The sequence below is a fragment of the Rissa tridactyla genome, chromosome 8 (genome assembly GCF_028500815.1).
Source record: "Rissa tridactyla isolate bRisTri1 chromosome 8, bRisTri1.patW.cur.20221130, whole genome shotgun sequence".
Taxonomy (NCBI): domain Eukaryota; kingdom Metazoa; phylum Chordata; class Aves; order Charadriiformes; family Laridae; genus Rissa; species Rissa tridactyla.
Genome location: NC_071473.1, coordinates 45,816,024 through 45,876,971, shown reverse-complemented (window position 1 = coordinate 45,876,971; position 60,948 = coordinate 45,816,024). Strand labels below are relative to the sequence as shown.

General features: G+C 47.6%; 4 protein-coding genes across 7 annotated transcripts in view; 3 read left to right on the top strand and 1 right to left on the bottom strand.

Annotated features, from left to right (window-relative positions):
* Nucleotides 1-1,179: 1,179 nt before the first annotated feature.
* LOC128914237 (cytochrome P450 4B1-like) lies at nucleotides 1,180-14,208 on the bottom strand. The gene is made up of 12 exons (XM_054212988.1): nucleotides 13,669-14,208; nucleotides 9,455-9,599; nucleotides 8,766-8,810; nucleotides 7,955-8,082; nucleotides 6,276-6,400; nucleotides 6,007-6,158; nucleotides 5,331-5,437; nucleotides 4,661-4,851; nucleotides 4,007-4,140; nucleotides 3,296-3,360; nucleotides 2,672-2,754; nucleotides 1,180-1,937 (listed from the first exon to the last, which is right to left on the bottom strand). Exons 1-12 carry the CDS (start codon nucleotides 13,846-13,848, stop codon nucleotides 1,769-1,771), a joined length of 1,524 nt encoding a protein of 507 aa, XP_054068963.1. The 5' UTR covers nucleotides 13,849-14,208; the 3' UTR covers nucleotides 1,180-1,768.
* A 496-nt stretch (nucleotides 14,209-14,704) lies between these two features.
* On the top strand, nucleotides 14,705-34,615 carry EFCAB14 (EF-hand calcium binding domain 14). Its single transcript, XM_054211393.1, has 11 exons — nucleotides 14,705-15,007; nucleotides 15,852-16,000; nucleotides 19,316-19,461; nucleotides 21,382-21,480; nucleotides 25,849-25,959; nucleotides 26,711-26,791; nucleotides 27,649-27,840; nucleotides 28,525-28,605; nucleotides 29,807-29,918; nucleotides 30,773-30,904; nucleotides 31,735-34,615. The coding sequence occupies exons 1-11, from the start codon at nucleotides 14,826-14,828 to the stop codon at nucleotides 31,908-31,910; spliced, it is 1,461 nt and encodes a 486-aa protein (XP_054067368.1). The 5' UTR covers nucleotides 14,705-14,825; the 3' UTR covers nucleotides 31,911-34,615.
* A 53-nt stretch (nucleotides 34,616-34,668) lies between these two features.
* On the top strand, nucleotides 34,669-45,422 carry ATPAF1 (ATP synthase mitochondrial F1 complex assembly factor 1). 2 transcript variants are annotated; one of them, XM_054211394.1, is made up of 9 exons: nucleotides 34,669-34,896; nucleotides 35,985-36,093; nucleotides 36,658-36,708; nucleotides 37,418-37,480; nucleotides 38,949-38,999; nucleotides 40,795-40,842; nucleotides 42,924-43,019; nucleotides 43,585-43,692; nucleotides 44,647-45,422. In XM_054211394.1, exons 1-9 carry the CDS (start codon nucleotides 34,712-34,714, stop codon nucleotides 44,839-44,841), a joined length of 906 nt encoding a protein of 301 aa, XP_054067369.1. In that variant the 5' UTR covers nucleotides 34,669-34,711; the 3' UTR covers nucleotides 44,842-45,422. The 2 variants fall into 2 exon arrangements, with proteins under 2 accessions (XP_054067369.1, XP_054067370.1); XM_054211395.1 differs by lacking the exon at nucleotides 37,418-37,480.
* A 6,406-nt stretch (nucleotides 45,423-51,828) lies between these two features.
* MOB3C (MOB kinase activator 3C) overlaps nucleotides 51,829-60,948 on the top strand; it is a 25,388-nt gene continuing 16,268 nt past the window's right edge. Inside the window, exons 1-5 of one of the 3 annotated variants that reach the window (XM_054212639.1) lie at nucleotides 51,829-52,164; nucleotides 52,413-52,492; nucleotides 52,812-52,872; nucleotides 53,378-53,525; nucleotides 60,800-60,948. The exon at nucleotides 60,800-60,948 is cut by the window's right edge and continues 352 nt beyond it. In XM_054212639.1, the coding sequence (XP_054068614.1) occupies nucleotides 60,880-60,948 (69 nt within the window). In that variant the 5' untranslated portion in view covers nucleotides 51,829-52,164; nucleotides 52,413-52,492; nucleotides 52,812-52,872; nucleotides 53,378-53,525; nucleotides 60,800-60,879. Of the gene's footprint in view, nucleotides 52,165-52,412; nucleotides 52,493-52,622; nucleotides 52,873-53,377; nucleotides 53,526-60,799 lie in introns of those variants that run through there. The other 2 variants (XM_054212641.1, XM_054212642.1) reach the window with 2 other exon arrangements.

Genomic DNA, 60,948 nt, shown 5'->3' with positions numbered 1-60,948 from the left:
GGGCAACATGGAGGTTTTGCTCACAGGAGATGCTAATTTGTGGCTAGGGTGCCTGGAGCACCATGAGGTATGGAGGTAGGAGGTGATGCTGGCTGATGGATGTATCTTCTCGAGGCTGTTTGGCTAAGTGAGCATCCCACAGCAGGCAGGATTTATGGATGGCGGCTGGATGTGCTGGCATGGAGGTAAGTGACGAGGACACGGGAGGGTTTTGTGGGGGGCTTGGTGGTAGCCGTGCATACAGCTGTCATTAGAGGAGGTGTGGGAGATGGGGCAGAGGAGGTCCACGGGCAACCCTATTTGCACAATATACTGGCCTGGTTTTTGTGGCTTCTCAGTTACAGCTGTTCTGAGGACACCTTTGGTGTGACATTTGCAGTGGATTGGCAATGTGCTCAGAGTGAGAGATGACAGAGGTTATTTGTGTTATCTCCATTACTCATTGTGGGCACCCTTTATGTATTTAAAATTAAAATGGGACAGAACTTCGTGTTTGATACAACCTTCTGTTTATGGGGCTCACCAGTGATTTGGCTTGTAGTGTTGATAATGTAGCACAGCGTACTCCACAAAAAGGCCCTCCTATTTCCCCCGCTGCTTTCTATCTGCCTTATCTCTGCAGATGAGAGCTGTATGACACGACACCAGAACCGCAATCAATGTCACCACGACGCTAATTGCAACAGCAGCACTTGGGATTTCCCAGTTTGACACTTTCTACCCCAATAATGATTCCTGCAGAGGCAGAGGACATCTCGCTAGTGTCCTCCAGTGTCCCTCAAGCATACAACTCTCATAACTTTATCAGCTTAGGAAAACAATAATAATAATAATAATAATAATAATAATAATAATAATAATAATAATAAGAAGAAGAAGAAGAAGAAGAAGAAGAAGAAGAAGAAGAGATTAAAACCCCCCTTTTTAACTATCAGAACTCCTCGCTTGCAGCTTTAAATGAAGATTGCACACTGGACCCCTGTGAAGGGGTTGCCCATGGAAGGAGTTGCTGTGTTGGCTCTGGCTGGAGACCTGTGGGCAGGGGCCCAGCCAGACACCCCCAGGGCTGTCTCTTGCTGCTCATGGATTTCCTCTCCATCTCCCATTTCTAAAGGGGTTTTACACAGTATTTGTGACAAAGCAGGCAACCATCAGCAATAAAAACTGATGCAGCTGCTGTTACAGGAATAATTATTGTTTTATTAACACGAAAATTACAGAATATTTTGCAGTTTAGGCAGAATGTCAGAGCCCAAACTAGAATCAGTGCTTTCAATGAAACAGAGACACATTGAGTGCGAGAAGAGAGAGAAAGGTCTGCCATGGGCTGTCCCTGCTGCAGGAGGGGAGGGCTGACCTCTAGGCACTGAGGAAGGTGCTGCTGATGGAGCAGGGCTGGGAACGGTCATGGATTTGGCCAGGACATGAGTGTGAAAGGCAGGATTTGGTAAGGAGGAGGCTGGTGGGACCTACAGATGTTCCCAGGCCAGGCCAGCCCTTACGGCAGGGCAAGGGGACAGCCAGTGAAGAGGCATGGCTATGCCCAGCTGCTCCGAGATGGGCACTCGTGGAGCAGATGGCAATGGGTCTGTGCAATGCCATCCAGCCTACCTGGGCCCAGGACGAAAAGGGCTTTCAGCTGGTGAAGGAAGCACAGAAATCAGGAATCCTCATCCCCAAATCCTGCCCTGCACCTTTTTCCCCAGAGAAACATTGCCCCATCATCTGCTTGGTCCCTCCCTCCGGCAAAGGCAGGAGTTTTTGAGCATCAGCGGATTTTCTTTAGATACAGGTGAATCCCGTTCTTGGAGCGGAGGATGATCTGAGGTATTTTGCAGGGCGGCTGGGCAGGGTCAGGCGAGAGCTCGAAGCGCAGCAGGGTCAGGGCCAGCGCCACCTTCATCTCATTCATGGCGAACTGCTGCCCGATGCAGTTCCTGGGGTAAAACAGAGCAGCTCAGCCACCCCATCTCCGTGCTGGGCACAGCAAAACCCCATGGCTGGGTCCCAGTCCCCTCACACCAGCCCACAACCCTTCCCCTCTGCAGCTCTGGGGATCTCAGGCGGTGTTTTGTGTGGCAAAAGCAGGGGAACGGGCTGAGCAGTGGAGCATCAGGAGCTCCTGGATGTGTGTTCAATGAGCGCAGAGAGGGGGGGAGGTGGGGAAGACAACAGAGAGGCCATCAGAGGCGAGGTGGCAGGTCTCCAAGCAGGAGGTGTTTGCCTTGTCAAGGTGAGCGCAGGGCGTAGGGAAGGACTGGGAGCAGGGGAGAACAGGGAATCAAAGGACGGGGAGGTGGGATGGGGTCTCTGTATCAAGGAGAGGAGGAGAGCAGGGGAGGCCAGGATGCTGCAGGCTTCGCGCATGATGCCAGCAGGATTCTCAGCAGTTTTAGGACCCCATTCCCTATCCCCAAGAGGGGCCTGGCGATGTTTCCTTCCCGTTTTGCCTGCTGGTACCAGAACCCCTCTGCGGCACAAACGCTTCTTATGCGCTCCTGAGCTATTTAAAGCTGCAGGGCCAGGACTTCTGGCGGCGGTCTCTGCAAGCACTCTGTGAGTGCCTCCCTGGTAGCAATTATAGCAGCAGCACACGCTTCTCCGGCTGAGCAGTTTCCAGGGATGCATATTTTCTCTCCCTGCTACTCCTTCAGCGTTCAAGACACTTTACCTCATTCCAGCAGAAAAAGGCAGAAAGGCGTGAGAGTGCCTGCCAGAGATGTTCTCCGGGGAAAACCGCAAAGGGTCAAACACCTGGAAATGAAGAGTTCACAGCAAGAAAAAGCGATTATTTAAAGAACACAGTACTGACTGGTACCTTCGGAAATGTGACACCCCATAATTTCTGAATAACCCCATTGGAGAGAGAATTCATTTTGAGATGGACAGAAACTCATACACCAGACTCCCTTGCTGTGCCCTGAGCCTGGCAATGGTGTTGCCAAGATAAACCAGACAGAGATACGATGAAAACCAAGGAGCCGGGATTCAATCCTCCACCTGTAGCCTGAGCAAAAAAAAAATCACCTTTTCGCCTGCTAATACAACAAGCTCTTCGGAGCACTTTGTCTTACTGTTTTGGGCAGCACCCAGCCCTAACGCTGCTGTCTGACCGCGCTGTGCCACGGCTGGCCAAGAATAACGCAAGATGGTCACCTCTCAGCGTGATTCCCATGGCCAAAGATGCTCAGCAGCAAGGAGGGGGCTCTGCTCCCCCGCTAACAGGTGAAGAGGGCATTTGAAGAGGCACATAAAGGGGAAAAATGATTAGAAAGAAAGGCAAATGGAAACTTACCGAAGGGTCTTTCCATACCGCGGGGTTTCTGTGAATGAGATAAATGCTTATCGCAGCGATGCTGCCTGTAAAACAATGGAGAAGGAGAAAAGGGCTCAGTGACAAAGAAACTAAAGGGGAGGCTGCAGCCTGCTCACACAAAGGTCTGTCTAAATCATCATGGTCTCATCTGTCAACTGGAAACCTATGAGGGTTTTGTCATTGGCTTCAGAGAAAACTAAACATTTTCCATTTGTTTAGTTGTAAGCAGACAAAAGGTGAACAGAGGAAGGCACCGGCACCATAGGCATGTCGTCCCCACCCTGACACTGCCCGCTTGTGTGCCAAATCAGAGAAAGAATGGAGCAGCACAGGGCAATTCCCAAACCACAGGTTGGGATGGGACCAGTCCCCGTCCCCTTGCTCCTGCAGTTCGCCAAAATGAGTCAACCACAAGCTTGTGCTTGGCCAGGAAGAGAAGGGGCTTTTGGCACAGGCATGGCTGCCCTATAGCGATGGTGGCAGGAAGGATGTCATGGGGATGCCACCGTACAGCCCAGACCTCAGTCTATCAACGGAATGCCGATATCTGCACAGGTCTATCTGAACATCTGTGTCAGTGAGGAGCAGGTCACAGAGGCAGGGCTGTCGCCTTTGCTCTGTGGCAGGCAGCAAGGATAGGACTGACGTCCGAGAGCATGATTTTGTGAAGTGGGAATAGGATTTACAGACCTTCTGGCAAGGTGCGTCCATCGGGGAAGGTGATGGGTTTGCTGAGCTGTCGGGACACACCAGGCACTGGTGGGTAAAGGCGAAGGCTCTCCCTGATGCACATGGTGCTGTAAGTCATCTTGCCCAGGTCCTCCCTGCCGGGACAGAGACAGAGGCAGGCTGAGCCCCAGAAGGGCCCTTGCCCCATGGCCATCAGCCCCTGGGCAGACCCCCTTGCAACAGACAGGGCATACGGAGGGACCCACAATGTCCAACCACGGGCTGCTGCAAGCTGGGGACCCCAAGACACCTCTGAACAAGCTCAAGTGCAAAGTGACAGCAAAAGGTGAAAAGCCATGACTACAACGTCCTGTGGTGAGAAAACAGGAGAGAGCAAAGGGCAATGTTGGTGGCATCCAGCATGTTCTCCTGGTCTGGGATGGTTTTTTCTCGTGTCTCCCCTGGCAATAGGAGCCCTGAAGCCCTGAAGGGCAGGGAGGCAGATTTAGGTGAAGGATGCAGTATCTGTTCCATCCTGTGACATCCCTGTGCACGCAGCAATGTTACAAATCAGTCCTTTAGCATCCTAGCTTTCAGGTCTTGAAGATGTTGTACACTTAGAAACACCAGACATGGGAAAAAAAAGATACCAGCTGAGAAAATGTGCAACCTTACCACTGAAGCGTCTCCCGGTCCCCCAGGATCCCTTGTATCTCCTCCCGGCACCGTGCCTGGTGCTCGGGGTGTGACGCCAGGCAGTACAAGAGCCAGGAGATCCCGCTGGCCGTCGTATCATGGCCCTCAAACATGAACGTGTCCACCTCGGCACGCAGGTCCTCATCGGACAGTCCAGCTCCATTCTCATCCTAACAACCCAGAGACACTTTCAATGGCCCATATATATACACATATAAATATATATATCTTATAGTGGCACAGATCTACATATATAAAACATAATACCCCAGAAGGCGACATTTTATTCTTTCAGCTGTTGCAAAGGGGGTGGTGGTGCTGCTGGGATACGTATAAACAAGATCAATCTCTGTTTAGACTGAATTCAGGGCCCTTTTTCCTTCACTTATAAATCCCTTTATCCCCCTGATATTAAACCACCAGGACTATGAAATCCCTCTGCGTGTTGTATTCCCCAACAGACGCTACTAACGTTTCAGTGACAGAAAACTGGATCACCTTGGCCCCTCCTCAACTGGGCAGGACTGGGCTAATTTATTTTAGTGGCTTGTGCAGTGCTGAGGGTCTCTGGTGGTTTGTGGCACCCCTGCAAAGACTGATGGCTTTTGGATCCTGCTGCCCCGCCGCACACCCACTCCTCACCACTCACTTTGGCACACAGCAGAATGTCCAAGAAGTCCAAATGTCTCTTCTTTTGGATCTTTTCAAACTCCCGTTCATCTTTAAGGGACTCCTTGCGCTCGTGGATCACCTTGTCTGGGGAAGAAGGAGTTACAGGTTCAGCAGGGGCAGGAAAGGTCAAGCTGCAAAATCAGCCTGCCAATGCAAAGCTCACTCAAGGGGGTGACCACCGCTCAGTCCACGATTCATCTGACAGGGGTGCTTCTGCACCCCAGGCAGTTTGGCTTTTTCAGCAGCACGGCAACAAATCTCAGGCAAGTTGGCATTCTTTTCTGCAAACTTCTTTGTCCACCACAGACTCCTCGGCCTATTTTACCCACCCCTCCTGCATTAAAATCACGCCTGGCCTGGAAAGTAAATCATTCCTTGCACTGGTGTTGCCTGCAGCACCCATCCCGTGTCTCATCAGTCTCTGGTCATTTACCAGGAGCGTTGCCAGAGGGGAATTCCTGCGTTAGTCCAGTTTAATAACCCACACCCCCTTGCTTCATGCCTTCATCAGACCACTGCTGCAAGATGATGCTTTACTTGGATTCCAGCTCCAAGCCTTTGGGCAGGATCACAGGCAAGGAGGTAACTCAACTGCTTCTGGTCAGCCATCATCACCCACCCTGCTCGAAAGCTTTGGGAGAGGCAGGGAATACCTGTGTGGTCATGAGCGAGCTGGCAGACCTTCCTGAACTGATACCCGTGGGGGCTGAGCCAGTAAATGATGTCGTTGTGGTAGGGGAAGATGCGGAGGCGCTGGTGCACCATGTGGCATAGGTCATAGACAGCCTGGATATAGGTGTTTTTCCTGGGGAGAGGGGAATGGTGGAAGTTTGTAAATCTGGGAGCATCATGGCAAGTGATTTGCTCATTTCCCTTCTAAGCTGCAAACTTTCTGCCGGGGTTTGGGGCAGCCAGCACTGACCTGTTGGTCTGGCAGTTGCTGTGACAACTGAAGGCACATTTCATGATGCTATCGAGCGTCATCAAGCTGACGTGCTCAAAGAGCTCCACCGGTTTCCCATCAGTGATCAGCTGTTCCCATTTATCCTAGGGCACGAAGGAGACAGATAGAAATGAGAAGGCAAGGGACAGTTCTTCACGATCTGCATGCACCTTCTAGTGCTCAGCTAGGGATACATCCCAGAGAAACTGAAAAAAGAAGAGAATCTCTTAGTTACCGTCAAAATCCTGGAGAACGGAAGCCAAGAGAGATGCTTAATACAAAATTTGTTTGCTACTCTCGAATCCTGGCAGCCGTGAGCCCTGGTACACCCTACCCTGGGGCAAAGGCACCCTGGAGAACCCCGGGATGGCACACCACTGGGTAATGGGGCATGTTACCAAAGTCTTTCTTGGGTACAGTGTGTTTGCTGCACAAAACACTCATATGTCGGCATTGGGCTTTACTGAGGTTGTGGTTTTTGTCTTTCTCTCACAAGCACGTATGACTTTGGTGCCTTTGGTGTCTAAGATGCAAGCTTCCCTCTCACGATCTCTCACCCACTGTGTTATTCCAGCATATAATATAGGAGCCCTTGCTCGACTCTTCCCATAGCAGATCCCTAGAGACAGTATAAATAGTGTCTCTCTTGCCTGGCAGACATGAAATGATGTTGAATCCTTGGTCCCTTCATGGCTGTAAGGATCCAGTGGACTCAAAGGCTGAGAAATGGAGGAGATGGAGGAGCACAGTCACATCTGAGCTCCCACAGCATGAAACCAGGCTGGGGAACAGGGCTTCTATGGACAGACTTATGTCCTTAGCACATACAATGATTGCCACCTGGTGGCATGGCCTCCCACAATAGGCACTTTGCATTGTTAGCAAGGAATTATAAACTGACAGGCACTTGAAGGCATTGCAAAAGCTCTCCTGGCTCTCCAACCCCCAGCTCCTGGTTGCTGCCTGGGCCAGCGGGAGGGAGAACAGCCAGAATCCATGCGGAACTGCTGGGGAGGTTGGATGGAGGGAGCCAAAGGAGAAGGAATAGATCTGGCACCCAGACTCCTGCTGGTCTACCTGCACAAAGCCTGGTGCCCCTCACTTGCAATTCCCACTGGTTTCCATCGTGCCCAGCACCGATGGATGGAAGAGTGGAGTTTCACTGTGTATTAGGCAAGGCAGGGATTGCAATCCAGTCATGGGTATGTTGACAGCAAATGATACCCTTTAACCTTAGGTCACAGTTCTCAGCTCTGCTCCAGCCTTTATATTTTCGGGATTTATTATGAAACTTTATTTACTTCAATTCTTCATTTACAAAAAAGAACCTCATAAGAAGTAGCAGCTGGGACTGAGACTACGCACAGTTTGAGGATGGCAGTAACGTTAATCCTCAAATCTTGGCCAAAGCGCCCAACACAGTACCAGAGACATAGTCCTTGCGGGAAGGCTCAACCTGCTCATTCCTTACAACTCACGGGCAGGGATTTGTGGTGACTCAGAAAGCTCGACCACCAGGACACAGCCTGTCCTTACGACTACCAGGTTGTAAGCAAGGACACTGCAAGGAAACCCTGCTCCAGCATTTACCTACTAACCAGCCAGGATCAGGGAAACGGAAACAGGGCAGAGAGAAAAGCATCACATCTGAGTCCTACCAGCATCACGTTAGTAGACTCTGCCATCAGGGCCACGTATGGTTTCAAGACGTCGTAATGAAACCCCGGAGTCAGGAGTTTTCGATGTTGGTGCCATTTTGGCCCATGTAAGATCAGCAACCCTTTCCCTGGGGAAACACAGGCAAGGTATGTTTTGCTGGGCACAAGTAGCACGATTAAATCTGCTGTCTGAGCTGCTGTGAGAGAGTGTTTCCAAATGTTGCCGTCAGCTCCAGGGTTCCCCGGGCTGAGCAGAGCCCTGCTCACCGAAACCACCCAGCACTGCCTCCGAAAAGAAACACCATCACTGCTGGAGCTGAGAATTTCAGATCAACAGGTGCAGGTTGCCCAGAGAAGTTGTGGATACTCCATCCCTGGAAGGGTTCAAGCCCAGGCTGGACGGGGCTTTGAGCAACCTGGTCTAGTAGGTGGTGTGTGGGTGGTGTCCCTGCCCATGGCAGGGGGCTTGGAATTGAATGATCTTTAAGCTCCCTTCCAACCTAAACCATTCTATGATACTATGATGATTTTTCACCAGTCCTCTACTGAATCTGAGCTTCTCCCATCACCGCCCTTCACTAACTACGGACATGTAAGTGGTTCTCATTTGTATGTATGACTATGTCTGAACTTTCCTTCCTCGAATCACAACAAATAGCATTTTCTAGAACCTTTTTCAATAAACATAATAATTTCAGGAAACTTTCAGCTACAATTGCACCAAGGAACGAATATAACGATGCTTATTTATAGCATGTTCTTGACTAGCTTCAGAATCATTCCTGGTAGGCAAAGCCCTGGGAATACATACCGATCCATGGCACAAGGTGTTTATAGCTGACGTTATCCTTGGGATCTGTAAAAAAATCATCAAGAAAGAGAAAATAAAATGGTGTTTCAGTAGCATCAACCCACTGGTTTGCACCTGAAAGCTCCCTCTGGGTTCTCACTTTTGGTTGGGTATGAAGCAGAATCGGTGGCATCCCTGCAGAATTCAACGGTATTTCACAACAAAACAACACTATTTGGCCCAGCTACAAGAAATACATATAAAAGCAGATGCCCACACTGGCATAAACAAGAATATTGGCAGTCCAAAGTCTGTGCTGTGTGATAAATGATTAATGCTCCCGCACAGCACTGTTTAGCACCTTTCTCTCTGGATGCACTGAAGACATGGCACCACAGCAGGAGCCAGGGGTATGGGCCGAGAAAAAAAGCTTCCAGCTTTCTTCTCCTTGCTGGGGTCAGGCACCGAGAAGATAGCTTTTCAAGGAACACTTGAGGAATTTTGATTTGCCAGATTTGGAGTGTCCCCGGTCACCCCCGCAGCCCTGTGCCTGAAGCACTGAGGGCATGGCACGAAGGTCCATGCCTTTAGGTCATTTCTGCAAGGAAAGCTCTCCATGAAACCCTGCCTTGCTGCAAATTTTCAGGCTGGCACGGGAAATCTGCAGGCTGTGGTTGTTGCTCCACAGCTGGAGGGCATCATCTCCTCACCTCCTCTGGCCAACAGAACCTTGGCATAGTCGGGATCGGTGACAACCAGGAATGCCGAGAAACTCCCAAACCAGATAGGGTGAGCGTATAGGTACTTCTGTGCCCAGATCTCCTCCTTGTCCAGCGCCTCTTCCATCTTGAGAAACTGTAGTTGTGGGGAAGTAAAAAGAGAAAGAATACTTAGATACAGAGAAAAAAAAAATAATCTCCCAAGCCACTTTCTTAAAAAGCTCAAGATCTTTCTGTATCGCAAAACCAGGTGATCGCAAATACGATTTTGTCCCTCTGGGTTTGCAGAGCATGGGAAGTAGAGATGCTTGTTACTTTTAAACCTCATATAAAATAATTCTTCCTTATCAATTGATCCTAACCATGGAGAACACCCTTAGGGACAGTGGTGGTGACTATCAGTCCATGTATGTTATCTGCTCTTTTTTCCATGGCCACCCCAAAGAAGACTCAGGTTTGCCCCAGACAGCATCTGCGTTTTGTGGCGGGCAAATATGTTCTCACTTGCACATGGCTGAGCAATTAGCACCCTTGTGGTCATGAGAAAATACAGCAGCACTTTGACAGCAGCTAACGGCATCGCTGCTATATCTGCCCCAGCGCAACAATGCCTCCCGTCCGGGAAACCTGGGCCACAGCTTCATCCAGCCATTTAGGTGGAGAAGGCCAGTGTCCAGGTAAAAATCAACAGGATGAGACCACAGTCACCGATGGAGTGTACAGAGAAGTGGGCACTGGCTAATAATGTCAGATAAAGACTTCATTGATTTCCAGGAATTTAATTTAATAGGCAATGAAGAGTTGGTGCTCCCAGAAACGTTCATCTCTGGTCCTTGGAAGCTGCACACTGAGGAGTAATGTGAGCACCAGCATTCGTATCAGTGACACTGGTGGGTTTGTTCTTCGAAAGTGATTGTTTTATTGCTTTTATAGCTAGTGCTGTTGTATATTAAACAGGCAATAGCCAAAGAACTAGTGGAAAGATTGGTGGAAAGATACAAAGTCACAGGCAGAGAAAAAAAGATCACAGAGACAAAACCGTGTAAGAGTTCTCTTTTCTTTGAACAGAAACTACTATGCCACAATATGCAGGGGGAAGGATTTTGGTGAGCTAGGGCTGACATAGCTGCTGCTGCTTTGACCTGAAGCTTGAAGTTTAATTACATCTGCATACTGGTGCAGAAATCAGCCACAAAGCCACCCTGTCAACTGAATCAAGTGAATACTTGCTCAGTCGCTTTGGTGCTGAATTAGCTCAGCTCAGCTTTTAGTTTGGTTAGTTTTTCTCAACCCAGGAGATGGCTTGGACTCAAATAATCACCCACATCAGGCCTGTCCTGGAGAGGATGCTCAGGAGCCACGGGGCATCTGCCAGGCTGCGTGGGGACACGGCCAGGCTACATGCATCAAGGCCGAGTCGGCTTCCTTGTGAGCCAGGGAGGTCCCTGCAGCACATCCCGTGTGTGTCTCTCACATTCAGTAGAACCAGATTATGCACTTCATCCAGTTGTCATTTACGGTAGAAAGCTACCGTTCAACTGCTCTTGCTCCAGTTCAAGATTTTGGACTTATGAAAGAGAACCATCAATTTCTCTGGTTGCAGGGATCACATTTTGGGGTAAAAGGAGGCAGCCCTACCCAGCACCCACCCCTTCTGCAATGCCAGCAAAGGCAAGGCTTGGCACAGTGCCTTTAGCTGAGCGACACTTGAACACGTGAAAGTCCCTTTGATACGCCTGCTTGAGCTTCCTCCCGTCATGAAATCACAGAACGCGCAAATGGCAGTAATTGGGAGATGCTGAATAAGCCTCGCTGGCAGGAGTCCTAATGCTAGAAGCCTTTGCATCCAACCTTGGTTTCGGAGCGCCGGCCTTGGTTTGTGCTATCTGCCCTGCGCTGGCAGAGGTTTGGGAGGGATCTGTCTGAGCGGAGAAGTTACCCCCACGGTGAATAACCTCTGCCTGCTGTCCTGAGCACTCCCCGGTGTAAAGTCCTGTGGGCTGCGGAGGAACAGGAATGGAAAGCTCCTGCTTCTTAACCAGGGCTGTAGCTACCAGGCTCTGCATGAAAGACCATCGCTTGTCCTTCTTCCTCCCTTGGGGGCTTGAAAAGAAAAGTATAACCCCCGCTCCAGTCTAAGGAAGAAAGGTAATAGCCTGACCTCACGCTGAAATGCAAGTTTTGAAATGGATCCAACACTGAAAGCATCTGGGAAGAGGCGCTTAAAGGCGCTTTTAATGAGTATGCACCAAAACCAAATGAAACAGGAAACACAGGAGCTGAAATCTGAGCACGAAGCGGCATTGTGCTCACTCAGAACCAGGCTGGTTCCCCTCCACCAGCCGCCCGCACGGGGCGGATGTGGGCAATGGGCTACCGAGGGACCGACAGCCCCCTGTGCCCGTGGGGCAGCTCCCTGCTCTCCTCAGCTTCCCACCGACCCTGACCTTGGGAAGTCGGTTTGGCCAGCTCGGGGCTGGCACTCCGGGCTTTAACGAAGTCGTGCTGCTGCAGCGAGACTGACCAGCTCTGCACAATCTCTCCTGATATTTTAATGTCACTTCTACCAAGTGATTTGCATAAGCAGAGACTAACACCTAAGAAGGCTTTAAAACCCAGGAGACCCACCCAAGGCATGGCAAATATATTTGAGATACTAAATTGACCTGAAACAAAACTAGCAGTTAATCACTTTAAATCAACAGAAGAGGAAGCGTCAGTGCTCTCCCTGAATGCAGGTCTCAGGTCCTCCTCCGAGGTGCCCGTAAACTTTGTATTCAGCATGTGCTCAGGGCACTGCCAGTTTCCTCCCTGGCACAGTGAACTGTCGGGTTCTGGGGAATTCAGCAGCATTTAATCAGCAAATTTGCAAAACAGGAATTCTTTAAAAAATACTGTCCAAGGCAAAAGTCAAGCTGTGAACAACCTAGCCATGATGGGAGCGCGTTATCAGCACAGTTAAAAACCCATTCCAGGATAAATAAATACCGATAAACAGGCTAACATACTTTATTTAATTGCAGTTTTAAAGTCTAACTGGCAGTGTAACAAATCCCTAAACTGGCCCATCTTCATGCTTTCGTTGCCAAAAGACTGATTGTCCCATCCAGCACAGGAAAACTGGGGCTGCCATGGCACAGAGACGGGCCCTAGGAGATCCACTCCAGATTTCCCAGCTACTTTTCAGGGTGCCAGTTATTCAATGTGACAGTTTTGGCCAGGGCAGGGCACCAGCAGAGGCCAGGAGAAATCAAGGTGATTTTAAGCAGCCTTTAGCTTGTATGGAAAAGCCTTTCACATCGAGCAGCTGTTACTCCTCGCAAAGCTGACGATGAGTTGTGGAAATCTGTTTGCCAAGGCAGCCACGTTGATTTGTGCGGGCAAGGACACACCTCGGGGAACAGTCATCCACGCCACGAGCGCCCAGAGCAAGTCTTGCTTATACATGTGGGCTCGGTTAGTCATGGCTTTAATGCAACCTTAAAAAGATACGTGGCCCCTGTGCCGGGTGCTATACCTGGGCTGTGTTTTGTGGCTGCAACGTGGCTCAAAATCATCAATGCCCTGTCTGGCTCACCGGGCCGTGAAGCCGGTGCAAGCTGGCAAGGGAGAGAAGGCGCCTCCGGACATTGGGATCAGCGTGCATCTCCTCAGGGACAGCCGCGGCGGCCGTGCCCTGGCTTTCACAGGAGCAGAGAGGTGACAGCGGAGCCTGCCCTGGGACAGAGCAGGGTGGCTCTGCTGCCTCCAGCACCGATGCCGGGTTACGACCCGGAACGACCTTGCCCACGCCACATTATATTATCGCTTTCTTTACTCGTGAGTCACCTGCCACCTTTTTCCACCGAGCATTTTGCAGCAGCCAGCGTGTGCCGTTCTATGGGCGTCGCAAACAGAGAAAGCGGTTCGGATGGCCGGGAAAAAGGATGCCCACCTTTCCCTTTCACCCCGGGGGATTACGAGAAGCAATTCTCCCGGACTGCGAGGACAGGTCCTACCAGTATCATTCCCTCCCCCCCGAGACCCACCAGCATCGTTCCCTGCCGGGTCCCACCAGCATCATTCCCTGCCGGGTCCCACCAGCATCGTTCCCTGCCGGGTCCCACTGCATCATCCCCCGCCGCTGCTCAGGGAAACCGCTCCCGGGGCTCCCTCCGTCCCCCCCCCCCCCACCCCCGGCAGAGCATCCCCGTGTCTCGCCCTACCTCATGGACGTGGCCGAAGAGCCAGTGTGTCGGGTGGCCGGGAAATTCGGCCAGCGCCCTCAGCAGCTCCCGCCGCCGGTGGTACAGCTGGATGGCCTTCAGCAGCACGCAGGTCAGGCAGAAGACGGCGACCAAGTGCAGCACCCGGGAGACATCCACCCCCAGCCAGGAGAGCTTCATCCCCCCCCCCCGCCCCGGCGACGGCGGACACTGGCCGCCGGGCTCAGGCGAAGGCCGGTGTCACCGCCCGGCACCGGTCGCCCTCAGCCAATGCAGGGCGGAGAGGCAGGTTCAGAGTCCGATCGGCTGCCAAATCACGACAGGGTTTGTTGGGGAGGGAGAGCATCCCGCGGGGGCTGGGGGAAGGCACCGCTCGCCGGCGGAAAAGGGATGAGAGCTGCTGCCGGCTCCGCACCTCGCCGGAGCCCGCCGGGATGCGGGCTGGGGATGAAGGAAAAGAGCTGCCGGCCCGGCGGAGGGAGGGCGAGGTGCCGAGCATCGCCTGGTCCCTGCCCGCCCCGCCGTTCCCTTGCCTGTGCCCACCCCGAGCTGCCCCGGCACGACTCGGGGGGCGTTCACATCCCTCCCTCCCAGCCCCGCCTGCTGGCCTGGGCGCTGCCACGGGGGGGGAAAACCGGGAAAATCGGGAAAACTGGGAGCGAGGACCCCTCCCGAGCCCGATGGGCGCAGGGACGGGGGCGGGGTGTAACCGCGGAGGGAGGCACCGGCCGGGTTGTGCCCCCTCCTCTCGGCCGCTTCCCCACCCCTCCCACCGGCCGGGAGCGGGACTCGAACCCGCGTTTCCTTCTCGCGTTTCCCAGCTTCCGCGGAGGACGCGCCTGGGCCTTTAAGCCCGGAGAGGGGTGGTCCAGAGCCGTCCAATGGGAGCGCGGCTTGCTGGCAGGTGGAGGGGGCGGGCGGCGGCGGGGCCGGCAGCAGCCATGGCGCGGGCGGGGCGGGCGGCCGCGGCTGTGGGGCCGGACGCGCCGCCGCGGGGCCGGCGGGGGAGCAGCGGCCGCGGCCCCGCGGAACGCCTGTAGCCGCGGCCGGGCCGCAGGCTGGCGAGCCGGGACGCGCTGGAGGCGGCGGCGGCGGCAGCGGAGGAGGGAGGCGGGAGCCAGCCGCCGGCCGCGCCGCCGCCGACCCCCCACAAGAAGATGAAGAAGCGGAAGGAGCTGAATGCCCTCATCGGCCTGGCCGCCGACGGCCGCAGGAAGAAGCCCGCCAAGAAGGGCTCGGGCCACCGGTTGCTGCGCACCGAGCCGCCCGCCTCCGACTCCGAGTCTAGCTCCGAGGAGGACGAGTTCTCGGCGGCCGGGGCGCGGGGCCGCTGCGGCAAGTGAGTCCCCGGGGCCGCCGGGCTGCGGGGCCTCCAGCGGGTCAGCTTTGGGGCCAGTGAGGATGCCAGGAAGGAGCTGGAGCTGTGCTGAGTGTGTCTGGCCCAACAGGTCGCCTGGCTGGGGGTAGAAGTAGATCCGAACCATCGTTAGGCTTTTTTCTTCTTGTTGATTTTTTTTTTTTATTGTTGTTATTGTTTGCTTGGGGATTTTTACTCTATTTTACGCTCACAGCAGCTCAAGGCCATAGGGCAGCTGGGGGTCAGTTGCTTGAAATGTCGGGCGCTGTTGTCCCCGTCTGCTCGGTGTGGCATAGTCCTGTACCCGCGAGTTGACGCGGTGCTGGTTTTGTCATGGACATGACATGCTTTTTGCCAGTAGGTAAACTTTTCAGTTAAGTAACAGTGTTATTAATAGGCCTCTAAGAATAACTTAAAAAAGGCATGTCGCAGAGAAACTTAGGCTTTTGCAGTTTAGGATAATCTAGGAATACTTGTCGTAACATTATGACAGTACGCTTCCGTGAAGCTGGCTTTCCAAGCTATCAAGCAGATGTTCCTAACATAAGTTTATGTGAGCAGAGCAGGAAATTTTAGTAAGAGAAACCTGACAGCTGCTCTTAAATGTGCCAGATGTGCCTCCTGAGGATGAACTGAACAGGGAGTAATAGCCCTGATCTCACTGTATAGCCTTATTTATTCTTGGAAAAGCTCTTCCTTGGTTCTTGTCAGCCAAAACGTGTGTGCTTTTCCAGTACTGTCCCTTACTTCGATAGATCAGCATTTACAATAAAACTTTTCTAGGTACTGTTGAATATTTGCAATCTTTTATTTTTGTTTTACCCAGGGGAGACTATCTACGATGCTGCAAATTCTGTTACCCGTTATGTGCGTTTGTCATTCTTGCCGCTTGTGTGGTAGCGTGTGTTGGCTTGGTCTGGATGCAGGTGGCTCTCAAGGAGGATCTCGATGCAATAAAGGAGAAGTTTCGAACTAGTAAGTACAAATGTTAACTATGTATTTCACATTTGTGTGTAGTATGAAGAGCTTTAGTTGCTTACCTGCTTATTCAAAGTTTTAAAGTACTGAGTAGAAAAACTGCCCTTGAATTGAGGAGTCCCGTGAGCCAAAAACACTCGGAGGCTGGGCGAATCTAAGGCAAATGTTAAATATTCTTGCCTGCTCTGTATCTCCTGAGGAGCAGGGACGCTGGACTAGGTGGGCCTGTAGTTGCTTGTGCATACATTTTTAAAATTCCTCACTTTGGTCTTTAGAGCGCTGTCTTGCGAAGGAAGCCCCAGTTTAAAAAGAAAAAGTTCCTATCAGCCCTGTAAAAGCAGCGTAGGGGATTTTGATGCATCTCTTCAAAATTAAAAAAAGAAAAAAAAAAAAGGAAAACAGTGTTCTTGTCTTAAGCTCTTTTAAAAACCTCTAATACTTGCTGTGGTGTTCCTGCAATTTGAATGTTGCTTTGGTACTATGTTTTTGATTCATATCCTCTGACTGTTTATCTTGCTTGCGCTGCCCTGTTCCTGTTCAGCTTTCATGTTGTGTTGCATGTGGCGTGGAGTTACATCATCTTTAATACTCTGAAGTATGGAGTTAGTGTGAAGCATTTTGCTTGTAGGTGTCAGGTTTTCCCTGTCCACATAAGAGTTCAATATTACAGCTTCTGTAGTGTAACAAGTGGTGAGATGTGCATGTAACGTGCTCTCGGTTCTTCTGCACCTCTGGGTGCACAAGATATGTTTTGGTGCCTTATTTTAGTAGTGTTTAAAATTCTATATATCGAAAAAGCCAAGGATAAGCTGAGGAGCTGTGTGAACGGAGCAGAAGAGAGTGAAGCTTGAGCATTCAGGTAGTCTCCAGCTGTTTCAGGAAAGCTGAGTAGTTAATGTTTTGCTTGAGCAGCACTGTTGTTGACTGTGGGTTTTGTCCCGTAACTCTGATCTTCATGTTAGAATCTTTGTGCCCGGGACATGGAGGTGGCCTTAAAAATAAGGCTGGTGAAATCAATTCAAAAATTAGGGGGCTGCTGGGGCTGGAGGTAAGCAGAGGGCTTGATTTGCTTATGGTAAAAAAGGTATTGAGGAAATGTGTGTAGAAATTCTTTGCTGTTGGTGTTTAGGACTTCCTGTTCGTGTGTGTAACTGCTGTGAGATAGGGAGTTGTCTGTCAAGGTGGAACCGGCTGGCTGGCTGGGAGTGAGAGAAAACGTTGCTGTTAGATGTGCTTTTATATTAACTGGTACTGAACTCTGGAAGTTAGCCATAACTGGTGTCCATAACCAGTTACAGAGGATACCTTCAGTTACAGGCGCTGCTCTGTGGCTGTGAGGGTACCCGACAGCTCTGCAGTAGCTGTTTCTGTGTTCTGGGTAAGCTGACTGCCGCTCTTCATGGGCTGGTTTGCTTTAAGTACGTGCTGGCAGTCAAAGTTTTGCACGATGACAACATTTGTTGGCTTTGATGTAGTTAAGTTTCGTCGTTCCTGTTCGACATAGACCTCTTTGTTAACGGGTTGTTCTCTCTGAGCTTACTGTCTGGCAGTTACAGATGTGCTTGTTTTCTCTTTAATAGCTCTGATGGAAAAGCTGTGTGTTTAATAGTTGGTCTAGTGATAAAATACTCTGGGATTTCCTTGCCACTGTAATAACATGCCTAAAAGCTGGATGGGAGTCTTATAGTGAGGCACAGCATTAAAAACAACAACAAAAAAACCAGGAAGAACAACCTAGTTCCGAAAGGTAACATTGTGCTTTGGTGATGTGGATGGAGAAACAATGGCATGGCATCCATCTGTCCTACAGCAGATTTGGAAAAAGAGTCGTCCCCCTCTGAATCTTCATCCAGAGCAGATTCCCGTGGTGGTATTTGTTAGTGTTCTGCCATCCTTTGAACAAACTGGGTATGATATGAGTGCCATTTTAAAAATAAGACATCTTTGCATCTAGTATGTTTGGGGGAGGGGAAAGTTATTGTAGTGTTTCCCTTCGGTTGCTAGTAATGATGGTAAGAATGCTTATGGCACTTAACTTTCCTAGACCTGCAAAAAACTCTTAGGTGGGGCCTCACTGTACACAGTGAGAGCGGCAAAACAGAACATACTTTGTCTACAGGAGCCTCTGAAACATCAGATTCAGGGTGAACTGCTTGTGTCAAACACACAGTTAGCTCTCCGTCTGTTTTGACTGAAATACGCCTTTCAAGGTCTTACTTAACTGAAAGTGTTATTTGGATCTTGAGTGATCAATGCAGATTACTCTGTACCTAGAAATGGCTTTTAGGACTTGCCTCAAGAAAAGTGAAGTAGGTTTTTGAAGATGCACGGCTTTCCAGTTGTGTGTATTCGGGCATCCACTCTACGGGCATGAAGCACTCCCGAAGGCTTCCCCTTCTAAGTGGATGGGTCACGCAAGGAAATCTGTTCTGGGAGCCGTCAGCTATGTACCGCGTAGGTCCCACTGCTCTGGGTGGTCTGTGGTGTGAACGGTGGCGGTTTGTTGTGGAGCATTCCGGTGATGCCTTACAGGGTGGAGGTGCAGGTTTTGGTGAATGCTGTCATCTCCGTCTCAAAACCTTTGCTTATTTGTTTTCCAAACCTAGGGATTTCGGATTGCCTAACAGCGCTTGCAGCTAAACAGCTTAGTCACTGCAGACCTGGAAGAGCTGCATTTCTGAGGCTCGCTTGAATGGGTCTGAGCTGCAAGTTTCCCTATTCCTGAAGTATTAATTGCAGTAATAACTGACTTTATTTCCAAGGACCTTGTTTACTGAGTTGTTTACCAACAGATGCTACTGTGTGAGCTTATACATTTTTTCCAGTTGTCTTTCTGTCACGTGGAACAGCTGTAATCATGTTAATCTCTTTGGAATTCACTTCATCGTCAGCAGACCCTTTGCAGGCTTGAAAAGGGCACTGAGGTTCATTTCACGTGCCTGCTTTGCCCTCGTACTGTTGGCAGTTCTTATTTACAGTCCCGTTACCATTTCATGTCCCTCTGTGAAAGTAATGTAAAATAATTGCGCTAAATAAAGACCTGCTGAGGCTTGTCAGAATGACAGTACTATTGCAATATGGTCTCTCTGGGTTCTCTCTGCAGACATTAGTACTCTTAAAACAAAAAAGAGCTGTCATTCTGAACAAACACCGAATTCTGAATTGGCAATAAACCCATATGTAGAAACTGTTATTGCCTTCTTTCACTGCTGTAGACGTTGCTGCTTGTAATTTGTTTTTTTCGTCTTTCAACATTGTTTACCTGGATTTTTGTTTTGTTTTTTTTTTAAAAGCAAATTATTTTTTTTTCAGTGGAATCTAATCAAAAGACATCATTCCAAGAAATTCCTAAACTGAATGAAGATTTGGTGCAGAAGCAAAAGCAACTAGAACAAATTGAGACTGGAGAACTGGGGCTAAGTAAAATTTGGATAAATATCACAGAGATCAATAAACAGGTGAGAGGGATCAGCGCTTGGTTTTGAAAAATAATAAAATATTAAATTCAAATTTATTTTTACAGAAATTAATTTTAAGTCAGTGCTGAGCTTTTATCTGAGGACTTCTGTGCCCATATGCTAAACTTTTATTTTAAAGTTAAAATGGAGTACAAGACTCATTATTAAACAAGCAAAAAAAGTTTGAGCATCCAGATGGACTGGAGGCTGATCACAAAGAGAAGAAATTTCTCAACTGGTGGAAAGACTTCAGGCAGAACTTAAAAGAACCTGAGAACTGTGCAGTTCTTAATTTTCCTGACAAATAGTCGTGATGTTTATGATGAGAGGTTTGAAGTTTCAAATTTCTGAGAGTGTCTGCAAACTTTTTGTAAGCGTGGAAAAGAGCCAGCTGAATCAGTGCAAGTTCACGTTGCTACAAATGAAGTACTGGTGTCTCGTGAATATAAAATCTGTTAATACACACTTGGAATCTGAGCGGGTGTAAATCTTACCTCTGTTTACACGGCTAGAACTAATCCACTTAACAGAAAGCTGCTTCCTCAGCTACTGTATTAACTCATGCTTCAAGCAAAGCATCCAGCAAGGCTCTCATGGAAATTCTTGCCTCAGAGGGTAAAAGTTCAGAGCTGCCCACAGTTCGTGGTATCTGGAGGTGGGTGTGAGGAACCCTCCCTGATGCTAGTGCTTTGGGTTTGACTTTTAAGAGTACTGAGGTGCCTGCTCAGATTGTTTTTTCTTCAGTCCCATGCAGTGGTTAAGCGCTTAATGGGGCACATAAATATATTTGAAAATTTGCCTTGCTTTCTTTGGCATCTGACAGTATGCATTATCCACAGATATTTAGGTGCTTCATTGGACTTTCAAAATACTATCTTCTGCACCTGGACATGAAAGATACTTGCACATGGTTCTTGCCGGCCCTCAAGTTACTTCAGGGTCTGTTTACAGTCTGAGCCAGCTCTTCTGGGGATCAAAATTTAGTTACTGTTTTTTTTCCATGAATTGTTGGGATGTGCTGCTGGGAATTATTTCAGCCAGTATTCACAGCTGTGGAACCAGAGTCTCTGCAAGCTGATCAGCGTTGGCCTAATGTAAAATTAGGATCTTGCCCATTTCCTTAGATTGTGAAACAACTTTTTTTTTTTTTTATAAATCCAGAGGAAAGTGGGTTTTATCTGCTCTACTTTTGTGTTGTCAAATGTGAGAAGAAATTTTTTTATCTTCATTCTGATTACTGCTAGCTACAAATTGATCTTAAAGTGACAGTGTTAGCAATTAATGATTAGCATGTAGCTGTTTTTAATTTATTTTACAACCTCTCAGCTGGAATGAACAAGTAATCTTGAAGGCCCACTGAATAACTTGCTGTCTGGGTCAAACAGTTGTCAGAAATTGAGCCAACCCGCTGTACCTAGATCATCAGTGTTACGCTTCTGTAGCAGAAGGTCTGAGTAGTAAGTGTAACTTCTTTGCCTCTCACTCAGCTAGAGAAGTTGCGCGGCTTTGCCGGGTTTTGCCAGGCAGGTTTGATTACTAAATAGAGAAGGGATGACTCTTCTCCGTGTAAGGGCTTCTTGCACAATTTCTTAAATTTTTCTTGGGTAACAGCCCCTCTCTAAGGGGCTGAATGTAAAATGGGCAGAGGGTACCTCATTGAAAAGAAGGGGGTTCTATGGCTTTTATTCAGTTTAAAAAAAAAAAAAAAATTAAAAATCTTGCTTCTGTTGCAAGAGGCAGAGTATTTTTAATGTAGCCAGGCATTCTAACCTAGAGTCAGGGGTGTTTTGTGTGTGTAAACATGTATAATTTTGTCTTGCTTTATGTTTTAATGTTACAAATTATGTCATTAGTATTGGGAAATGTCAGAATCAGGATTATGTTGACTAAACATTCTTTTTTTTTTTTTAATTTATTTAGATATCACTATTGACCTCAACAGTAAATCATCTCAAAAACAACATAAAGTCTGCTTCTGATCTGATTTCTCTTCCTGTCACAGTAGAGAAACTAGAGAAGGCAAGTACTGTAAATGTGGCTATTGCTAAACGCGGTCTGTGCTGCTAAGCTGCAGCTGGGCTCCTGGGGACAGCGGTGACAACAGGAGTTACCTGAATTGCATGTGAAGAATATTTGCTTCTCTTGTTTTTCAATTGGACTTCATATACTTGATATTGTATGGTCCTACGATAATGTGTGGCAGGTAAAAAAAAAAAAAAATTGAAGGGCTTTGTTTGTCCCTTTCTGGAGATGCATTTGTTCGTATTATGTCACTTCTTTACCTCAGAGCTGATCTTTCTAGTTGCTTTCCTTCAGGTTGCTAATCTTAATTTCATTTAAGACGCTTGCAAAAAGTCTGCAGTTTTACAGGTCTGCTTGCAAATAGGTGGTTTGTTTAGCTTTTTTAATTGGAAAAGAAAATGGGTTGCTTTCTGGAAAACACCCTTATCTTGAGCAGTATAGAGTTCTACATCTGACTCTGCATTTAGCATCTTGAAGCAGGCAGGGGTCTCACCTGGAAGCCGTGGGCCTGGAACGTTAGCGTGGCAGCTTTCTTGGTGTTCAGTATGTGCACAGCAAAACATGAATTGTACTGGGATGGTTTTCTGACAGTCCCTTGAAAGATGGGCCCTACTGGGTGACACAAACTTTCTTCTAAAGTGTTAAAGTTCTTCTGAAGTTCTTCTAAAGCTAATACAGTGTCTTACCATGTGCCTTAGCTGAGCATTCTTTACCAAAGAACTGTCCTGTTTATTCTGTTAAAAAGAATGGCGTGTTGAAACTTCCACGGCTCTTCCATGGCAGTTCTGTTTATTTAGCAATAAACATTTATATTGCGCTAACACCTAATGTCAGTCCAGTCCTTGTGGCTTTTATGGGTTTCCACTTCTAATTTCCTACGCCTTCAAAATTACTGTATAATCAATGAGCTAGCCATATGCAAAGCAATTAGTGTGGTTTTGCTGATCAGGCTGCTAGGATTTCTTTTGGGAGGAGTACAAAACTATTTCCTAAGCTTCTAATTTGCTGTTAGGAGCATGTTGGATTTTCACTGTGTCATATCAGAAGTAAGTTTTAAGGCAATACGTAGTCTGGAACCTGCACCTACTTTATTTTTTTATATATATACATAAATAAAAATATAGAAAACCCTTGTTGTTGTCTTGGTGCCTTCAGTACTGTCAGGGCAAAGCGTTAGGGCTGACAGGTTTGAACTTGCAGTGATGTGCTGAACAGCAAGGATTTTTCGTGTTGAAATAAGTCCATCCTTGGTCACACTTCATGAAAATCAAAGATCTTGGGAACTTTACTGTTCTTTCCAGTCTCTGCTGTTGAGTCTCAGTAGGGTGGTAGATGTGGCATCTGTTTCCACTGCTCTCTTTTTGCAAGCAGTGCAAATGCTGCCATCTTGCTTGCATTTATGTTTTGGGAGGTTGATTTAATAAAAACAGAGCTGGAATCCTTCCAGGAGGTATATTGTGAGGTGTTGAGTGTAGAAAAAACTATTCTGAGGTTTAAATACAATAGTTTTAATGGTTTGTAAGTGTCACGTTAATGAGAAGTGATAGTTTTCAAGACTTGGACTTCTTTTTGACCTCTGTGTGTGTGCTGCACTACCTCCTGTCGCATAGGAGAGCTTCAGTGGGTGTAGGTGGGTGGCCTGGCTTTTGATAGCTCTGGTGAAAAATCTCCTGCTCAATGGTCCATTGCAGCCAGCAGTCTTTGGAATTACCTGCCTTTCTTGGAAGAAATCATTTATCAGCAGTCTTGGCTAGCTGGGGAAGTCCCAGTTGTCTGGAGGTTAGCAAATGTGATGCCTATCTACAAGAAGGGCCAGAAGGAGGATCCGGGAAGCTACAGGCCTGTCAGTCTGACCTTGGTGCTGGGGAAGGTTATGGAGCAGATCATCTTGAGTGCCATCACGTGGCGCGTACAGGACAACCAGGTGATCAGGCCCAGTCAGCATGGGTTCATGAAAGGCGGGTCCTGCTTGACGAACCTGATCTTCTATGACAAGGTGACCCACTTGGTGGATGAGGGAAATTGGAGAGGGACGAGTGGATGTTGTCTACCTAGGCTTTAGTAAAGCCTTGGACACTGTATCCCACAGCATTCTCCCAGAGAAACTATCTGCTCATGGCTTGGACCGGGTGTACACTTTGCTGGGTAAGAAACTGGCTGGATGGCCAGGCCCAAAGAGTGGTGGTGAACGGAGTTAAATCCAGTTGGTGGCCGGTCACAAGTGGTGTTCCCCAGGGCTCAATATTGGGGTCAGTTTTGTTTAATACCTTTATCAACGATCTGGATGAGGGGATTGAGTGCACCCTTAGTCAGTTTGCAGATGACACCAAGTTGGGCAGGAGTGTTGACCTGCTTGAGGGTAGGAGGGCCCTAAAGAGCGATCTGGACAGGCTGGATTGATGGGCCGAGGCCAATGGTATGAGATTCAACAAGGCCAAGTGACGGGTCCTGCACTTGGGTCACACCAACCCCACGCAGCGCTACAGGCTTGGGCCAGAGTGGCTGGAGAGCTGCCTGGCAGAAAAGGATCTGGGGATGTTGGTCAATGGCTGGCTGAATATGAGCCAGCAGTGTGCCCAGGTGGCCAAGAAGGTCACAGCATCCTGGCTCGTATCAGAAATAGCGCGCCCAGCAGGACTAGAGAAGTGATTGTCCTGCTATGCTTGGCGCTGGTGAGGCCGCGCCTTGAATACCGTGTTCAGTTTTGGGCTCCTCACTGCAAGAAAGATATTGAGGTGTCCGAAGAAGGGCAATGAAGCTGGTGAGGGGTCTAGAGAACAAATCTTACGAGAAGCGGCTGAGGGGAGCTGGGGTTGTTTTGCCTGGAGAAAAGGAGGCTGAGGGGAGACCTTCTCGCTCTCTACAACTGCCTGAAAGGAGGGGGTAGCGAGGTGAGGGTCGGTCTCTCCTCCCAGGTAACAAGAGGACAAGAGGAAATGGCCCCAAGTTGTGCCAGGGGAGGTTTAGATTGGATATTAAGAAAATATTCTTCACTGAAAGGGTTGTCAAGCATTGGAACAGGCCGCCCAGGGAAGCGGTTGAGTCACCATTCCTGGAGGTATTCAAAAGATGTGTGGATGTGGCACGTAGGGACATGGTCTAGTGGTGGACTTTGCAGTGATGTTTGGACTTGACAATCTTAAAGGTCCTTTCCAACCTAAATGATTCTGTGAAAAGGCTGCTATTCTTAGAAGAGGATTTTGATTTTTCTTAAGCCTTTTTCCCTGCAGGTACTGTTCCTGACAATGGGGAGCTGCCTGCTGGTGTTAGAGTCCTGAAGGATTACTGAGGGAGTTCCTCCTGGACAGTGGCTTTTGTTCAGCCTGATGAAAGGTGCTGAAGGTGGCCTGAGGCCCTCCAGGACAGAGGGATTGCTTAGTAAACTTGTGTTCGGGCTGGCAAAATGAAATGCTGGAGGAAGATTTGTGTGGATTTTGTTGGAATGTAGTCTGGGTAGCTAGAGGGTCACTTCAGTGCCTTAGGTGCATCACAGGGTCATAGAAAAAAGGGGAGTTTTAGATGGGTTCGGTTTGCTTTAACGATTGAAGAAGGTATTAAAAACAGAATGAGAAGCGTAGGGGCGTGCTCTGTCCCATTACTGTAACTTCCACTAGTGTTTGTGGATGTCCTGGCTGTCAGTCTGACTCTGATGGGTGCTGTGCTGGCAGCTGCTAAACCACCAGCGCAGCTTTACAGAATAGTTACTTTCTAAAGCTGGAGCTGAGGGTAGGGGGAGTTCACACCGGTGAAGGCAAGGGAAGGATGAGACGGGAGCAGTCAGAAGCAAAGGCGGCTGTCGGAGCACGCTGGCCGTTCCTGCAGAATTCACGGGGGCTTTCCTGCTGCTTCAGAGCTATTCTTTCATTTTAAAAAAGGGAATACTTGCTTGAAAATCTAATCTGCAACCTTTGGCAGACTAGTTTAGCAGTGTGTGATGTGTCTGATGGGTAGCCCTGAAAGACAGTTAAGGCAGGATAAATCGGTGATGTCAGCATCCTTGTATTCAACACAGATACTCCATGTAGAGGGGGGCTAAGATGTCTTCATATCAGGATTATTTTTTTTTTTAATCAATGCCAGAAGGTTTGTGTTGTTTTGAGTGTGGGAGTAGCAAATGTGTAATTTTGGTTATCTAGCATAAGCTCTCGTGGTGGTGTGTGTTTTTGCATGTTGGCCTGGAGATGCGATAGGTATAACTTGCAGTTTTGTCTGCGAAGAAAGTTCTGAATACTTCAAATTCGCATGCATATTTTTGTGGCAGTCTGCCTGCGGTTTCACTAACAAAGCATTGTCTTTAGCAGGTTGAAACTTTGGGACGATGCAGTTTGATGAAGGCTGAGATTTTTGTCATTTTCTTTATTCCAGACCGTAGCGAACATAGGTAGCACGCTTACCAGCGTTTCTCACGATGTTGAAAATATACAGACAGCTATTGAAGAATACAAGAAATCCACAGAAATACTCCAGAATGATGTGGTAAGAAAATGTACTGATTTAACGCTGCATTTGAGTGGTTACCTGCCTAATATGAAGCAAGTTTAAGAACTGTGTGGAGTTCTGCCTTATGCCTTCAAAATACTTTTGAAGTTTCAGTAGTTGCTAGTTGGTACATTAATAAGCTAATCTTCTAATCCCTGTGTGGCATCTCCTGTATGGTTTTGGGAATATCTGCTTCTCGGTGATGCTTATGGTAACTCTCTGCACTGTTATAGGATTGGGGATGGTGTAAGCGATAGTTTGTTGTCTGAATTAAGGATGGAATTACTGACCATCTGTACCAGAAACTACCCACTGTATTTATACTGACCTCTCACTTGGGGTTAAACTGAGCCAATCATTAAAGTTTTTCTGCTAACCTGCAATACTTTAATAAGAATACTTGCAGTTAAAGTCTAAATCAGATATATTGTAAAACTTGATTCAGCCAGTGGATACTATGAAAACATTGCAGATATGGGAGTGTCTATGATAGCAGTGAAATGTGTATCATAACACTTCATTAAAGGGAGAAGAGCTAATTAGGAGGGTTTAAGTAAAATAAATTTCAACTTTATGTGTTCGAAAGAAAAAACTCTGGATTAGCCTAGTTAAAATACTGCATGCACAACAGACATGAGTGATTATAATTGTAGCAAAACATCCTTAGCCGCAGCCTGCCAGTTATTAAAAGCTTAGTATTTTTTTTTTACAGGCGTTTGGTAACATAATTTTCTGCTTCTTTTTTTAGAAGGAATTAAAACAGATACCTTCACTTCCCTCCACTGTTATGCCAAGGACAGAGAGAAATCAGACAGAAAATTGCAAAAAGGTATTTTTCTCCCTTGCGCAAGGAACATTGGTACAAGTATCACTGATACATTACTTTTGTGTGTGTTTTGCAGTACTGTAGTGTACAAAAAATTATGTTTTTTATCAATACAACGTAGATAGCATCCTTCAAAACAAAATATAAGGTAACTTTGATGTAGTTTTTTCCCGCATATGTGCGAACAGGAAAGTACCCTAGTCTGAGAGTATTTTTTTTGTGTTCTAACTGGGTGAGGAGTAAAAACACTGAAATGAATATCCAAAAAATTGTAGGTGTACTTTGCTCATGCAAATGGAAATGAGTTAAAGGATTTTTATGGAATGGATTTTATGGCAGGTACTTGCCAATCTGAACAAATTTGGGAGTGGTGTGTATTGAGTCATGAGGTGTGGAAAGCAGGAATTCAGCAACCAAAAAAAAAATAAAATTGTGTGGGTGGTTAGATGAATGGGTTGGAATGGAATGACTGCATTTATTTACATTTGGTACAGTTGATATCTTCCTCAAAACTTAATCTTGTGTATAAATATTCCTAATAACATGCTTTCTGGGGAAAAATAGTTGGTATGGTGACTAAGCTTGCCCTGGAAAATTAGATGAATGGGCTTTCTGTGTTTGCTGGCACAGCTGAAGTGATTGCATTAGCAACAAAGAGGTTAGCCCTGAGGAAGAATCTCTGTTTCAACCTTTGAAAGCTGGAATAACTTTCTGGAAGCTTCCAGTTGGATGTTTCCAACGGTGCCGGTGGAGAGCCAGTCTGAAGTCTGCCCAGTTAAACTGGGTCAGTCACCATGCTGTTAATAGCAAGAGCTCTGCAGAGGTTGAGTAAACTGACACATGCTGGTTTTATATTTCAGGAAAGCCAGTCACTGCGTGCAGCTTTGGAAGAGCTAAATAATACTGTAGTGGCATACCAAAAGTTGAATGACCTTAAGCTTCTAAATGTGGATTCAGCCATTAGTAACCTTAGCCGGGGGGTTCTGCTGTTAGAAAACTCTCCCCTTGCTGTGAATAATCTGGACAAGAGAGAGAACTTGTCTACCAGCGTGGTAAGTATTTGATGACTACGGGTGTCTACTCAGGCGAGTAGTTTCAATACTTTCTATACACTACAGATACAGCTTTTCAAACCTAACCAAAGATGTCAGAATGAAACTCGAGACACTTAAAACTTAATTTTAAAAGGCTGGAATTTGCTCTGTATTTCTGAATGGATAACTAATGTCAAGAGTATCTCTGAAGTAGGTCACCTCTTCCCTGCAGAATCTACAGAAAAATGTCCAAAACACTGTGACATTTAAGACTCGGGTGGCTGCTTAATGGGATGGGATTCACAAACCTCTCTAACTACGTTTTAGGAAGGCGCTCTGGCATGGGTCTGTTAAAACCACTTAGGAGTTAGGTGGGCCTCTGGATTGTTCACCAGTGCTTCAATGCTAAAAAAAAAAAAATTAATAAAAATTAATACTAAATATATTCACAAATCCTTCCAGTGCTTTCTGTATGCCATACCAGGGCCAGTCTCTGAGAACATGCCCTGTATGTTTAGGAATAAGGAACATGCTGACTTTGCTGTGGTAAACTACATAACCCACTCTCTTCATTTTTATTCTGGCATGTATTTGTCCAGTGTTTTTCCTGCTTCACGCCTGCCAAATTTGGAGGAAAGAAACTCTGTTGTAGAAAATAATAAGAACATGAATAAACTTGGCTGTCCTCCATTTTTCTTGTAGGGGAATGATGCAGCTACCTCTCGAAAAGTGGAAAATGAAGATCAACTAGATAATGAAACTCATTCAAATAAAGAACTGAAGGTAAAGTAAGGAAACATAAATTACACAGGATTAGTAGAGCCTGTCATTGTCTTTATAATCGTGTTTTAAGTGAGACTTAATTGAGGAAAGTCTGCAAGCAGGCTAATCTGGTCGAGTTTCTTTTAAAAGTCCAGAGTAGAAGGACATCTTATCCACCCCATTTTGGGGACAGGGAGTCAATTAGGATGGAAGAAAAGTTGTAATAGATTAAAGTCTTGCCATTCTGACTACATATAGGATAACATAGCAGAGCTGCTGTACTATCCTTCCCTGCAGCTGAAAGAATCTGGGGAGGTTCAGAGCATGGCCTGATGGAAGACAGGACTCTGGCAGCCAGCTCATTGGAGTGCCCTTTGCCACGCTCTCGGCAAAGCTCGCCCAACTGTCGTGGCTTCACACCGCAAATGGGGTTATGGCATTTATCCTGGCTTAAAAACTTTCTGGGGTTGAATTAGAGAAACTTTGCACTAGTGGAGTCTAGGAAATGATGAAAGCCACTTCTCAGTAACGACGTGATGGCTGGCTGGGAGCGAGTTTAACAGACTGAATGGCCAAATTGTGGGCTGGGGATAAGAGGCAACGCTGCTGAGGTTAGTTTCCATCTGCTGGAAAGCAGGCAGGTGAGTGAACTGGCTACACTGTGAGGTCTAGGCTTGGCTTGATGTGAACTCAACCCATCATCTGGAATCTACTCATTAAAAGAACAAAGATGCTCCAAATTAATAAATGTGGTGGTTTTACTTTGGCACAGATACAGTGACTCCTGCACTAAGGTAGTCAAGACTGCAGGCAAACATTTGAAACAATTATGCAATTCAATTAATGTATAAGCCTTCGCTCCAAGTGTGTTTGACTGTTTTATATTACAATTTTGCAGTGTTGCTCATTTATATAAGAAATACGGCAATTAAATGTCAGATTCTTTTGAAATTGGTGTCTGCAAAATAGTTGCCTACTTTTCAGGTTGAGGTATTGATTCTATTGTTTTCTTACAGACCATGTGAATTTATTCCTTAGGTCTTTCTGTAGATTTTAAAATTTTATTTATTTTTAATTCTTGTTTATCATTTTAAATGTGATTTACCCTGGAGATCTCCAAGTCACCCAAAAGTACTTACATGTTTTAAATTACTACTTTTCCTGATTTTCTCCATCTACTGAAGGGGTGCTTCTTAAGAATTTTTTTTTTCTCTGTGTGCAGGAAACAGGAACTAGAGATTCTCAGGTATCAAAACTAAGAGAGAAGCTTCAGCTGATCAGCGCTCTCACAGGCAAGCCAGAAAATGACAGACCCATTGAGACATCAAAGAATGGTAAGAATGTCATATAATAGTAATCCATAAACCTGAAGGTTCCCTGTGTAATTCAAAGAACAGCTAATGAAGGTGCATAATTTAGGCTCTTCCTTAAGATTTTGGTGAAGATTATTTCAGTTAAAGTGGTAGAAAACTGATAGCTTTAAAACGGAAAACTACCTACAACTACAAAAGCTTGAAGGTGACTTTCCACGTGAATAGCAGGATTCACATGCCTCAGTAGCTTGTATTTGAAAGGTATACAGTGATTTACCTGTAGAAATTTATACCCAGTAACATCTATTTTTACTTTTTTGAAATCTGTGTGTGACATAGAGGAAAGGTCTGTGTCTCTGCTGACTTGTCTCAGTTCTGCGCTTCTGCTGTGTATATTCAGGTAGTGCTGAAGATAAGATCTGAAATACTTCATTACAGTAGAAATGTGCTTGTTCTTAATTTGCTAAGCAGCAACTTGGAAGTTTAGACCTTGCTGATACCTGCATTGACAAGGTGAAAACAACCCAGGTGGGCAGATGTAATTTGCTAAATAAAGCTTGTTCAGTGCTTTCAGGCTGGGAAGTAAAAGCACTTTCAAGTCATTCATTGTGTGGGGTTTACAAATAAACATCTCCTACTACAGCATGAAAGATTAAAGCTGTATAACTGTCCGAAAAAGTTTCCTTCCTTCTCTTCTTCTAGTTATTGGTAAAAGGGGACAACACCGCTGTATCTTGAAATGATTTTGCAGTGTTCTTATCCCATACAGCATCTGTGAAAGAAAAAATATATTAATTTCATTGGATTTTTTTTTTGTTTCTGCTAACTGTAATTGTGTGGAATTAGTGAGACTAATAGAAATTGTTTTGTAACAGTTGAAAATAGTCTGAGTACTACAGTGAAGCCCACAGACCTTTCAAGGCTGGCTTCAAGGTCAGCTGCTGACAACACAGAGACTAACGGGCAGCTGAGACACCTGTCCTTACCAGGAATTTCCAGCATCGAAGGTATGTCCGTTCTAGGCTGACCCTTTCTTTTTCTGAATATTTCGTGTAAATGTTTAGGACATAATAAGCGTAACTGGAAGTATGATAGTGTGTCTGGGCATTCTGGGAGAAGTGAAGTCAATTTTAAAAAGCTTGAGAACTAAGGACTTTTTTTTTTAAAAAAAAAAAATAATTAAAAAGCGCAACAAACTAAAATAAAGGACTGGTGTGTAAAAGAAAAGAAACTGGGATTTAAACAGGATGTGAACTGTAATTGTTTTGAATGCCCCAGAGATTGAGAGAGAAGTCAAGGACAGAATTAGGGTGCTGAACGAAAATGAAGTAGGTGTGAGTGTGCATGGCCTTGTGGGGTTTTTTTTTTTTTTTTTAAGAGAACACTGCCTGGTCAAATGAGTGGTTTCTGGATCTTGCTGCTCACTCTCTTCAGCTACTGAAAGGGCAATGCTTTGCATCAGGAAATGAAAAGACACTTTTTTCCCTTTATATCATCTATGCTGTTGGTATAGCAACAGTCATTCAGAGCTTGCTTTTGTGGAGGATAACTGCGTCTGCATGCAGTTTGTGGTTGTAGAACGGGCTATTAGTCGTGGCCGGAAATCGGGATTACTTTGTTCAGATTTAATCTTAATTTAATCCAGAAATGTTCCTGCTTTTTTCTCCTAAACTGTTACCAAGAGCTTGCGACAGCGCAGAAGGCAAACTACGTATGTGGGGATGCTTTATTTAATTAGTAGGTAGTAAGACACAGTGCAGTAAAACTGGAAGAGCAGATTATAGGATATTCCTGTGTACTTAAAGGAGCTACTTTTAAATCCTTGTTCTCTTTGCAGAGCTTCAGAATTTGTTTGAAAAAGCAACTGAAGATGCTGATGGAAAACTATCATATGAAGATCTTCAAAAGCTGCTTGGCTCTGCAGCCCAAGAGTCACAGAGCTTTAAGAAATTTGACACAGATGGAGATGAGAAATACTCATTACAAGAACTGAGATTAGCTTTAGGTGTATAGGATATATATTTAGAAATGTGATATTGATGGATGCTACTGTAGATAAAGGAAACTACGGGACATGAAAAACTACGTCTGCACTTTCCCGGTGTTTTACTGGTCTTCGGAGCTAAATTACTGTACACATTGCCACCTCCTTTTTCACTTGCATTTATTGGGGAAAAAAATTTACAAATTTATATGTTGATAGGACATAATATTGGGACTGTGTTAAAATCCAGAAAATTCCCAAACACTCCTTTCATTCTTTCCTTTTCAAAGGAAGTTCTTGTTTTTAATTTAAAATGTGTACATACTAAAATAAAACTATGGTTTTATATTTCACTGAAATTTGCCTTAAATTAGAGAGCTGCACTTTATGTAGAGCAGAAAGAAATCTGTCTTGTAAAGATGGGCTTCTTCTGCTTGTAAATATTTGAGCTAGAGTAAATTATGCATATTTAAGGAGAAGTTTGTGTCAGGGGCTGTGTTGGTCGTAAGCTGTTTAAGAGAGCCTGAGCCTAAAAGGGGTGATTAGGAGCTTCAGCTAAATTTTAAATTTTGACTAAGTATAACCATGAATGAATTTGGACTCAGAGGAAAGCAGGAGTGGTAAATCATGCCCATCTATAGCAGGATTTATTTTTAGAAGGAAGAGTTTGAAAGTTTTTATATCATGAGCCTACAGGAGCAATTACCTACCAAGTGCTTGGGTTTTCACTTCAGCATTCTTTTAGCTTTGCTGTATTGCGTCCAGATTACGTTTTGTGAGATAAGCCTATCTGTTGTTAAAAACATAGTATTGAATAACTTTAACAGATGCTTAAGAGGTCAAAGTCCACAATGCAGCCTGCAGAGTAGCACCTGAATAGTTCATGCCTTGGGTACGATCAGTGGTGTACTGAAGGTCTTGCTGACTGGTCCCTGGAGATCTTCTAAACAGGATTGCTGGTGCTGCTGGGTTTCTTCCATCTACTGTTGTTGGGGTCACAGTTGAAGTGCCCTGAGTAGAGCTTCTGGTCAAGAGGAGCATAAGCAGGTGGGAAAGGCCCAGAGGAGACTTGTGGGCTGTTTCCTGACTAATGTGAACATGATCGCTTCTTGGTACCTTAACCTTTTGTGTTGTCGCCAACAAAAGGATATAAAAAGCAGGATAGGAGCGTGCAATCGCATCAGCGTTCTCTACTGATGTGTGCTTTGTGAGGTTTCCTTACTGTGGAGGAACTTCAGGGTTTGTTTATACTACCAGATCTAAACACAGAGCGTATTTACAACCTTCTGGAACATAACAAAAAATACTCTTTGCAGAAGGGATTCTTTTGCAGGCTAGGTAAGAGCCAAGCTGGGTGATTTTGCTCACAAATATCGCTGATCTTGTTGGGAGTGTTTTTGCATGAGTAGTGAAGTTGCCCACCTTGCCGAAACATCAGTTTATGTGGAAGTTGGTTCATAATTGTTGACTTTTTATATAAAAACTTTGGACTGGATGCTTATAGTTTTATGAATAATTGTATTCTGGAAGTATGAATCAGTGAAGGAATGTGCAAAATGGAATCCTCTACCCATTGCCTAGGCTTCTTTCAGCATTGCTCTTCTGTCCTGTTTGGGTAATGCAGATGTGACCCAATATGGTGATGCTTTTGATGTGACATTTGAAAATACAGTATTTGAACAAAACAAAACCAACCAACCAACCTTGGCTTTTGAGAGGACAAGAAGCCAACACTTGCTTCTTGCCACTTCCCACACCCTTTTATACACTACTGTGTAAGTCCTTAACCAAATAAAATTAAAAAAAAAAAAACAACAAACCAACCAATTAGCAATAAAATGTAACCATTCTGGTATTTTATTTGTACATACTGTATCATAGCCATATGCCAGAGTTTGCAAAATATTTTTGGAAGCTTGATTTGTATGGAGTTTAACTTACCTTAAAATCTAACGGATTATTGTATTGCTGTGTGAATCTATTAGCGTTTTGTTTTGTTGCGGTCTGCTTTATGTTTAGAAGGTGAGAGGCAGTGTGTGCCGTGGCGGCCGAGGAGCCCGCAGGGGCCAAGGAGCCCAGCTGGCCAGTAACCGGCACTGGGGCACAGCTCTCCAGTGGTGCTGCTTAATTTGCGTGCCAGGAGCACAGCACACTGCTAATTGCTGTAGTCACCGCTGTTGTAGGGGGGACTTGTGCCACCAATTTAACAAAATCCGATCAGTGGTTGTTCTTAGGTGGCTGGGGTAGCTGCTTGGCATGCTGCGGGCTGGGAGCACCGGTCCCATCCCTGCACGCGTGCTGCTACACTGCTGGTCTCCATCCCGCACGCTTTCCAAAGCCTTTATCCATGCTGGGTAAGGATGGGGCCATTCCTCCCCCGTGTTTTATTCCCGCTGCAGGTGGTAGAGGGCGTACAGCCCTGGCTGTTGTAAATACGCTTGTCCAGATCCTCTCTCTGCCGAGTTGAGGGGTCTGTGGGCGGCAGCGGGGGCTGTAGCTGAGACTTGCTGTTACGCTGCGATTCTCGGGTTCGCTTTCAGGCTGTCTTTGTGGTTTTTTGGGTGACCCCCGCGTAGGGGACCACTGTGTACCGTTCAGTTTCCGGCCTGTCCGGGGCGCCGTGCGTCGCCCTTCCCCGCCCCGCTGGTCCGAGCCACGGTTCTCCGCGCCTTTTACCATGTAACGCCACTTTTAAATCTCTCAATAAAAGTTCATTTTTTTTTTTTTTTTTTTTTAAGATGCGCGGCTCCGGCGGTTTCATTCCGGGGGCGGAACGGAGGGGCGGGGCGGCGGGCGGAGCGCGGCGGCGGCGGCGGAGGGAGCGGGTGCAATGGCGGGGCCCCTGCTGCAGGCCTGGGGCCTGGGGGCGGCCCTGCGGAGCCGAGCCGCTCTCCGCCCGCTGGGGCTGCTGGCCCCGCCGTGCCGGGAGCTGGCGGGGACGGGATCGGGAGAGGCGGCGCTGGAGGAAAATCCCTTCTACGGGAAGTACCGGCACAAAATCCAGGAGCTGAGGAGGTGCGGGGGAAGCCGGGCCCTGAGGGGAATGGCGGCGGGGGCCGGGCCCTGAGAGGAATGGCGGCGGGGGAGGGCCCCGGAGGGGAAGGAAGGGAGCAGAGAGGGTGTGGGTGTGCTGCTTTTTGAGGAAAAGGAGTTGCTGCGTTTTTATGGGAGGGGGGAGGTAACTTTTAGCTTTGTGCCCTCCTGAGGAAATTGATTTAGGTCAGATGCAGACTGGAAATTCACATATATCGCTACCAAGTCAACAAGAGAGTCATATCCCAACATGTTCGCAGAATGGTAGGGGTTGGAGGGGACCTTCAGAGATCATCTAGTCCAACCCCCCTGCCAAAGCAGGGTCACCTAGAGCAGGCTGGACAGGAACGCATCCAGGTGGGTTTGGAATATCTCCAGAGAAGACGACTCCACAACCTCTCTGGGCAGCCTGTGCCAGTGCCCTGGCACCTTCAAAGTAAAAGAGTTTTTCCTCATGTTGAGGCGGAATTTCCTGTGTTCCAGCTTGTGCCCGTTGCCCCTTGTCCTGTTGCCAGGCACCACTGAAAAGAGTCTGTCCCCATCCCCTGGGCACCCGCCCTTTAGATATTGATAAGCATTGATGAGATCTTCTCTCAGTCTTCTTTTCTCCAGGCTAAACAGACCAGGTCTCTCAGCTTTTCCTCGTAAGAGAGAGATTCCGTTCCCATGATCATCTTCTTAGCCCTCAGCTGGACTCTCTCCAGTAGTTCCCTGTCTTTCTTGAACTGGGGAGCCTAGAACAGCACGCCAGACTTGGCCTTACCAGGCCAGAGTAGAGGGGGAGGATGACCTCCCTTGACCCGGTGGCCATGCTCTTTTTAATGCACCCCAGGAGACCATTGGCCGCCTTGGCCACAAGGGCACATTACATGGTCAACTTGTTGTCCACCAGGACTCCCAGGTCCCAGCTGAACCCTATCAAAGTTCAGCTTGGTAAGAGATAGTTTTACTAATAAGAAGTTAAAATTTTAAGTTAAGGACACAAATCAGAACCACGGTAAACATTTTAAAAGTCCAAATGACATTAATCACGTTACCCAGTTCTGGTAACCATCCCTTTTCTGATTCAGATCCAGTCCAGATGTGTTTGAATCCCGTATGGAAAAAAGAAATGAAGTGAAAAAGCAGCCCGTGGGATATTCCAAGCAAGGAGAATTTATCAAATGTATGGAGGAAAAGGCAAGGCCAATTTTCTTTGTAGTTAACATATATTAAAGCTATAATGTCATTTATATAAGATTAGCGTAACGCTACAAAGATACAGCATTCCTGTTAGTAAAGAGCGCCAGAATTTCTCTCTCTGGTGGCTAAAAATATTATTCTGTATTCCAGTGTATTATTTTGCTGTACTTTAGGCTGTAAATTTTGCGCTTGAGGCCTTATTTAAGTGTTTAATTAGTTCCAGATTAGTTTGGCCAGATGGAGTGACGTGATCTTGTATTTATTATTTTGTAGCAAATGAAAGCAAGCTGTTCAATAATATTGGATCCAAATACATAATAGTTTGGTTTAATCCTTTCTGGTCTTGAAATTCATAATTCACATTGAGTTACTCACCTTCTTATTCTCCTAATCAATATTTTATTTTAATAAAATGCACTGCAGCAATCTCTAAGTATCTTAAATTTGAGCTCATACTCAGGACATCTTGTCAGCAGGCATGTTATTATGCGTGGAAGGGAAGGCAAATAAATGGTATTAAAACATCAGCTATAAAAAGTAAAGAAGAATGTTTTCTTCTAGGCAGAAGGCTTGGGCACAAAGACATCAAAGGGAGGCTTCACAAAAGATAAGGTAAGGGAAACGAACCGAAGTGTTAGGAGAGGACTTGCTGGCAAATCATGGATGTAGATTAACTTGTATTGCTACCATCACTGCTTCAGCCTAGGGCTTTTTGAGATAAAATTAATGTTCCTGAGGCTGCATTTGAATATAAGGTACTCATTTACTATTGGGATCACTTCCAAATCTTAAAACTTGTTGTTTTATTTTCCGGTTCTTTCTCTCTTGACATCTTGGAAGTTCCTGCTTGTTAAAGGATCTGTATGGAATGCTGACAGCAATAAATTGAAAGGGTTAAGCTGCCTTTAGAGCATTTCCAAGGATCAGCCAGCAGAGGGACAAGAGAATGGTTTTGTTCTTTTGCGTGCTTGTGTTTTGGCAAACTTTCTGTGCAAATCTGCCAACAGAGCCTGTGTCTGAAGGGGAAAGGCTGCAGCTCCTTTTGCAGCTTCAGTAGAGATCTGCACAACTGGAGCAAAGTATATGCTGTTTCCTGACAGATCTCTTCTCTTCTCCCTCAGTGTGTAAATACACTTCTCGGTGTGTTACTACTTATGATTTATTAGTTTCTTTGGCAATTCAGAGAACTAAGTCACATTGTAAATTGAATTAAGTTGCTCCAGCTTGATTTTGTTCTCTGTAATTGCATCCATTCATTCTGGATTCTCACTTGAATCAGAGAACAGTCATCATGCCAAATTCCTTATGATTTCTCTTGCAGACGCTTGATTCGATTCTTAATGTTGAGATGGTGAAAGAAAAATCAGCGGAGGAGATTAAACAGGTGATGGATTTAAATGCAATAAAGTTTGCTCCACATCTGTGCTTAATAGCAACCTACATGCAAGGGTGGAAATTTTACTTAGACTGAAAAACAAAACATGGCTATGGATGTATATTTATAAAAAGCACATTCACGTACACATCAATAGTAGAAGATACAGTTTTCTCTATATAGGTAAATCCACCTAGGATGTAGCTGCCTGATGAATAATACATCTGGACTTGATCACTCAAAAACTGTCTCTGTTGTAATTCTTATTGTTGCCATTTAATGTGTAGCAGTTGAATTGGCATCGGCAACCTCCTGTCAGGTTTGTAGCCAGGTAAAGGGAAACCCGAGCGGTAGCTCATGTGGATTATGCTACATCTGTTTTGCAGGAATAATAATTAAAAAAAAAAGCTTCTGTGACCTTGTACCTTTGTTTGCATTATCTGTCATTCAAGAGCCCGTGGACTCATACTAAAGTCAGTTAGAGTAAGAAGGAGGTGGGTGGTTCTGTTTGTTTGTTTGAAGAACAGTGTGAATCAAGTTATTCTCCCTAATACCTGCTTGGCTTTGCACTGTATTCCCTTTTATCTGGTTACAAGTCACAGCTGTTGCACATTTCTGCTGTAGCTTGAGTTGGATCTGCTATTTTTTTTTCCTTATCAGACTGTATGCCAAGAATCTTCATCTAGGCATGATCATTTAAGGGGGACAGCACATACAAAAGAGCCTTCTGGCATGACTTAGAGAGCAGAAAACCAGCTGCTTTCCTGATAGCTTGAGAACATTATAGAAGTGGTTATGTGCTCTGCAGGGCATTGCGTGCAACCAGTTATAGCAGGGAGTGGATTTGATAACTCAGGAATTTCCTTCAAGTTCCTCTGTTTCATTGATTAAACATTTTACTGGCGATGCTTATTAGTTATGTAGGACTGGGGAAGGGCAACTGAAAAAGTCCTGAACTCTGGGCTTTTACATGTACTTGTCCATTTGTTAAGGACTTTGAGCTTTTATGCAGGTATTGCCACCCTGCTGTGGTGAAGAAAAAGATTGTGAACAGAGGAGCATTATGCAAAGTCTTGTCTTCCTTTGAAAATGTTTTGTATGTTCTTTATTAAAAAAAAACCAACAAAAAAACCAAAAAAAAACCCCACAAAAACTCAAACCCTCTAGAAATCATTAAATCATTAGTGTTGTTACTGGGAAAAATGTAAGAAGCACTCCTGATGGCTAGTTAATCTTGAGCCACCTCTGAGCCCACTGCTTATTTATGTTTAGTTGAAGTCTGTTGTTTGGTGCAAGTACTCTGGAATGTTGGGAGAAATGTATTGCATTAGCAGGAAAGTCAGTCAGGCTTGATTCAAGAACGACTCCTCAGAGTGCTTACAAAGGTTAGTTGACAAATGGTATTCTTTTTAAAACATTTAATGTTACTGCTAGGTGCTTGATTTTAACTGCATCACATCTCTTTTGTTTCCTACAGATTTGGAATCAGTATTTTTCTGCAAAAGATACGGTTTATGCTGTTATTCCTGTAAGTAGTTCCCTTGTAGTTATGCACTTGAAAGGCCAGTGTGCAAAGCTTTCCTTTCTAACTGTGATGCTGTTGCTTTTAAAAGCAATCATTGAAGGAAAATGAGGTTTCAAGAACAAACTTTCTTTCCGGATTGAGTGATCTTACTGCCCCAAATAAAGGCTTTTGTTTACAAAGATGTGTATCCCTTTTTTTCCCACATCAGTCTCAATAAAGCTAGCACCTTTTTCTGCACAGCTGGCTTGAATTTCATGGCATTTTTTATTATGACTATCCAATACTCTTTGCAGGACTCTAGTATCTATTAAGGCAGCATTTGTATTTTCAAATAATTTTGTCTCAGAGTCGCTCGTTTCTTTCCCCTCTTCCCTGCAGCACGGACTGCGAAGTCAAGTTTAGTATGGCAGTGTTAGAGCATTTGACTAATAACTTGCATGTGGCTAATCACTTATGACTGACTTTCATACATTTAAAATTATTGGCAGCATGGTCTTTCATTGAGATTGCATGGTGCTTCCTGTGATAAAATCAAATTTCTTATTCCTGATAGCTTTACCAGATGTTAATTGTTGTTAATTTGCGTTAGGCTGAAGGAATTTTTCTCGCTTTTGGGTTTTCTTTTTATTCTTTGCTTCACAGTTGCTATGTGATCGTGATCTCTTAAATCTGTCTTTTCACGGCTGGGCACGAACTGTGTGTTCCTTGAGTTCTTGAAACCTCATTTAGATTTGGGATCTGATTTGCAATTGCACTTGGCCCTTTGAGCTGCAACTGAAGTCGATGGGAGGCTTTATTCTAAATGTGTGAAGTGCTGTATGCTCTGAAAATGGCAGCATGGGATTTGAAGTCAGGCAGCTTCGTGTTTCAGCTTTCCCAACATGTGGATGCTGTGAAAATGGTTTGAATTGCTACATTTACTGTAGCAGAGGGCCAAAGCCGGGAACTTCAGTTAAGATGGTGTAGGTCTTTAATTAGTGGGACTGGCACTGGTCTTTGGTGCGCTGTTTTAGAGGAGCTTTGGAAGTTTTTAAGGCTTTAATGCAAACCAGATCCTAGGCACATTAGGAAGTAGTTCATGGTGTCATCGGGGAAAGAAACTACGTCTTTTGCGAGAAGCTTTTTGTTGGCTGGAAGAAAGGCCTCACATAATTCTCCAGTGCTCAAAAGCACACATGAAGGAATTTTGTGTTGATGAATGGCGTATGTTTTCTTTCATGAACACTTTAGAGTAGGTATGAATATGTGGTGCTGGGAAGACAAGAGCAGGCAAAAGATTTGTGGGAACGCAGAGGGCACGTGAATGAGATTGCCGGGTTTCATCAGGGATGACCAAATAAGTTTGTGGTTTTAATAAGCAATAAGTATGTTATTTGAGTAAATATCTGTGCTGCATTTTAATACTGAAGAACAGATGACTGTGATGTAAAATCTACAATGCGAGGCCAGGGATATGTCAACTTGCTCAAGTGTTGACACCACATGGTGCAGTGGAGCTATTATTGAAAAAGTACATAAGGTAAGCCTAAAACGTGGGCCCCCCACCTCCAAGGAATAAAGCTTTGGATCCAAGGAGTTTGCTGCTGCATCTTAGAGATGGCATTGTTAAAACAGGATACCAATGACATTTAGGTAACTAAGAACTAAATGCCGTTTTCCATGGAGTCATTGTTAGCCATTGCTGCAGTGAGACCTTCTGTAGATAGAAGTTATACCCTGTAAAGGTTAATGAGATGATTCTGAATAACTTTGCATCCACGTTTCTATTATGAAAAATTGAATTTCTCTTTCCCCACAGGCAGAAAAGTTTGATTTAATATGGAAGAGAGCCCAGAAATGTCCATCGGTACGTATGGCAGAGACTCGCAATGCATGGATGTAGAGCTGTAATGCATTTCTCCTCTCTAAAGCCTAATTCATAAACTTTTGACCCTCCTGTATTCAGACTCAGCTTGATTAGTAAAATCTACGTGTTCAAATACTTGTCTTAGTGTTCAGATAAAAGCAGTGGTTATTCATACGCATTAAACCGTTTGATCTAGGTATCAGATATCTAGATATGAGACATAGCATTTAGTAACGAGAGCACAGAACCTCGCAGGGAAGGGATTTAGCTACATGCCTCCGGTTTCCATTAGTGGATGTCTTGTGGTCAGATCTCTTCTGTGCAGTGTTGTGAAGAGCCAAGCCTCGCAGGGCAGCCTCATTGATGTTCCTGCGTGTGTCTCCTGATTGCTTAAAGCATCCTTGCTTTAACCTGGATGAACTGCTGTTAGCTATAGCTATGTGTCACCATCGCGTTACGTTGTGTGTACATGGAGAAAGTGAATTCGCTTGTCTTATGGTTGGTGTGAGTTGCTCCTCCTTCTTTTTATGTTTGTTTACTGGCAGTGAAGACAGACAGGAGTACCTGGAAGGGAAAAAGGCAAGAAATCAGTATGTCAGGTTCTGTCCACAGAATGAGCTGAACCTTGTAATCTCTTAGTCTGCTCTTCCTGGTAATAAATGTGCGTAGCCATGCTTTCTTCACCACGCTGGTGATCTGTGATAGGTAAATATTGGTAAGCAAATATGAGTATTTGTGTGGAAGCCAAACTGGGTAGGCAGTATGCTGTGTAAACAATGCATCTCTGTCTCTATGGGAGTGTGAGTTGTCAACAAAGACTGTATGGCATGCAGTGCAAAATGGCGTAGTGTAAGTTTAGTTGCAGAGCATTGTAATTCAACAGCTGCGACAGGGGAAGGAAGGGGGGAATTGGGTGTGGTCAAACACTTTATTGCAGATACAGAGTAAACGCTCTGTGGGTTGTATCTTAGGTGTGCGCCAGCACAGCAAAGCGTAGAATACTGACAATGTTTACTATAGTTATTTCAGATAAGAGTGGATTCACAAGATTTGGGTTCACTGTTTCTCATGTGGGTTGGTGGGTATCTTGTAAGCTTCAATTAGAAGATTCCTGTGTGAATGAGCAGGTTGTTGCTTTGAGGAAGTTAAACTGCAAAAGAGCATAACAGCTAACAAGCTGAAGGTTATCTTTATGTGGTTTTGTACCACATGCTGCTTGATTATTTTTGTTTTCTGTGGCAAGTAATGTGTTCTTACAGCAATTTGTGTGCTGAAGGATGGACTTTGTGCAAATTTCACTGTCCCGAGAGAGAAATGAAATGCTTCACTCCTTTGTGAAAACAAAGTAGCTAGACATCACTGCATTGAGAAGAGTGCTTTTGTAGATCTGAATGGGAGACTTTACTGGATTGATGGATCAGTCCTGTGTATTTCACTTGGCAAGAGCAAGATGAAATATATCTGGCTTCCTGAGCTACTTGGAGCTTGGAATGTTATTTATAGCTTTAAGTGCGTTTCTGTACAGTGCATTGGCATTTAGTCAGGTATCCTGCTTGTTTTTCTGCTCCCATTTTGTCCATTTCCTTGGTGTGGGAAAATGAGCAAGTCCCTAGCTTATGGAGCCAAACAGACCGTAAATCTGTAGAGGGAAAATAGTTGCTACCTGTTCCAGAGCAGTTGGTGAAATTACAGGATTAAATACTCTGAATACTTCTTATCTTATATTTGACCATTTCTGCTGTTAATTTTCTAGAACTGAAAAAAAAGATCAGAGTCTGAATGTGCTTCACCGTCCTGTCCTTTCCTTTGACCTATCCTTTCCTTTGTCCTTTCCATATAATACTGATAAAAATATATGCCAACATACTTGCTAACAAAATAATACTGATAAGGTAATGCTGGTTTATTGTCTGCTTTGAAGTCTGGTTCGTGCTGTCCTGTCCCTCCTGGTGGGGCAAAGAAACTCCTTTTTCTGTTGTGGTTCTCTCGCTAAAGCATTTATGCTGGAGGCCAGTATGATACAGGCATCATTTTGTTCTATGAAAGGGAGAATTGGTTTTTTTTGTATCGTCTCTCTGTAGTTCCTGTATGCTTTGCCAAGAAAAGAAGGCTATGAGTTCTTTGTGGGGCAGTGGTCGGGAACAGAATTGCACTTCACTTCCCTAATAAACATTCAGGTGAGTGGTTGAAATAAAAAGTCCAAAAATGGCTTAGCATCCAGAAATATATAATATCAGGTTATTACAATATATAATATTTTGTAAATAGTTTAATGAACAGGTTGTCTAGCTTAACTTGAAAATAATTGTCAGGGAAAAACTGCCATTAATTATGGGTACTTAATAAATTTATGGGTACTAAGTGACGCTAATCTAAAGGACAATGAGGTAGAAGTCAAACAGTCTGAAAATAGAAGCAAGAGCCAAACTTTTTAGAACTGTTTCTGCAAGCTACTTAAAATACGAGTAGATGCTGTAAGATGAAATGTCTTTCTGGAAATTGCGGGTTCTTTTAAATGCAAAATTGTCTTTAGTCAAGAAAAAACTCAACCTAATTCTGCAAATCCCTTGTTTTCTGTAAATACCAGGAATAATGACCTTTTAATTAGAACTGGCCCTTAAGCCCTGAAAAATGACTGCCTCCGTAGCAGTCAATGCTCAAAAATTTTGTAGTCGAGCCTGCAAATCTGTAATAGAGCTGAAGTTCTTTATGGGATACTTATGGGATATTTATCTCCTTCAGACTCAAGGTGAAACTGCTCCTAGCCAGTTGGTCTTGTACCATTATCCTGAGCTGCAGGAGGAAAAAGGAATAGTACTAATGACAGCAGAAATGGACTCAAAGTTCTTGGTAAGAGAAATCTGTTCATTGGCTTTCTTCGTTTTATGCTGCAACTCCTCCTATAGTTTTGCATTAAAACCAAAGTAGAGGTCTTTAAAAGACCTAGTCCCAAAGAGTGGTCTTACTATATTTCTTTAGCCTAATATACTTAATACCAGGGAAACCTAGAAGGAAATAATCAGTCTGGCTGTCTGGTGATTTCAGGTCATTCGTTTGTTTGTTTGTTTGTTTGTTTTTTCTCCCCCCCGTGTATTATAGTTTATTGTTATAAAACAATAGAAATGCTTCTGGTTTTCTTATTAATGGAAGCAAATTCAAATTTAAATTATAGCTGTTGCTACTTGCCAACAAGTAAAACAGTGAAGTTTAATACTCCTCATCAAATCAGGAGACCTCCGGAGCTTTGTGTTAGGTTTCTGTGTGCCTTTGCTCTTCTCCCTCTGTGTGGGTGTGCTGTTATTTGCATATCTGTAATAGTACGGTGCTAGGACTAATAGCACTAGGGATTATACTGGTGGAACAAGATAACTAAAGCTTCCCACCTTTAACTGACCTACTTTGCACCAGTTCTGAAACTATGTGCAGGGGAGTCATTGGTAATGCGTGTGCCCTGTTGTATCTCAGTGCAAACAATCGATTTTTGCAAATAGGTCAACCGGAAGATGGGAAAGATGGGGCATCTCCAATGCCTTAGGGTGGCCAGGGATCATGAAAGACATCTTTGACCTCTGAGGTGTGTGCTCAGCAGGAGAGCAGCTTGTAGGCACAGTGCTTGAAGTGCCTAAGTAGGTCAGGAACGAGAGGGAGGTGGTTTGTTAAGAGATTTGCAAAACTAAGGTGACTTGGAGTAGAGTCATTTGATGAGTAGGACTGCAGCCTTTCAGCTGCTGAAGAGTCTTTTTCAAGGGGATACTCAAATACAGCAAAACCCGATGGTAACAAATGCTTTGTTTTAACTTGCAGGTGGTCCATGAAGCACAGTGCTTGGCGAATCAGGTGCAGCTTTTCTATGCGACGGATCGTTCCGAGACCTACGAATTAGTGGAGACCTTCAACCACAGATCTAGTGAATTTAAATATATGTCAGTTATAGCAGAGCTTGAGCAAAGCGGACTTGGACGAGAACTGAGACCTGCTCAGGTTTCTGACAAGTCGTAGAGCCTGACAAGTCATAGAGGGTGAAGAGAGCCAGCAGCAGGCAGGGGGTTTCCTAGATGGAGTGGTCCTGTCTCTTGTTTTAGGAATTTGGTTTGACTACAGAAAGGATCTGGAGACATCCTGGGAGTGTGATAGTCAAGCCTGTCTGGCACTGATGCAAGATGAGGACTTAGGCCATTTGAACAACAATAACTAATTGCCAAAATGGAGCCTTCAGTGCAACTTCATCAGAATGAGCAACTTTCCCGTCCTGTAACTCGCTGTTGCATGTTGTATTTTAGAAATCTGAAATAAAGTGACAGAAGGGGAGCTATGTAGTGGGCTATATTGACATCAGAAGAGAGGTAACAATCAATGTTTCTTCTCAGTAAAGGCATTTTAAATGCCCTCTGCCATTATAATTGCATGGTCCGGTGCTTTTTCATCGGTGTGGAATTGATACAGGCTTGTCCATCAAGAAAAGAGAATAGGACCGATGGTCTGAAACAGACTCCTCTTTGTTACTTTGTGTGTGAGGTTCCTTACACAGATGTATACTGTGGCCTGTGTTTTCCTCAAGATTAAAAAACAGAGTGACTAGATTTGTCCTGGGAAGTTTGTTCTTAACCGATACATTGATTTTATCCTGTTGCTGTGTTTCCGTCTTAGAGATGTTTTTCCTGAGTAGGATATTATAAACATGGGTTTAGTTTTGTATATTTTTGAATAGTGTAGAGGAATTATTGTATGCTTTACAGAATTATTTTTTTCTCAGACTGGCATCTAGTCAGCCAGCTCGACAAATGGTATTTGAAAAGGCAGAAAATAGCTCTTTTTCCCATTTCAGGAAAGGCACTATCCATAGTAAAAGCAAGATGGAATAGCGTAGTAACAGAGCTACAGCCACCAGCCGGCTTCTCAATTGTTAAGTGACAACTGATGAAAAAATGCATTGGTGTGAATATGCACAGCAGCTTTAACACGGCAGTGTTGGTAAGAATCTGACTTTTAAGGACTACAGCAGGTTTGGTTTTTCTAAAGCTATCTTCAACAAAAGAATTCCAAAGCATTTGTGCTTTGAGCTCCTCTTGTTTCCATTCCCAGCAGAGGCAGTGTGGCTGTGGACAAGGGCATGCTGCAGCAGTGCTAAGTGATGTGCAGCCTGTGCGTGGATTATCAGCATAACACCGCTGCACAGGTAGACAAGTAAACAGAAGTCAGCTAGGAGCTTTGCAGGAGCAACGCCGAAATATTTCCCATGTCCACATCAAATCCCTGGCACTAATTATCCGTTATGTCCAGGCCGTATCAGCCTGCTGAAGCTGGTAAGCGTTCCCTCCTTTGCCAAAGAAATGGAGGCAAGAAGGGTGTGCAACCCACCTGTCTGTTAGAGGAAAACGAATTTTTTGGGCAGGGCTGGTAACAGATTTTCTGTGCGACCCTTAACCATGACCTGATACAGAGGTTCGGTTAGTTATAAAGGGCTCTTACACAACCTGTTTGTCAGTGTAATTGTAGAAGCCTTTTGCTGTAATACTCGCTGTCACTCCATACTTTCTCAGCCCATTCTTTGGACACGAACAGTGTCCAGCGAAGCACTAAAGGTAGATAGTGAGGTTTTATTGTTGGGGTCTATTTCAGCAGCAACTCCTATACATTGAGTGTGAACTCTTGTCCATTCAGGGAATTACAGAATATTTTTACAAGAGGGCACGCTTTCTCCTGGGGCTTCGCTGCAAGAAGATGGTCTTGCTCCCTGGTAATGTCGTCTTTTTGTTTCCGATTGCGTTGGGTCTGTGAGTGTTATGCATAGCAGGGGAATAATCAGAGGAGATGTGGATAGGGCCGTTATAATCTGAACGGCAAATCACCTTTATTAAAGAGCCTTTCTACTTCTGTTTTGTAGCATTCGTGCTCCATTTATCATTTTCTCTTAGCTGAAATAAGGGCAGTTTTGATTCATTATTCACTTCCTGCTTTGAAGAAGTCAGAGGTGCTGCATTCATTTTTAAATCAGCTATAATAAGAGTAGTAGGCAACAGGAGTGAAATTCAAAGCTTCCAAACCTACACCTGAGCCTTTTTCTGAGCTTAAAAGACAAAAATCTCTAGTAAAGGCTGTGGCAGTCACACTACCTGTAATTTTGAGTGGTTTATTTTCAACGCATCATGTGATTAATCCCAAGCTAAGAACTTCTACGAGGGTTTAAGACAGAGAGAAATGTCAAAACCAAGAAAAGGAAACGTTTCTTGCATTGCTTGCGTTGGAAGGGTTTTTAAGTAAGACCCAAAAGGAAAAGGCAAAATTGATTGTACTGCATGCAACCATTTTCTGGCCCTGGCAGAGGTGGAATGGACTGATGGAGGGAACAAGGGCTTTTTTTTCTGCCTTGGAGTGCACGCCATAACGTGTTAACTCTTGTGTCAGGGTGAGACCACTTGGCACAGAAATGACTGACTTGGTGTCGGTGGTGCTGTATGGCGTCTCTCCGAGGAGCAAAGAGCTGGCTAGACTTGTACGTGCATGTGTGTGCCATAGTGGGGAGATAGCGGAGGGTTTATGAAGCTGAAAGCTGCACACCGGTCTGGGAAGTGTTCCCAGATCTGCTGCTGGGGACGGGGTTGGGAAAATGTTACTGCTGTGTTTTCTCCAGCAAGCCAGTCCGATGGACTGTGCCACTGAAACGCTGTTGCGAGCGGGGAAGCTTCAGACAGCTATTTCCTACTCTATTGCTGTATGATCTGTATACAGATTATAATCTGTATTCCTACAGATGATAACGTCGTGTAGGAGTACCGGTTGTAACAGCAGATGGCCCTGTAGTCTGAGATGCTGCACCATCAGAGCATCTTGGTCACGGACAACAGAGTTCGTTCAATATTCGGTGGCCCAGTTATAGGGTTGCAAGTTTGACAGGGTGCAAATACGCTCCCTAATTTGAAAAAGTGGAAACTCTTTAGTCCTTTTGGAAATGGATGTGCTAATGTGTGTGCTTGCGCTGCAGTTAGGATTTGAGCAGCACAGTGAGATCTGCTCTGACTGCTGCTGCGGCGGCGATGAGGCTGAAACTGGGATAAAGACCTGTAATAAAAAGGTCCCGGAGAAACTCCAGGCCTGATCCTCCATCCCACTAAATGCTTGCTGTAGGGGGGAGTAACTCAGCTGAAGAACTGGCCCCATAAACCATCCTTGCTGCAGAAATAGGCCAGCGTTCTTTTCGTGGCTGTGGGGCTTCTCCGGTGCCTGGGATGCACTTGTGCATGAGCTGCACTGGTGGCTGCCTGGCCTCGGCATGTCTGTAGGACACTGGATGCACGTAGGATCTGTGTCGAGCCTAAAAGTTGGTGAAAATAACGCTGTTAGTCTTGGCATGGGGAGAGGAGATGACTGTGAGACTTACGTGCTGTACTGCCACTAGAGGGAAGGTTTGTCTCCTTATTCTGAGCTACTGGCACACACACGGTTTGCAGGAGCCTGTCTGCTCAGCTTTGTGAGCTCCGGGTGAGTTTTGTGCTAAAAACCATTTAAATGCCCAGGCTGCTCCTGTATGGTCAATAACGTGGTGGGCTCCTCTGAGTTAGACCAACAGTTCCCCTAGCCTGGTATCCTAGACGAGCTGCCTTGGGGAGGGCAAACATTCCACTATAGTTTTCCATGTCGCTTTGCCCATTTCCAGCCATATGTGGGCCAGGGTCTTCACAGCTGAACCTGCTGCTGCAGGAGCCACCTCCTTCCCTCCTCCTGCCGCCAGTTGGGGGAAAGTCCGGGGCTAGGGATGTGGCAGCGGTTCCTGCTAGGAGTGGTGGAGCAAGTTTTGCAGCCAGAGGCTCTTGTTAGCACAAAAACCCGGTTTGCCCACCCACCGTTGTCATCCCGAGGAGGTGTACCCCCACGTCAGCAGGAAACCCAGAGCCTGGCTCGCTCCCCGGGGAGACACCCTGGCTTGTGAAACGTGGCTGTCGCAGCAATCAAGGAAGTGCAGATTGAAGGATGATGTTCTTACCCTTGCTTAAAATGCTGACTCCAGTGCTTTTTCATCTGCGCCTGTTTTTTTTTTTTTTTCTTCCCCTGTGCTTTAGAAAACAGCAAGACTCCAGTCTCCTCTGATCTGTGGCTGAGGAAGTTCCCATTCCCTATCTCTGAGCTTGCGCAGGAGTCGGTGGAGCAGGGAGGGGGAACCGGCTGTTCCTGATGCTGTGTAGCCAAGGCAGACTTTCCTGGGCAAGTCCTTTGCCTCTCTGGGAATAACCGGAGCAAACCCACTGCTCCCTTTGCTGTGTCTTGTGGTCTGCACAGGCACGTGGAGCCTTCAAACCCTGCCTGGGCACAAACGCCCCCCTGGCCAGTGGGGTGCCGTGCTGATGGGGTGCCGTGCTGATGGGGTGCATGCTGTTGCAGGGCATCTCATGGCCGGAGAGAGCCCGGCCTGGCACCGCAGCTGTTGGGGGGCTCACTGCACCGTCACCCCCCGGTGCAGCTGTGTCCTGCCGAGCCGTGCGAAGCCACGTCGTGCATTGGGCCTCTTTCCGTGACCGCCCGTAAGGTCCAAGGGAGCCATCCAGCACTCCGGGCTCGCTTCCTTCCCTGCTTCCTTCCTCCTGGATAAATTCAGCCATGCACCTGCCTGCAGGAGTGGGGCCAACCCCCCGTTTCCTTTCTCCGGGGCAGACAAATGCCCTCTTCACAATAACACATCCCTCCTGCCCCGAACCTGCCCCTTGGACCTTTTCCTCTCTCCCAAGCGACTCCTGCCCTCCCTCCTCACAGCTGGGACCCCAGGCAGCTCTGGGACCGCAGGCTTTCTGATCTGCGAGGTTTCCAAAACCCAGAGCCTCGTGCGAGGGGGAATCTCCCTGATTCTCCTCAGGAGATGCTGCTCGCTCCTGCAAACTTGCGGGGCTGCAGCTGATGCAACTTCAGCCCTCGTACTCTTTTCCTGGCCCCTCTCCTTTGGCTCCAGACCACTGAGGGTGGGAGGGACCCCATCTTGCCTTGAAGTATTTTGGCTCTATCTTGCCTGGATGTGAATCCTGGCCGTGAGTTCCCTCTGGGATCTTTGCTATAAGGCCAAACCCCCTCAGTTTTGGATTTGTGCCTGTTTTTTGCTGGGGTTTGAGTTGAAAATTTCCTCCTGGCTTGGCATTAGCTGTCAGGAATCACATCTGCTCTGCAGACCTCTGCCTCCTGCTCACGAGGTCTGAGGCCATTTGGTGGTTTCCTGCATCGCTTGGGGATGAGCGTGGACGCTGGTGCCTGCTGGGTCCTTGGGATGGAGGACAGCAGCGTTGCTCAGCCCTTGCTGGGTCTCAGGGCAGCTGTGACGCGCGAGTCGGGAGCATCCAGCGTTGGGGACACTCCCCAGGTGCCAAAAGACTTTGCAGAGCTGCTGCCACTGCCTCAACCTGCTGGAGCCAGGCATGGGGCTGGTTCCCCAGCAGCCTGGAGGAGCCTGCTGGGCTCCTTGGGCCAGATCATGGTTTTTGGGGGTGTTACTTCGACCTGAGACCATCTGCAATGACCATGAGGGATTTGCTCAGGAGGAGGGCCAGACTGATGTGGAAAAGGCTCTGCCTCCACCAAGACAGCCCTCAGGTCCTGGGGAGGATGTACACCCAGAGCCGAGCTTTCGGGGTTACAGCTGTTGTACTGAATTAGCTGATGATGGTGGTGGGAAGCAGCCAAGCAGATGAATTTGTCACCTCGTGCTTCCCTCCTGACCCAGGAGCTGAGTGTGCAGGGCACTTCGCCTCCAGGTTTTACCTTTTCTGCAGAAACATGCTGTAGGTCTGAGACATCTCAGCCGTCTCACGTTGCAATGGGTGCCAAGCACAGGTGAATCCTGCATGTCCTCGGTGTGTCCTTCTGTCACCTGGCTGACAACCTGCCCTTCAGCCATATCCCAGATGGGGACAGGCAGGAACGCAAGGGGCTGCTGGGGTGCACAAAGCCCCGATTCCCTCTGGTTCCGGCCAAAAACGATCTGCTACTGCCTGATGCTGTGGATGCTTCAATGTCCTCTTTGCTCCTAAGATGCTGCTGCAGGTGACAAATAGCTTCTATTGCACCTGCATGAAACCAGCGCAGGCAGAACAGATGCCGTGTAGGGCCTGGGCTGAGCTCCATCGTGGCCGTCTGCTCTGGGAGGCTGCTGGAAAACGGAGGGTGTTTGCCATCGCTGGGCACGTAACTTTATTTTCAAAGACCGTCTCTGAACATTGTTCCTCAAGAGCAAACCCTGGCGTCACCCGGAGCTGAGAAGCCCCGTTACGAGGGAAGGAATCCAGATCCTTCCAGGGGTGCACAGTCTCCATGGGGTCGGAAGGTAAAATCCATGGCCACAGCAGGGGAAGCCCGGCGGGGTTCGGGGAGGCAAACCTGAGCCCTCCTGCTTCGTGCAGCGGCCAGTTCCTCCCGTCGCCTCGGGCTGCTGGGTTTGTGGTTTCCTTTCTCACACTCCTGCTGCTCCTTTACCCCCCACCTCGCCCCATCACCGGCAAATGCTTGGCTGAACCTGAGCTCAACACACATTTAAGCAAAGCCGAGAAATGTTTCCCTCGCTACAACCGTCCCAGGGCCAAACAACTGGAGAACAAGTCTTATGAGGAGCGGCTGAGGGGGCTGGGGTTGTTCATCCTGGAGAAATGGAGGTTGAGGGGAGACCTCGCTCTCTACGGCTTCCTGAAAGGAGGGTGTAGAGAGGTGGGGGTCGGTCTCTTCTCCCAAGTAACAGGCGATAGGACAAGAGGAAATGGCCTCAAGTTGTGCCAGGGGAGCTTTAGATTGGATATTAGGAAAAATTTTTACACTGAGAAGGTTATCGAGCATTGGAATAGGCTGCCCAGGGAAGTGGTGGAGTCGTCATCCCTGGAGGTACTTAAAAGACGGTTAGACGTAGTGCTTAGCGATATGGTTTAGTGATGGGTTTTGTCAGTGTGAGGTTGATGGTTGGACTCGATGATCTGAAAGCTCCCTTCCAACCTAGACAGTTCTATCATTCTATGAATTTGCAGACGTTTCCAGCAACGCCAGCATCTCGTCCCACCGTGGCTGAGCCGGGCTGCTCCCCTGGGGAAGACACGTGACCATGAGCACCAGGGCCGTGCTGCTGCCTCCCACCCGGCTGCAACACCCGTAAGCATCGCACGTGGGGTGCTCCACGAATTTTAAATCCCCACCTGGGAGTCTGAACCCCGGCACCGAGTCCCAGCCCGCGCTGAGCCGTCCCACGCTGGCTGGCCGCCCCTCTGGGCGCTGAGCGTGCCGGCGCAGGCTCGCTTTCGCCGAGCGGTATTTAAATACCGCAACGTGCTTCAGAGCTCACCCCACCTCCAAGACCGACAGAAAGTAAGTCTGCTCCGTGCAGTGAAAGTTTTTCTGTTGGTTTTTTTTTTTTTTTCTTTTTCCCTTTCTTTTTTTCTTTCCTCTCTCTCTGGCTTTTCTGTTTTGGATGGCGTCCAGCTTGGCCTGGCACTGAAACCTCCGGCTGATTTTTGTGTGCATGCAGAGCCGGGGGGGGAGGATGAAGGGAGAGGGGCCGTGCAAAAGACGGGAGGGGGGGAAAATACATCAGGATTCTATCTCCTTTTCCCCAGCGCGCTGCTGTCCCGTGAAAGCCTGGAGCCAGCCAGTGGTGCGGGACTGTGTGCCAAAGGGACCTCAGCGTCCAGGAATGGTGCGTGGGTGTGGGTGCCCACCCATGAGCGTGGGTGCCCGCTGTGGTGGGTGGCGGGGGCCGGCAGACCGGCTTCCAGCGGGTTTTCCAGGGACAGCTGGAGCTGACGGCAGGGTCAGGACATGACATCACTTGCCGGAGAAAAACCCTCGGCCCCGGGTTTCTGTAACGAAACCCCGTCGAGCGCCGGAGCGCGGCGGCTCTCCCTGCCTCTGCCATCCCCAAACCGCCGACAGTCCCGACGGGGAGCCTGGCTTGGACTTCTTTTCTTCCTAATTTTTTGTTTGTTTGTTTGTTTGTTTGTTTGTTTTTTCCCCAGTAAGAGCGGAAAGTGCAGCGGAGGGATTTCAGGCTGGAAGCCAGGCGTGCCGGGGGATGAGGTGAGTGCTGGGGGTGGAAAAAGCCGGTGCCGCGCCCCCAAGGATGCTTCTGGGGTGCTTTTAGGCACGGGTTGGGCAAGACGTGGTTGGGGTTAGCCAGGGAAGGAGCAATCCTTCCTCCAGCCGGGGCATGGACGCCTGCAGAAGGCTCTTCCCCTTCCTCCACCATGTCTCTGCTCAGCTGCCAGTGTGTAAATACCGAGGGAGCCTGTTTTGGGGATGCGGGAGGGTCCGGGAGCTGCCGCTGGCGGGGCAGGGGATTAGTGCAGATGGCCCAGGGTGCGCAGGGGAAGGGGGGACACGCAGGGGAAGGGGGGACGGGCGGCCCTGCCGGCAGCTCGTGGTGTGGGCAGAGACCCGTTTCCCGGGTGAGACAGTCCCGGCAGCGGTTTTGCCGGTGTCAGAGGGAGGGCAGAAAGTTGTGGGCGGGGGAAACTGGGTGAGACTGATCAGCAGAGATGGGTTTTCAGCAGCTGGCATGTCTCCTCTCCTCTTCTTCCCCAAGCTCGCAGGCTTGGAGCTCCCGGTGTTTGGGATTACGGCTCTGACAGTGGAGTGATCACCGTTGGGACTGAACCAGAGCAGTCGGGCGCTGTGGAGGCTCTCAGCAAGTCAGTGGTGGCAGCAGCGACATCCCAGCCCCCAGGAATGAGGTATCCCCAAAGAGCCCTCAACCCCACACGGGCATCACCCCCAAAATGAACTGGGTTTGCTGGCTCTAGCCTGGAGAGATGGGGCTTTGCTTTTCTGTTTGGAGGCATCTTGAGTGACTCAGTAAAAACTTTTTTGGTGCCTTTGGGCCAGGCCATGGTCCTCAGGGAGCTGCTGCTTTGCTGGTGGCGTGGTGGGGAGGGAGGACAAGGAGTGGGACAGAGCCAGGGGACAGTGGGGCTGGCCAGGGGGAAAGCCAAGGTGTGTGCGGTCCCGTTCCGGGAAGCCGTGCGGGGTCCGTTTCACACGAGTTGGGGATTTCCGAGCATCAGACGAGCTGGGGGAAGCACTAGGGTGGCTTCCCACTGGCAGCTGTCCCCAGCCAGGGCACAGGGGGCTGAGTCCTGCAGCTGCTGCGGGGGTGGCTCTTCTGGAGACGGGTGTTTGGGGGCTGTCTCGGAGGATGCTCGCACCTCTCATGGGTCTCTGCAGCACTGGGAGGATTTGCACAAGGAGGGTTTGGCGGCAGGGAGATACCGCCGAGAGTTCAGGGCTTCTCCGCAGCTCCCCCAGCCCGCGTGCTGGGCCTTGATCTCCCTCCCGGCATCTTGTCTTGGCTCGTTTCCTGGAATTTTCCATCGTTTGGGTTATATTTGGGATCGTCAGCCAATAACCCCGTTTCTCACGGACAGCCCAGCTGGGGCTTGGCTCCAGCAGGAAGCACAGAGGGAGTGGGGCCAGCGCCCCGAGACCGTACTCCACAGCATTGTCCTTCTGCAACCCCCCTTCCTTGGGCGATTAAAACCAGACGTGGCTATTGCAAAGGCTGGAAAAGAGGGGATACTTTTCTCTCTCTAGGAGCCCCATATGCCCACAGCTCCTGGCTGGATTGGGGTTGGGGTGGCTGCAGCGCAAGGGATGCTCGGGAGAGGCAGCTTTGGCCTGTGGGGTGCTTCTGATGTACTTTCACGTCCACCAAGAAGAAACCCTGGTTGCAAAGATGCTCTAGGACAGACTGAAGATCAAACTTTTCAACAGGACCAATCTAGGGCTCAGAGACAGGGCTGTTGAGTCAGCAGCCAGACAGTAATGCTTCCTAGAGCAGCGAAAAGCCAGCCGAGCCCCGGGGCCAGCTGGTTTCTGGTCAGACTGTCCATCTGGAGGCTGGCTGGCTGCTTCAGGGCTCTGGCAGACGGTGGCTGAGCTGATGCCTGCCCTGCTCCTCCACCGGGTTCAGGGCACGACGGGACTTCTACGCTGCCTGTGGTGGGGAGAAGGGAATCCCCTAAAGCAGGGAAGCAGAAGTAGACAACTGGGTGGCCGAAGGCAAGATGCCCCGGGGAAGCCCGAGGGGGATGTGTAGAGCTGGTAGTATTTAACCTCCGCTTTGCTCTACGGTGCCTGGAGCCGCGTGGATCTGCGCTCTCCCTCTGTGGCCTCTTCCCAGAGCAGGAGTCTCCCTGCGGATCGCCCATGGCGTTGGACCCCTTGTTGTTCTCCCTGGCTGTTTCACCACCGGCAAGGGTTGGAGCGTGCTGCTAAAGCAGCCGCCTGCGGTTTCCAGTCAGATGTTTGTGTGAGTGTGTAACCGTCTCGGGACGGATCCAGAGAGGATGCGTTTGGCACCGGAGGTGCTGGTGTCGGAGCCTTCTCCTCTCCTTCCCCTCCACAATCTTTAATGCTTCCCAGAGGCACTTGCAAAGCACTTTTCCCCCTGAAGCCTCTGCTTTTGCAGCCCTTAATATAAAGGCAGCGTGGGGAGGGAGGGTTTTGAAATTGGGGAAACTGAGGCAGGGAGCGCAGGCCCATCCCCAGTGCACATCACCCTGGAGACCAGCGGTGTGTCTGACTGATCCTTCCTGCTGGGTTTCTGACTAAAGCTTATTTGGGGTCAAAAATGGAAGTTCTTGTTGGTGACCTTGCCTCGTGCCTGTAGGACTGCGGGGAAGGAAGCCCCCCTCCCGCCGCTCTGCCTGCTTTCCCCTTTTGTTTTGCCATTTTCTAAACAGACCTTTCAGAGTTGTTTTTAATTTACAACAAAGCCTTTGCCTTGCTGTGTTCCTCTGTGGTTTTCAAATGATAAAAAAAGAAAAGAAAAAAAAAAAAAGCTTAAGTAAAAAACCAAAACAACTCTCAAATCTGAAATTAGCGGCTTAGCTTGACCCTGAACTTACATATTCCCCATCCAGTTCATTTCCTTTCATCTCTGGACCTACCAGCAATCTAGGAAATCAGTTTTTCACGTGTCTCTGCCTGCTACATCCCTGGCAGCGGCTCTGCCTTGCTCTTGCAGAGCTTAACCCTGTGCTTATTTGGTTCTTGCTAAACTCAATTGAGTTTTTCTTCTGCTGCCACCGGTAAAAACAGGGGCAATACTGATGCCAGCAGCCTTCACAGCCGCGGACGGGGTTTTGTGGCCATTCAGCTGGGTTTGAAGCCAACCCTTTGCAAAGCCAAGGCTATTTTGGGCTCGCGCATGGGGGTGAGCACCGAATACACCATGGCGTGGATGTCCCATGGGAAGCGGTGGCCTCTTTCCACCCGGCAGCTTTGCTCATCCTCCTCTGACCATCCTCAGCGGGGACACGGGGTGGCAGCAGGGAAAGGCTCTGGCTCCGCAGCCACCTGCTTCACTCCTGATCTGCTCCTGGGTGCAGGATGAGGTTTGATTTGGGGGTTTGCAGATGCTTCAGAAAAGGATGTGTGAGCCCCCGGGGTGCCAGCACCACCCCGTGATGGGAACTGCGGCGCGGTGAAGCCTTTGGGTTCGAGGGATGCAGCCTTTGCCAAGGCTCCTCTCGGGAAAGCTTTGATTTCGCACGTGGGAACCGAAAGCAGAGACCTGCAGGTTGCCACCGCGGCAGCGGTCCAGGCCCCGCCGGCACAGGCCAGCACTGGGATGTGTGCAGTCATGTTGTAGGAAACTGCTGTCTAAGCTTGTTGAATGGCAGCTCGCCCTTCAGATTTCCCAAAAATGGGCAGTATGAGCAGCGATTTGGACTTGGATGGGTCTCCTGTCCCACCCCAAGCCCCAGTGGACCACGGTCTGATTTCCAGGAACACGACAGCCCTGAACGTCAGCTGAACTTCGCATTGCAGCTAAACCTTGGAAGATCTCCCATTTTCTGTCTCTTTATATGGACCTGTCCCAAATCCTCGGCTGATGACGGAAGAGCACCAGCCAGGTTGGATGCATGAAGGCTGACAGTGGGAAAACTTGGTCTTCCATTCACTGCTGATGCCCTTTTCCACCAATTAGACTCAGGATGCATCTGGGACCATTCCGAAAGGATTTTGCCTTTTTTCCCAGAAAGCATGGGTGGGGCTGGATTCCTTACCAAGGGGAAACCGAGGCATTAGTGACTTTGCGGAGACTCTTTGCTCCAAGGTGGTATGTCCCATCTCAGTGTTCCAGCTACGAGGGCCATAGCTGGTATTTAAAGCCCCCGTCCAGCCCCTGTGCAGCTCCCTCTCTGCACCACTCATGTCCTTCCCTGCACATCGGTCTCTCTCCGCAGTGAAAGCTTTGGAGCGAGGTGGAGAACAAATTTGTTTTTTGGCCCGGCACCTCTCCTTGCTTCTTTGGGTCGTAAATCCCAGGATGTGTTTTTGGCTTTGTGTTAAATTTAACTTCTGGAGAACATTTTTCTCCAGTAAAGATTCACAAGGCCTTTTTAATGACTTGGTAATTTGGTAGCGATGCTGGCGAGGATCTCAAAAGCAAAACCACTTGTGTTACTCCGGCGTGCACCGCTGCCCGGGGAGCAGAAAGGCTGCGGTGCCGTGCCAGCATCCCATGGGATTGGGAGACAGGTCTGCTCCGAGCACTTGGGCAGCAACAGGTTTTGCTCCCCCTTCCTGGGAATCTCTAACAGATGCATGGTAGGAAAACACCTGGCAGATGTTTAGCAGGTTTATTGCTCTTTTTTTTTTTTTTTTTTTTTGTTTTGTTAATTGATGTTTTATTAGTGGTGGTGCTGAAGCATGAAGCACATTCCCACCTGCCTGATGAGCGAGAGCAGCTTGCAGGGTAACACAGAGATCCAGCTGTGGATGATGCAGAGATGCAGTTGTGGGATGAGTTACGGGGCAGTAGGACGGCTTTGGGAGATGAGACGCAGAGTTTGTTTCCCAGTGAGTGGCTCAATATTTGCAGAGGATTTTCAACGTGAGGCACGGGACCATGGGAACTGCCCCGTGTTCACAGAGAACAGATTTCATTGCTGATGGCCTGCAAGTGATGTGTTTGATGGGATATCAGCTGCCAGGGTGGCTTCTCATCATCCCGGAACAACCCAGTCTCTGCATGGAAGAGCCCGCAAACAGCAATAGCTCCTGGAGCAGAGCGAATAGAGCCAAGGCCAGCAGAAACAGTGACACAGTGAAATGCCAGTTGGCACAACTTGCCTCGCTGAAGTCCCAGGGAAACCTCCTGCATCAGGTCCCAGTCGCTGCTTGTGTTGATGTCAACCTGGAGGGACTGGGTGGCCTGGTGGGATCGGGCTGGTATAACACGGGGATAACTGAGTTGTTCATCCTCCGTCTACCCGGCAAAGAGACCGAGGACACGGGCTTGGCACAGGGCTGTGCGATGCCTGTCCAGCCCTGGTGGCTGGCAGTCACTGGGCTTTACCTGGATGCTGGGCCAAGGGGCTACTCGGCTTTGTCGGGGGTCGAGGACTGGCTGGGGACGGGGATGAGGGAGCTGCAGGATGGATTAGTGGGGGCTGCATCATCCTCGTCCTGGGAAGCTGCCAAGTGTCAGATGGGGAAATCCTGACTTCTTGTTAGGTGCGTAATTTTTTTATTTTTGCTCATTTTAAGGGCTTTTATGTTTCAACCAGAGCCCTCTGCTGCTGGCTGGTGACAGAGGAGAGAGAGAGGAAAAATAATCCTTGTCTGAGGGTGTGCTGGCCCCCTCCCTCCCCACGCTGGCTGCAGGGCCAGGCATTGCTCAGCCCCATCGCGCCTACCTCCATACGGACAGACCCTGCTGGATGCCTCATCCCGAAGGCCGTCCCAGCATTTCCTACGTTACTAGATTAGGATCTCCATTGCAGTAGTTATATATGAATAAATATGTATGTATGTATATGTACATATTTTAGAAACTGTTTGCATGCAAACTCCTTGAGAGGCTTTTTTTAGAGGTGTTATCAACAGGATGTGCCTTCAACACGTGACAGCTGGGTGGGAAGCCCCAGATAAGGGCTTTTCTTTACAGCCTCTGTGTGCCCAGAGTCCCCTGGCCTCCACTGGTCTCCCTCGGGGTTGCCGTACCAGAGACCCTTCCCCCTGGGACAGGTAGGCGTCATGACATGACGCCAGCTCCCTCCCTCCACTGGCATTTTGGTGAGCTTGTGCTTTTTTTTTTTTTTTCCAAGTGGGGAACAAGCTCTTTGACACGGTTGGCGCCAGCTGCTTGGGGCAGGCGAGGAAAAAGCATCCAAGGAATATCCCCCAGTCATTGCCCTTCGGCAATAAATGAGGACAACAGGCTTGGTGCCATTATAATCCCACCCTGCAATGTGATCTGGGGAAGGTTTGCAGACGCCCCAGTATTAGTCTGCTGCATAACATTGCGTGATGGCTGTGACATCCTCCTTGGGGCAAAAAGCACTTAAAAGCATACGGTTTCAGGTCTGGCTGTACCTGGGTACGGCAAGGCACGGCGGGGTTTGGTACCACCATGCTGTGAGCTACGTATCGATGGCAAAGCAATGCTCCGGCCTGCGGGAAAGGCTGTGGTTAGTGCACTAACAGCACCCATGCCGGGCTTCACACCCGCGCCAGGGTTTGCACCCACGCCGGGGTTTGCACTTGCACCCACACCAGGGTTTTCCCCTCACAGCCATGTGCTGGCTGTGGTGTAGAAATCCCCACAAGGCAGATCCTGCTGGTGTTTGGGGTGATCACTAGGTCCTGCTGCATCCCAGTGATGCCCCCGTGGGTGGGATTTGAGGGAGAGCATAGGGTTTCTCTTGCAAGATGTTTAACGGGTCTCTGCTGGACAAAGTAGGATCTGCTTGTGGCTCAGGACTGAGTTTAGAAAACAGAGTTTATATAGCAAGCTTTTGGTTAAAAGCTATCTTGCTAATGATGAACGTGCACCCACGTTTTGCTTGGGCAGTATTCCCTCCTTCTCGTGACTTTGGGTAAGTCACTTCCCCTTTCCGTGAATCTTTCTTCTTTTTCTTTTTTTAACTCTTTCTCCATCTTCTCCCATCAAAGGGGAGGCTATTGGAGACCTTTCTCTTCCCTAAGCTTTATCAAAGCATTTAGCACAAGGGGGCCTTGATCTTGCGTTACCACCACCGGTGATGAGCGCAGGTAACTAAAGGCACAAGTGTATTTCAGCTTGTCCGGGACAGCCTGGGCTGGATGGGATTCCCGCTGGAGCTTCAGGGAGGAAAAGAAAAAAAAGGGGAAATACCGCAGCCCTCGTCTGTGCTGCTAACCCCGGGCAGGAAGGGGTGAGCTCAGCGCTTTGCAGAGCGGTGACTTCCAGACCGAGTCACCCAGAGTATCAACTCGCCACCCATCCAGCTCCTGTGTGCATTGTGTGCATGCCGGGAGGGATGGCCGCATCCTGGCATGTCACGTTACTGTGCTGGGCTGCTGTTTCCCTTCTTTGCATGCGGGTTTTGTTCTTTTTAAACAAACACACAGGGCAGAACAACAAAAATAATCCCCCCCCCGCTTTTTCCCATTGATCTCGGCGCTGGGGCTGTGTGAACCAGCAGCCAGCTGTGGTCGCAGCGCGGTCCCCTGGGCATCGCTTGCCAGCCGCTGCGGCAGGGTCAGGGGTTATTTGTAGTGAGAAATCCCTGGGGAAGAGATGCTTCCCCTTTACTGGAAGAGGAAAGGGCCACAAGGTTGGGACTGTCCGGGCTGGTGAGCTCCACTGATATCGTGGCTCTCACTTTATTGCAGCAGTTATTGATAAAAGCCCCAGAGGTAAGAGGCTGACAGGAGCCTGGTGAGCTCCTGGTGCGTGCAGGAGGGAAGGGCTCTGTCTGACATCGAGCTCTGCACGGGGCATGTGTGGCTGCGCTCGCCCTCTCCAGTGCCGGGAGCTGCTGTGTGAGGTGGCAGCGGCTGCTTCAGGACACCCTGGTGGGTGTGGAGGGGCCAGGAGCTCACCCCAAATCTCCATCCCCATGTGCTGCCACAGCAGCACGGCCAGCCAGCATCCTGGTGTGAATTTGTCCCTCCAAGCATGCCCACATGTGCAGCTGCCTTCATAGGTGACCCAAACTTCTCTTTCTCCTCTCAGAAAATTTCAACCCTGAAGATCCCCAGCTTTGGGTTTCACGTTGCACCGAGCCTCTGCCCTCACCCTGGCCGGCGCTGCCCATGATGGCGTTGTGTCTCAAGCAAGTCTTCAACAAAGACAAAACGTTTCGTCCTCGAAAGAAGTTTGAG

What these genes read in the sequence shown, in the direction of transcription:
- ATPAF1 (XM_054211394.1), top strand. Translation starts at nt 34,712, where the DNA reads ATGGCGGGGCCCCTGCTGCAGGCCTGGGGCCTGGGGGCGGCCCTGCGG. An exon ending in TCAAATGTATGGAGGAAAAG is followed by an intron (nt 36,094 to 36,657) that starts GCAAGGCCAATT and finishes GTTTTCTTCTAG; the next exon opens with GCAGAAGGCTTGGGCACAAA. An exon ending in CAGCGGAGGAGATTAAACAG is followed by an intron (nt 37,481 to 38,948) that starts GTGATGGATTTA and finishes TGTTTCCTACAG; the next exon opens with ATTTGGAATCAGTATTTTTC.
- EFCAB14 (XM_054211393.1), top strand. Translation starts at nt 14,826, where the DNA reads ATGAAGAAGCGGAAGGAGCTGAATGCCCTCATCGGCCTGGCCGCCGAC. An exon ending in AAATACTCCAGAATGATGTG is followed by an intron (nt 25,960 to 26,710) that starts GTAAGAAAATGT and finishes TTCTTTTTTTAG; the next exon opens with AAGGAATTAAAACAGATACC. An exon ending in CATTGAGACATCAAAGAATG is followed by an intron (nt 29,919 to 30,772) that starts GTAAGAATGTCA and finishes GTTTTGTAACAG; the next exon opens with TTGAAAATAGTCTGAGTACT.
- LOC128914237 (XM_054212988.1), bottom strand. Translation starts at nt 13,848, where the DNA reads ATGAAGCTCTCCTGGCTGGGGGTGGATGTCTCCCGGGTGCTGCACTTG. An exon ending in TCTTCGGCCACGTCCATGAG is followed by an intron (nt 9,600 to 13,668) that starts GTAGGGCGAGAC and finishes CCACAACTACAG; the next exon opens with TTTCTCAAGATGGAAGAGGC. An exon ending in GCTCGCTCATGACCACACAG is followed by an intron (nt 5,438 to 6,006) that starts GTATTCCCTGCC and finishes CTTCTTCCCCAG; the next exon opens with ACAAGGTGATCCACGAGCGC.